The sequence below is a fragment of the Arachis hypogaea genome, chromosome 13 (genome assembly GCF_003086295.3).
Source record: "Arachis hypogaea cultivar Tifrunner chromosome 13, arahy.Tifrunner.gnm2.J5K5, whole genome shotgun sequence".
In the NCBI taxonomy this organism is placed as follows: Eukaryota; Viridiplantae; Streptophyta; class Magnoliopsida; order Fabales; family Fabaceae; genus Arachis; species Arachis hypogaea.
Genome location: NC_092048.1, coordinates 114,188,442 through 114,260,530, shown reverse-complemented (window position 1 = coordinate 114,260,530; position 72,089 = coordinate 114,188,442). Strand labels below are relative to the sequence as shown.

The following is a 72,089-nucleotide window of genomic DNA, read 5'->3' as shown; positions in this document are numbered from 1 at the left end:
CATTGCTGCACCAGCCCCATCCACTGCACCTCCACCTGCTTTTGAGCCCATGTATCATCTGGTGCACCGCCTCTTCGCACGCCTGGATCGTATGGAGCGTCGCCACAAGCGACGCTATGAGCACCTAAAGTTGATGATCCAATCCGGCAGCGACATCCCCTCCGATCCTGACACCACTTCTGAGCCATCTGATGTGGAGGCGGATGATAATAAGGAGGAGGCACACGCCCAGGCTGAGCAGGGAGGACCTGAGCAGGCTGCACCACACCATGAGGAGCCCCACCAGATCCAGGCCACAGATCCAGAGATTCCTCTATAGACAGAGCCTTCGCTTCAGCAGGCAGCTTGGTATGCATTGTAGAGTGGTCCTTGCCCATGATATCTTGGAGGGTGTTGTTGCCTAAAGGGTTGATCAGAGTCTCTTGGCTCCATCCATCTTTGATTGCTTAGACCTTGATGCATATTCCTGTTATAGTTTCCACTCCTTTTAACAAATTCAGAACCAAACTCAAAGCGAGAGGGGTGAGAATTCATAGTAGCTAATAGAAATAAAAGAGAAAAACAAAAACAAATAAACAAGTAAAAGAAAAATATTTACAATAACCAATAATAAGGCACACGTTTGCAACTCTCCGGCAACGGCGCCATTTTTGAAGAACGGAAGATTGACGGTTTAGAATCCAGAATAAATTTTCGTTGTAAGTATAGTTTCTAAACCAAGCAATCATCCTTTCTTACAAACGTTTTGGTTGTCACAAGTAACAAACCCAATAAAATTTATAAACCAAAGTATTCAAACCTCGGGTCGTCTTCTCAAGGAATTGCAGGGAGGTGTTCTTATTATTAGTTATGGAAAACAGTGTTTTGGGTTTTGAAAGGTTTGAACAAGGAAAATAAGTTGCAGGAATTAATAAATTAATATCTAATAAAACCCTTGGCAGGGTATGAAAATTCGGAAGTCCTATCCTAGTTATTCTTATGAGAATTGAGTTTAATCCCACTTAGTTAACCTTTCCGAAAGCAAGGGAAAGTCAAGTTGACTAATTAGTTAGATCCCCAAGTCCTAGCCAACTCCTAAGGAAAGACTAGAGTTAGTAGAATTCAATTCAATTAGCAAACATAACAATCAATCACGATAAGTTTGATAACTCAAGAACCTCCAGTTAATCAATTAAAGCCAAGAATATAAAAAAGCTAAATAAGAATCATAAATATGAAATACTTCAATTTGTATCAAATAAAGAAAATCCTAACATGAATGGTTCATAAGCCAATTTGGTAACATAAATAATTAAATAAAAGCATTAAAGTATCTGAAAGTAAAAGAGAAATATAAAGTAAAAGGAATATTGAACCTGAGAGGAAGTTGAAATCCTAAATCCTTTAAGAGGAATCCTAATCCTAAAACCTAAGAGAGAGGAGAGAACCTCTCTCTCTAAAAACTACATCTAAAATATGAAAAGTGAATATCTGAAAATCTCTTCCATGAATGGATGTATTTCTCCACTTTATAACCTCTAATCTGTGTTTTCTGGACTTGGATCTAGGCCAAAAAGGCTTCAGAAATCGCTGGGAGCGTCTTCTGCAGTTTCTGGTGCGTGGCGTCTGTCACGCGTCCGCGTGGATCACGCGGTCACGTCATCTGGGAGTTTTCCTTGTCACGCGTTCACTTCGGTCACGCGTACGCGTCATTTGTGTTCTGCTCAAGGCACGCGTCCGCGTCAGTCACGCGTTTGCGTCGCTGCCTTTTCGCACTAGGCACGCGGCCGTGTCATCCATGCATTCGCGTCATTGCCCTTTTCTTCAAAACTCTATTTTTGTGCTTTCCTTCCATTTTTATATGTTTCCTTTCCATCCTTTAAGTCATTCCTGCCCTATAAAGCCTGAAAGCACTCAACACACAAATCACGGCATCGAATGGTGATAAATGATAATTAATTTTAATATTTCTAAAGCATAGGAAACATGTTTTTCACATATATCACATAATAAGGAAGGGAAAGTAAAACCATGCAATTTACATGAATAAGTGGGTGAAAGATTGAATAAATCACCTAAATTGAGCACAAAATACATCATAAAATATGGGTTTATCAATCTCCCCACACTTAAACAATAGCATGTCCTCATGCTAAATCCAAGAAAAAGGGTAAAGTTAGAATGGGAGAATCTCATGCAATGCATTCTATTCTAAATGCAACTACCTAAATGAGCAATGCAATTCTAGTTATTATTCACTTGTATATAAAGCTTACATGTAGTTAAATTAATTCATATCCTCAAGGAATCATACATGCATAGCCAAACCCTAGATAATGTTAAAGCACTTTTACAATTGAGATGGGTAAAAATATTTCACAAACTTGCAAGACAATTAACAATTAAGTAGAGATATATGGTGATGAGCTATTGAACCCTCACTGGATTTTGTGTTTACTCTCTAGTCACTCAGTGTTTATTGGGTTATTCACTCTGTTCTTTTTCTATCCTTGCTTTCTAAAACTTTGTTCTTCATCTAACCAATCAACAAATATGGAATACAGACATACACAAAATCATAAGGTCTTTTTCAAGGTTGTAATGGGCCCAAGGTAAAGGTAAGGGTATATGTATAAGGCTAAGTGAGCAGATAAGTGAATCTTTGATTAGTCTAAGATCTCACCTAACATACATACTTTATATAATTTTAAAGTTCCTTTACCTATTTACCCAAATTTTCCCACTTTGTATTGCAAACTCATGCATTAATTTTAATTTTGTCCCATGTGCATTGATTCTTTTTATTTTGCAATTGGGAAAAAAAATTTTAAATCATCAATGCACATGGTAATTCAATTGTTTTGATTTCACATGAGCATGCTTCCCAAATTTTTATTTTTGAAACAACTTATTCTTTTTAAATTCCTACTTTGTTTCTATCATCCCATGTTCCCATAAAATTTTTCACACTTAAATAATACACAATTTCTATCTTAAGCTAACCAAGGATTCAACTTGGGATTTTTATTTTATTTTTCTGCTTAAGGCTAGTAATGTGGTTTATAGAACAAGAGGGAATTTAAAAGCTAAAGGGGGCTAACAAAGGTGATGTAAAAGGTAGGCTAATTTGGGATAAGTGAGGGAAAATTCAAATTATGGCCTCAATCATTTCTTGGTATGTATCTATACTCTATATTGGACATATAGATTAAAACAAAGTAAAGAACATCAGAATGAAAAAAGAAGGGCAAAACACACAGGAATAAAATTTATGGTTTGAATGTAACCATACAATTAAGCTCAAAACTCACAGGCTGTGTGTTCTCTAGCTCAAAAATCATATATCAGTTATACATGTCATGCAAGTAGAAATCAAGAGTTCCTATTATTCTCGATGTGAATATTAGGGTGGCTTTTAAAATCTTAGTGTTCCTCCTTGATGAAATGTTGTTAACTAACTAACATGTAATGCTATATATACAAGGTGTGTGGATTGTTTTAAATTACTAAAGCTTCTAGTTTACTTCCTTTTATTTTTAATTGAACCAAACTATTATATGCTAAAGGGGTAAACTATACTAATTAATCCACATATTCTATAACTAATAAGTTTAGAATTACAAACTAAACTAAATGTCTAAGGTATAAACTAAAGTGCAAAATGCGGAAATAAAGTAAAAATATAGCAAAAGAACAATGTGCAAGTACAGAAGAAAATAAAAATACAGAAAAATAAACAAAATAAGATTAAAAAAGAGATTCTGTAGTGGTTCACCAAAAAGATAGGCCAGGGATGGTGACCTCCCCACACTTAAAATATAGCATCATCCTCGATGCTCACTCAAGCTGGGTGTGAAGGAGTGTCATCACAAGAAGGATGGGCTGCTGGAGTCTCTGTGGTGGCCTGAGGGTCTGCAGAATGGATAAGTGTAGGAGGATCTGTCTGCTGCAGTAGAGGCGCTGACTGTAGAGGGATCTCTGGGTCTGTGGCCTGAATCTGGTGTGGCTCCGCATGCTGTGGTGCAGCCTGCTCTGGTCCTGCCTGCTCAGCCTTTCTCTGTGCATGTGTCTCCTCCTCATGCTCGTCCGCCTCCTCCTCAGATGGCTCTGATGGTGTGTCAGGCTCGGAGGGATGTCGCCGCCAGATCGGATCATCAACTTGAGGTGCTCATAGCGTCGCTTGTTGCGATGCTCAGATCTCTCATATCGCCGCTGGTTGCGGCGCTCCATCTGGTCCAGCTGCTGAAATAAGCGGTGCACGAGGTGGTAAACAGGCTCTGAGGCAGGTGGAGCTGCAGTGGTGGTACCTGGTGCAGAAGTGGATAAAGAAGGGGCAGCTGAAGGTGTGACGGTCTCATCAGAAGTGGTGAGGAATGGTGGCTGGGAGTGGTGGTGGTTGGGTGGAGGGAAGAGAGGGAGCAGAGGGGAGTTGGGGGAGGAGAATGGTGACGCGGGGGGGTAGGGTTTCGCGTGGTTGGGGTTAGTGATTTTGAATCCACACGAACGCGTGGAGCACGCGATGGCGTGGCTAGGGTGAAATGGGATTGACACGGTCGCGCGATTGACGCGATCGCGTGGGTTTGGGTAAAAGATGGATGACGCGGACGCGTGAGGCACGCGACCGCGTCGCTGAAATTTGTGCTAGACGCACACTTCCAGCGTCGTCTCAGCGCAACTCTCTGTCTCCATTTAGGGGGCCATAATATCCACGCGATGCGGACGCGTCGCTCACGCTTTGGCATGGGATGAGTGTTTTGCAAGTGACGCGTTCGCGTCAGGCATGCGAACGCGTGGCCCGTTTTGTGCTAGACGCACACCAGTCGCATGATTCCAGCCCAGATTTCTAGGCGTTGGATCTTTACGCCGATTACTAGGTCATGCGTTCACGTGAGTGACGCAGACGCGTGGGAGGTATTGTTTTCGCAACTGACGCGAACGCGTAAGCGACGCGGTCACGTGGAACAATTTGTGCCAAAGGCACGCCTCCAGCCACGCTTTCGCGTGACTTTCTGTTCACTTTCTTTTTCTTCCTAATGCACTTGTGACGCGGACGCGTTAGCGACGCTTACGCGTCGCGTGAATTTTTTTTTTGTAATTATGCAGTATGCAATGCTGATGCAAATGCTATGAATAATATTCAGGTTCAATGAAAATAATATAATATAAAAACAAACAAAACGAAATAAAATTGAAACAGGAACGATCATACCATGGTGGGTTGTCTCCCACCTAGCACTTTTAGTTAAAGTTCTTAAGTTGGACATTTGATGAGCTTCCTATTATGGTGGCTTATGCTTAAATTCATCCACAAATCTCCACCAATGTTTGGAATGCCAACAGCCTCCGGGGTCCCAAACTAGGCATGTAAAGCTTCTGAGCAGCTTCAAACAGATTCTCAGGCTCCCGGAGTGATGAATGTCAGAATATTTTCCAGGATCCTAAACTTTGTTTTTAAATCCGCCTTCGTCTTGATCTATATTCTTCCATCCGGGCGGTTTAGAAGTTGTATTCTCACCAAGATGACCAAACGTCTTCCGAGATCCATTCAATTGAACTTGGTACCAATCCGTGCACTTCGAATTGAAGCATGAAATCTTATTGAATCTTACACACCAGCTCTGAGCACGAGCCATTTCCCTCTTACTCTTAAAGCCGCAGAGAGCTGTAAGCTGGCCATCTGTTTCAAGCAAACCATATTCAAGTGGAAAAGTAAAGATAAAGGTTAAGGATTGTACCCACTTGAAGCTTGCATTAGGTGGTAATGGCCTTGGGATAGGTGTTTCCAGTGGTTCTGTAAGCTCTACTCCCTTGTATTCTTCTGTGAATTCCTCCACTTTTTTGCAAAATTTTTCAACAGCAACTGCATCCTGATCAAAGTCTTCTATGTCTTCCTCGTCACTCAAGTCATAAGCTGGAGGTTGAGAGAAATCTACCTCGACATCATCTTCGTATTCACTTGGATGAGGTTCTTCAGGCTCAAGGAGTTCAGTTGCAGATGTAAGTTTATGACTAGGAGAGCTTGATTCATGATCATCACTGCCTATGGAATCAATTTCTTGATCTGTTCTGTCCAATTTCTCACAGGGTATATGCTTCGGAGGTTGTGCGCTATCCTTCCTGGCATCAAATTCGAACTTCTCAGCGGAATCCTTTACAATTCTCGATTCCCATGGAGGTTCACCATCTCCTAAATCTTCAACCACTTCTTCCTCTACAACTATCATGGCTTCCTCCACTTGTTCCAATACAAAGCCATGCTCCTCATTGTCCACTGAAGTTTCTAGTGTCTCCTTCATGCTACGCTCTTCTTTAGATTCTCCACATGTAGCCATGGGAGTACTTTGAGTTCTCAGATGTCGGGAGGCTATTATATTTACTACATCGGTTAAGGCAGTAGTGAGTTCCAGTACGTTCCTTTGCATCTTCGCTTGCCCTTGAAGAAGAACACGAAGTTTGTCATTCATTGGAGGTTGGGGTGGGTATGAGGGTTCATTGGTTGGGGAAGAGGGTTCAAAATAAGAATGTGGTAGTTCTTGGGAGTAATTGGATTGGGATTGTGGTGGATAAGGGTCATACGGTGGTGAATGGTGAAAAGGAACTTGTGAGTGTGGTGGTTCAAAGCTACGTTGAGATGATGGTCTATAAGCACAGGGTGGGGCTTGTTGGTAATTACAAGGGGGTCCACCATATCTATCAGCTTGGTATGCATTGTAGAGTGGTCCTTGCCCATGATATCTTGGAGGGTGTTGTTGCCTAAAGGGTTGATCAGGGCCTCTTGGCTCCATCCATCTTTGATTGCTTAGACCTTGATGCATATTCCTGTTATAGTTTCCACTCCTTTCAACAAATTCAGAACCAAACTCAAAGCGAGAGGAGTGAGAATTCATAGTAGCTAATAGAAATAAAAGAGAAAAACAAAAACAAATAAACAAGTAAAAGAAAAATATTTACAATAACCAATAATAAGGCACACGTTTGCAACTCTCCGGCAACGGCGCCATTTTTGAAGAACGGAAGATTGACGGTTTAGAATTCAGAATAAATTCCCATTGCAAGTATATTTTCTAAACCAAGCAATCATCCTTTCTTACAAACGTTTTGGTTGTCACAAGTAACAAACCCAATAAAATTTATAAACCAAAGTATTCAAACCTCGGGTCGTCTTCTCAAGGAATTGCAGGGAGGTGTTCTTATTATTAGTTATGGAAAACAGTGTTTTGGGTTTTGAAAGGTTTGAACAAGGAAAATAAGTTGCAAGAATTAATAAATTAATATCTAATAAAACCCTTGGCAAGGTATGAAAATTCGGAAGTCCTATCCTAGTTATTCTTATGAGAATTGAGTTTAATCCCACTTAGTTAACCTTTACGAAAGCAAGGGAAAGTCAAGTGGACTAATTAGTTAGATCCCCAAGTCCTAGCCAACTCCTAAGGAAAGACTAGAGTTAGTGGAATTCAATTCAATTAGCAAACATAACAATCAATCACGATAAGTTTGATAACTCAAGAACCTCCAGTTAATCAATTAAAGCCAAGAATATAAAAAAGCTAAATAAGAATCATAAATCTGAAATACCTCAATTTGTATCAAATAAAGAAAATACTAACATGAATGGTTCATAAGCCAATTTGGCAACATAAATAATTAAATAAAAGCATTAAAGTATCTGAAAGTAAAAGAGAAATATAAAGTAAAAGGAATATTGAACCTGAGAGGAAGTTGAAATCCTAAATCCTTTAAGAGGAATCCTAATCCTAAAACCTAAGAGAGAGGAGAGAACCTCTCTCTCTAAAAACTACATCTAAAATATGAAAAGTGAATATCTAAAAATCTCTTCCATGAATGGATGTATTCCTCCACTTTATAACCTCTAATCTGTGTTTTTTGGACTTGGATCTGGGCCAAAAGGGCTTCAGAAATCGCTGGGAGCGTCTTCTGCAGTTTCTGGTGCGTGGCGTCTGTCACGCGTCCGCGTGGATCATGCGGTCGCGTCATCTGGGAGTTTCCTTGTCACGCGTTCGCTTCGGTCACGCGTACGCATCATTTGCGTTCTGCTCAAGGCACGCGTCCGCGTCAGTGACGCATTCACGTCGCTGCCTTTTCGCGCTGGGCACGCGGCCGCGTCGTCCATGCGTTCGCGTCGTTGCTCTTTTCTTCAAAACTCCATTTTTGTGCTTTCCTTCCATTCTTGTATGTTTCCTTTCCATCCTTTAAGTCATTCCTACCCTATAAATCCTGAAAGCACTCAACACACAAATCACGGCATCGAATGGTAATAAAGGATGATTAATTTTAATATTTCTAAAGCATAGGAAACATGTTTTTCACATATATCACATAATAAGGAAGGGAAAGTAAAACCATGCAATTTACATGAATAAGTGGGTGAAGGATTGAATAAATCACCTAAATTGACCACAAAATACATCATAAAATATGGGTTTATCAGTCGCCATCTCTAGCGTACTTTATTTTGGTGAACCACTTTTCAGACTCTCTTTTTATCCTATTTTTTATTTTTCTGTATTTTTATTTTATTTTTATTTTAACTTATCTTATTTATCTTTCAGTACTTGCACATTTTGCTGTATTTTCACTTTATTTCTACATTTTGCACTTTAGTTTATATATATCCTAGATATTCAGTTTAGTCTAGTTGTAATTTTAGTTATTAAGTTGTGATATAGAATATATAGATTAATTAGTTTAGTTTACCCTTTTAGCATACAATAAATTGGGTTAATTGAAAATAAAAAGAGTAAACTAAAAACTTTAGTATAACAGAATCACAACAATCCACACACTCTATATATATAGCAATAATTGATTGGTTAATTTACACAATATTTTTTAAGGAAGAACACTAAGATTTTAAGAGCCACCCTAAGATTCACATTGAGAATAATGGGAACCTTTGATCTCTACTTGCATGACATACATAACTGATATATAGTTTTTGAGCCAAAGAACACACAACCTGTGAGTTTTTGAGCTTATTTGTATGGTTACATTATTTAACCATAATTATTTCATTCTTGTGTGTTCGCCCTTCTTTTTTTATTCTGGTGATCTTTACTTTGTTTTAATCTATATGTCCAATATAGAATATAGATACATACCAAGAGATGATTGAGGCCATCATTTAAATTTTTCCTCACTTATCCCAAATAAGCTTACCTTTTACATCACCCTTGTTAGCCCCCTTGAGCTTTTAATTCCCCCTTGTTCTATAACCACATTACTAGCCTTAAGCAGAAAAACAAATTAAAAATCCCAAGTGGAATACTTGGTTAGCTTAAGATAGAGATTGTGTATCCACTAAGTATGGGGAAACGTGAGAACATGGGTTGATAGGAAAGGATTAAAATAATAAAATAATCAGGATTTTGGGAGCATACTCATATGAAACCAAAATAAATAAAAATACTATGTGCATTGATATATGCTTACATTTCAGTTTAAAAAAATCCTTTTTATATAGATAAATAAGGGGACAAAATTACCCCAATAATAAGTTTAGTGAAGAAATCAATGCACATGAGATAAGAATCAAAATTGAAATTGGTACATGAGTATGTATTAAGAAAGTGAAAAATTGGGAATCCCAAGAAAGTTATAAATTATAGAATATGTATATGTTAGGTGAGATCTTAGACTAATCAAGGATTCACTTTGTTAGCTCGCTTAGCCTTATATATATACCCTTACCCTTACCGTGCCCCATTACAACCTTTAAAAGACCTCATGGTTTTTGTATGTATATATTCAATATTTGTTGATTGGTTAGATGAAGAACAAATTTTTAGAAAGCAGGAATAGAAAAGAATAGAGTGGTTAACCCCAAACACTGAGTGACTAGAGAGTAAACACAAATCCAGTGAGGGTTCAATAGCTCATCACCATATATCTCTGCTTAATTGTTAATTGTCTTGCAAGTTTGTGAAATATCTTTACCCAACTCAATTGTGAAAGTACTTTAACATGATCTAGTTTGGCAATGCATATATGATTCCTTGAAAATATGAAACAAATTAACCACATGTAAGCTATATATATATATAGGTGGGTGATAATTAAAATTGCATGATTCATGTAGATAGTTTGCATTTAGAATAGATTGCATTGCATGAGATTCCATCATTCTAACTTCACCCTTTCTCTTGGATTTAGCATGAGGACATGCTATTGTTTAAGTGTGGGGAGGTTGATAAACTCATATTTTATGAAGTATTTTGTGCTTAATTTAAGTGATTTATTCAATCTTTCACCCACTTATTCATGTAAATTGCATGGTTTTACTTTTCCTTCCTTATTTTATGATATATGTGAAAAACATGTTTCCTATGCTTTAAAAATATTAATTTTAATTACCCTTTACTGTCATTCGATGCCGTGATTTGTGTGTTAAGTATTTTTAGGTCTCATAGGATAGGAATGGCTTAAGGGACAGAAAGAAAACATACAAAAATGGAAGAAAAGCACAAAAATGGAGTTTTGAAGAAAAGGGCAGCGACGCGAACGCATGGATGACGCGAACACATGCCTAGAGCAAAAAAAGGGCAGCGACGCGAACGCATGGAAGACGCGAACGCGTGCCTAACACAAAAATGCAACGACGCGAACGCGTAGATGACGCGGACGCGCGCCTTGAGCAGAACGTAATTGACGCGTACGCGTGACCGACGCGTACGCATGACAAGGAAAACTCCCAGATGACGCGAACGCGTGACCCACACGAACGCGTGACAGACGCCACGTACAGGAATCTGCAAAAAATGCCCTCAGTGATTTCTGAACCCTTTTTCGGCCCAATTCCAAACCAGAAACACAGAATATAAGCCATAGAATGGAGGAATCAAAGGATATACGTCATTCAATATTCACAATTTTTAGGATTAGATGTAGTTTTAGAGAGAGAGGTTCTCTCCTCTCTCTTAGGATTTAGGATTTCTCTTAGGATTAAGATTTCATCTTCTTCAATTACAGGTTCAATATTCCTTTTATTTTATATTTCTCTTCTGCTTTTAGATACTCTAATGCTTTTATTTGTTAATTACTTATGTTGCCAAATTGGCTTATGAACTTTCCATGTTAGGATTTGAATTTATGTTTAAATGCAATTGAGGTATTTCAGATTAATGATTGTTCTGTTTATGATGCTTTCAATTCAAATTAGAATTATTTTCCCCTTTTGGCTTTGGTTAAGTAATTTATAACACTTGAGTTATCAACTCAGCTGTTGATTGAAATTGGAATTCTTTGCTGGTTAATTTGTACTCCAATAACTTTAGTCTCTCCATAGGAGTTGACTAGGACCTGAGGATCAAATCAATTTGTCCACTTGACTTTCCTTTGTTTAGCAAGGGTTAATTAAAGGGGGAGCAGAATCCAATTCTCTTCACACCTGATAAGGATAACTAGGATAGGACGTCCAGTTCTTATACGTTGCCAAGAGATTTTATTATTATTAATTTATTTTTCTTGTCATTTAAATTACTTGTTCCCTATTTCAAAAACCCAAAAATATATTGTTTTACATAACCAATAATAAATCATACCTCCCTGTAATTTCTTGAGAAGACGACCCGAGATTTAAATACTTCGGTTATAAATTTTATTGGGTTTTGTTACTTGTGACAACCAAACTTTTGTATGAAAGGATTCTCTGTTGGTTTAGAAGCTATACTTACAACGCGATTAATTTTATAAAATTACTTTACTAAACAGAAATTCGATCGTCAATACGCGTCTGTCACGCATGCGCATGGGTTGAGGTGAAATGGACACGACGCATACGCGTGGGTCACGCGTACGCGTGCACGGCAGACCAGAGAGGGGACGCGTATGCGTGAGGCACGTGTACGCATGGGTTGACTTTGTGCCTCGGGCACAATGTTCGCGCGATGCAGGCGCAACTCTCGGGGTTTTGGCTGGGAGGTAAAAATTTGCAATCCACGCGTACGCGTGGGTGACGCGTGCACGTGGATGCTCGAAAATCCTTGGGGCACGCATACGCGTGGGTTGGTGCTCTGTTTTTCAAAATTTTCATGTTTTTGCACCAAACCAAGCATTCCAAACCTCCAAACAGCTACTAAAATACCATAAAACCTTATTTAACATACCAAACTACCAAACAAACTCAACAAATCAATCAAAACAAGAAATTTCAACTAATTTTACCAATATTTACAAAAGAGAAAATGAAAAGATTTTACCATGGTGGGGTGTCTCCCACCTAACACTTTTATTTATTGTCCTTAAGTTGGACTTATGAGGAGCTCCTCTCAAGGTGGCTTGTGCTTAAATTCTTCTTGGAACTCCCACCAATGCTTGGTTCTCCATTGCGCTCCAAGATTTCTCATGAGTTGCACCAAATTTTGATGGGGTTCTTCACAAACCATGGGCTCCCAAAGTGGATCCTCATGTATTCCCGGATCCCATATCTTGTTTTTACACCCATCTTCAAGTTGACTATCATTAATCCATGTGGGTGGTAAGCAAGGTAAATTCTCAATTAAGTGCCCAACAATCCTCCTAGACCCATCTAGTTGAGCACTATTCCATCTTTTATATTTCATTTTTGATGTATCAACCATAATGAGTCTTGATTTACAACGCCAACCACGAAACATCTTTCTCTTACGCTTCATCCCGCAAAGCATCCTAAGTTGACCATCCGTTTCAAGCAAGCCATACTCAAGTGGGACAATAAAGCTAATAGAGATGAATTTTACCCACTCAAGTGAAGGAGTAGATGACAACCTAGGTAAAAAGGCTTCCAAGGATCTTGACAAAGCGTATCCAACTCCCATCCTTCTTCTTCTAAGGACTTCCACCTCTTTACAAGATTCCTCAAATGTAATCCTTTATTCAACAATTTTATCTAAGCCTTTTCCCTTACTCAAATCATAATTGGGAGGATGAGAGAGGTTTACCTCCACAACACTTTCAATTTCACTAGGAGAAGGTTCTTTAAGTTCAAAGGATTCTTCACCACTAAGCCTTGATGCTTGATCTTCATTGCCAAGGGAACTCAACTCTTGCTCTATCCCGTCCAATTCTTCATAAGGGATATACCTTGGGGGTTGTGCACATTCCTCCTTAGCATCAAATTCAATCTTCTTGGAGGGGTTTTCTTCAACTCTAGGTTCCTATGGAGGTTCCGCATCTCCTAGGTCTTCAACCACTTCTTCCTTTTCTTCAACAATTATAGCTTCCTCCAATTGTTCCAACACAAAGTAATATTTCTCATCATCCAATCTCTCCTTCATGCTATGCTCTTCCTTGGATTCTTCACATGTAGCCATGGGAGTACTTTGGGTTCCCAAACATTAGGATGCTAACCGGTTTACCACCTCGTCTAAGGCGGCTGTGAATTATTGTACATCCCTTTTTATTTCCGCTTGCCCTTGAAGAAGAACACCAAGGATGTCATCCATTGGAGGTTGGAGTAGATGAGAGGGTTCATTATATCAGAGGAATGGTTCATAATAGGAAGGTGATTCATTATAGTAAGGATGTAGTGGTTCCATATTCTTCATTTGTTCTTCTTGTTGCTCAACACACTCCAATCCATTGTTCTCAAGTTGAGATTCTACAATCCCCTTCAAACTACCCTCTTCGGTTGCTCTTCCACAATCATCCATGGACATGTGGTATGAGTCCCATACATCTAACTTTTAACAAACGGTTTCTTGAAGCCGATCCATAGTTTCCTTGAGAGATGGACATTGATATTCTTCTATGGAGGGTTGTGGTGGGAGATAGAATTCAGCTTGAGGTTGAAATTTTGCACACATTGGAGGTGGTTCATCTTGGTCATAGTATAGAGGAGGTGGTTCTTGGAAGTATTGAGGTTAGAATGGTAGTGATTCTATATGTGGCTCATATGGCTCAAAAGGTGGTTGGTATGGTGGATATGGGTTAGGGTCATATGGAGGTGTTTGGTAAAAAGGGCTTGTGAGTGTGGTTGAGGGCTATGTTGAGGATATGGCTCATAGGCATATGGTGGTGGTTCTTGAAAGTCACAAGGAGATTCACCATAACCATTAGATTGATATGCATCATAGAATGGCTCTTGTTCATAGTGCATTGGTGGAGGTTGTTGCCAATAGGATTGATCATATGCATATGGCTCCTCCCACCTTTGATTGTCCCATCTTTGATACACATCATCATTGTAGCTTCCATTTCCTATAACATAGTGAGAATCAAACTCATAGCCAAAGTGAGAATTCATAATGAAAAGAGAAAATAGAAACAAAAGCTAATAAGAAAGAATGAAACAAAGTCCTAAAGCTAGCAAAAACTAACAAGCAATCCAAAAATAAAGCTATTCACAATATTCACATATATACAATAACCAATAACATAACACCATTGCAAATTCCCTGGCAACGGCACCATTTTGATGAATAGATTTTTGTGTGGTTTAGAATTTCACAAATGAATTCTCGTTGCAAGTATAGTTTCTAAACCAACAATAATCCTTTCATACAAAAATTTGGTTATCACAAGTAACAAACCCCTATAAAAATAACTGAAGTATTCAAACTTCGGGTCGTTCTCCCTAGGAATTGCAATAAAGTGTTCTTGTTATTGGTTATGAAGTATGTTTAGGGTTTTTGAGGTAATAGACAAGAAATATAAATGGCAAAGGAAATAAACTAACTAACAAAGCTCTTGGCAAGGTATGAGAACTAGAAGTCCTATCCTCATTATCCTCCTTAATTATGACAACAATTGTCCATTACTCTCACTTAGTTAACCTCTAACTATGAAGGAAAGTCAAGTAGATGAATTAACGTGATTCCACAAGTCCTAGCCTAATCATGATGAAAGACTAGCTTTAGTGTCATTCAAGTTAATTAGCAACTTCTAATTATCAATCAACAAAGGAGTTTGATAACTCAAGAGTCACCAATTACTCTACCTAGGCCAAGAGAAACAAAATCTAACTCATAACTAAAAGAGGCATTTCAACAAATACATAGAAGGCAATAAAGGTAAACAACATGAATTGCAAGAATTAAAGAGAGATCTAACTACAAAGGCAATATATCCATAATAGAAAATCAAAGCAACATGAAAAGACATGGAAATCATAAATTGCATTGAAAGAGAAATAGAGATCTACATAAGAATTCATAAAGCAAAAGGAAAATTGAAGCAAGAGAAGAAGTAGATCTAAATCTAAGAAATTAACCTAAACCTAATCCTAATTCTAGAGAGAAGAGAGAGCTTCTCTCTCTAGAAACTAACTTTCCCTTCAAAACTAAACTAAACTAAACTAATGTGATGTAATATGTTGATTCCCCTTCAATCCTTGGGTTAAATAGCATCAGAGATGAGTTGGATTCGGGCATGGGAAGCCCAGAAATCGCCCCCAGCGGATTCACTTTAAGTGGGTCACGTGCGAGCACCGACGGGTGTGCGTGGGTCACGCGTACGCGTCGCTTGACAAATTGCTATCCACGCGTACGCGTCGCCATGCGACCTCACATTCCACGTGCGTGTGTTTGCTACGCGTGCGCGTCGATATCAGCATCCCAAATCCTTGTTTCTTCATGAGCTCTCCACTTGCATGCTTTTCCTCTTCATCCTTTAGATCCATTCCTAGCCTTTCCATCCTGAATTGACTAACAAACATATCAAGGCATCTAGTGGAATCAAAGGTGAATTAATATTGACACATTAAAGGTCTAAAAAGCATGTTTTTACACTTAAGCACAAATTAGGAGACAATCATGAAATCATGCTATTTCATTGAATAAATGTGGGTAAAAGGTCATAAAATCCCCTAAATTAAGCACAAGATAAACCCTAAAAATTGGGTTTATCAATATACCTCATAACCAATAACATAAACACTTCCCTGCAATTCCTTGAGAGACAACCCGGGGTTTAAATACTTCGGTTATTTTTATTGGTTTGCATTGTGACAAACAAATTAAACGTTGACTGAGGATTAATTGTCAGTTTAGAACTATACTTGCAACACGATTTTATTGAAAAATTCTTTGCCGACATTTATCCTCCATCAATAGCAACCAACAGAACAAAGAAAGAAAATCAACATAAAAGTCAAAGATTACAAAGCTCTGAGCATTAATGGTTAAAGAGCCCTACTATGTGTCTGTGGTGTGATTGTTCAAGGATAAGGCTCGGGCGATTAGATCTGAAGGGTGCTTTATCACATGGCAACTTGAACCAACTGGTTCGGAATTGCCGATCGAAAATTCACCATCAAGAGTTCCCTTAAGGCAGAGCATTTAGAAACCTAAAGATGTTCTGGACACGAATGGCAGGGAATTTGAAGTCTTTAACCATATGCTTGTAGTGTGAACGTATCAAAGAGTAGCTCGGCTAATTAGGTCCGATGGGTGACTCATCACCCAGTAACTTGAGCCAACTGGCTCGGGATTACCGATCGAATGCCCACAATCAAGAGTTGCCTTGAGAACGGAGCATTTAGAGTTGTCAACTCAAAAGGCTCTCTGATATGAAAAAAAAAATCTAAGGATCAACCAAAAGTTTAAAGAAGGATCTCATAATACTATCCGAGTCTCAACTTTGAGGAATTATCCATTCCTAGAAAAGCAAGATTCGTTGCAGATAGAAAGTATCCAAGATAATCACAAAGGTTGTTAAACCCCACTTCTCAGGAAGGCATGAACCTCAAGAAAGATTTAACTCCAATCCATCTAATTCAACTCTATTTTCTTTTTTGTTTTCTTTGCTTGCTTGAGGACAAGCAAGAGTTTAAGTTTGGTATTGTGATACATCCGCATCTTTGGTATTTTTCCTTCTTTATTTCAATTGATTTAGTAAGAATTCCTTTTGAATAAGCAATGAGCTTAAGGCTTAAGAAGAACATACTTTGATTAGTTGAATTCATTGATTATAGGGAACTTTGGAAGGAAAGTAACAAAAAATAGAGAAGAAAAGAAGATAGAAAGCAACAAATAAAAAATCTCTATGACAAGCAGAATGCTTTCTGTAATGAACAGAAAGCTCTCTGGAAAGAGAAAGTAGAAGGGCGTGCAACATGGGAAAGACCACGTACCACGTTGGGAAGAAAAGAGTTTTGTTCATAAGCATACATGTGTGCGTACGCACAAGTGTAGACAATTCACTTACCATGCGGACGCATGCAAGCGTGCGTACGCATGACTATGCCTTTTCATGTGGAACGTAGGAGATCTCACATAGGACGCAGCAACCATGCGTACGCATGTATGTATGCATACGCGTGACAAGAAATTTTTGGCCATCATGCGTAAATGCACGACCTTTGGTTCACGTGGTACGTAGATTTCACCATGTACAATGTGAAGAGCCACAATCAAAGGAAAATTGGCTCACGTACAACGTAGCCTTAATTCACGTGGTATGTAAGCTTAACAAAGAGCAAATCAACCCTAAATTGGCTTCACATGGCATGCAAGAACCTCATGTGGTATGTAGGTTTAAGAGCATCTCCAAGGGCTTCAATCAAGGCCAGCCTATCTCCAAGTTTTCAACCCTTTGGATGATCAATCACAAGCCCATCAAGGATGGCATTAATTGAATATTGGAAGTAATTAAGAAAGATATCTTTTCGAAGGAGAAAACAATTATGAAAGAGATTTGATTCTCACTTTAGTTTTCGATTCTTCTTTGAAGTTTGAATTTGAATATGATTTTCTAGGGTTAGTATATAAGGGAAGAGGGTTCTGACCTCTTCTCTTCTTCGGCAGTTTTGAGTTTTTGATAATTAAGGATTTCTTTGAAGAACATGAGAAACTAATTCTCATTGGTTAAGGTTAGGAGCTCTGTTACTTTCATGGATTAATGCAATAGTTTTTCTACCTTTAATTTATGTAATTGATTACTTCTTAAGAAAAGGTTTTCATTCTTCATCTTAAAGGGTTTGAATATGTTGGGAAACAATTCTTCTCTTATTTGAATTCTCTTAACCTCTTGAAAAAGTTGATTAATTGAATTAAGCTTGAAACCAATTCTCACAATTCTTAAGTTTTGAATCTAGACTTGATAAGTGACATCGAATTAACTAAGCTAAATCCTTAGGAATTGTGTGGCTTTATGAATCAGAGAACGCACGTAACTCTTTTCCTGATTAAGTGACTAAGGAATTAATGTTTAATTAGGTTAAAGAGAAATTGAATCACCAAGGGATTGGGATTTGATTATTAATGATTTGCCATGAAAGTATCATTGTATGATTAAGGTAGAAAGTGAAAAGTACTAATCAAGAAGTTCTAACATCTCTAAAACCTTAACTCTCTGAATCATATTAATTCTCAACACTCACTGTTTGCTTTTCTTTAATTGCTGTTTATGTTTAAAGCTTTTCGATTAACCAATTGGTTATTACTTGCTTAATCCGTTAATTCTTGTGGGATCGACACTCACTCACCATGAGTTATTACTTGATACAACCCGGTGCACTTGCCGGTGTTTTGTAAAATCCGCATCAACAACATGACACATGTTTTCTACAGGTATAGAAGGAATTTTTCTTCTAAACTGTATCATTCACCAACTTAAAATACTAAATCATAGTTTCAAACTCCTAATTTCAGCTTTCATTGTGTTAAATCTCCATGCTAAACTCATCTTTCAATTATCATTATTATTTATAGGATGTGCTTTCTTCACTATCCTCTGTTCTTTCTCACCATCTGCTCACATACAGAAACTACTACATCCTTTCATAACTTTGTCAATCCTTCAACAACCAAAAAAAATAAAAAGTTTTAGAATATCTATCAACAAAAGTAGCAGTAGCAACATATTGAAGAAGAAGGCATTTAATTTATATTATAATTTGGACACCCATAAAAAAGTCTCTTAAGATTGGCATCTGTCCCAAACCACCAAATCACTAGACGCATTCTACAGTCACACTAGTCAAGAATCCTTCTCAATCTACCAAGATTAGGATTTCTCACAGAAGCGCTATGGGAGCGTGATCTCACAACACTCCCTGAACTCATCATAATTTCCTGCAAAATTTTGAGCGTTTTGGACAAATAGAGCTGCAACTTAGGGTTTTAACATTTTTAGAGGGGTTAAGTTGAGTATTAACAATTTTTGTCACATTATATAACCGTTACACTTTCACCATGGCGATTTGGGTCCTGCATGAATACACATCTTGGCAAGTTAACGTACCAGATCAGCTCTCTATTAACAGAGATAACTTCAGGAATAAACGTGAGTCATGATTCAATATTTGAGAAATTTAATTGGGTAAATTAAAATTCGGGGGTCGAAATTGAGGTCGCCTATAAATTTTGGAGACTAAAATAGGTTTTAACTCAACTTTTATCCTTAATATTATTTGTGCTTATTTTTTTTCAAATATACCTTTAATGTTTAGTTGCATTTAATTTTGTCTCTAATATTTTTTATTTATATCAAAATTATTTTTATATATTAACTCCATGTAAATTGTTATGAATAAAATTAAAATTTTGTAACGATAATTTTAACACAAATTAAAAATATGAAGGATAAAATTAAATAAATAAAAAATGTTAAAAATAGAATTAAATAAAATTAAATATTAAAAATATTTTTAAAAAATCGCAAACATTAGGATCTAAAAGTATACTTTATCCATATACTAATGGTAAAAAAAAAAAAAGAGTGTTTATTTATTTAATAATAGAATTATATTTTGTTTAAAAAAGAAATGATGAGATCAATGCGCTTAATCATTCATTTTTATTCTCATTCTGTATTTTCTATTCAATTGCAATCTGTATAAGAATAGAGACCTATATCATACTTTCTCTTTTTGAAAAAGTTGGGAGATATAAAAGATTTAGCGTGTTGTGGGTTTGTTTAATTAAGTTGCCCAATCCCCAAAAAAAAAAAAAATTGAGTGTATAAATCTAATTCATAATTTAATTTTGCTGCTATTGATTTCTACTTAATCATACAATTATTTTGTTGCTACTGCTTAGTGTTACAAAAAAAAAAAAAAACTATCATTTAACTAATCTTACATTATTATTATTATTATATACATTTAATTTATAAAATAGATGGATTAAGAGACATGTTCTGATAATATACTAGTAATATAATACCAGTATCTAATGATTATTAAATAGAGAGTAAAGTGACATTAAATTTTTGAGAATTTTGATGTTAGACTAATTAGTCTTAAAAAAATACTAATTAAATTTTTTATGATAATAAATAATAGATATGTATTTTATTATTTACACTAATGCATATTTTATTATTGTCACATAAATATAAAAATAATTTAATAAATAGTAGATAAGTATTTATTATTTTTTGAATTTTTATATAACATTTATTAATTACTCTTTATTTACTATAAATTCTATTAAAACCAGGCAAAATTTTACTTTAAAATTATTATCTATATGACGATCTTTCATAAATAGACACATCATAATAATTAACCGTATATATAAATACTACTATTAAATTTTATATAATAAATTAATAAAAGAACATAACAAATTTATTATCATAAAAAAATAAATTGATATTTTTTTTCTTAAGAACTTAATTAATGTAAAATCAAAATCACTAAAAATTTAATTATACTCTACTTAGAGATAAAAATAATGGACCCGAGGGGAAGAACAATAAAATAATGTGTACATTAAATTTCTAGCTGACAAGTTTAGCAGTAAGATAATGCAAGCATTTAATTCCTTGGTTGCAGTACACCACTCTTTACCCATACTCTGGCTTTATTTCATGCTCCACCAAGTTGACTTGACTTACTTGAGTCGAGTCTTGAGTGACTTGATCATATTAACGGTAGGCTCATAAGGGGCTTTCCATGTAATCTCAAATGAATGCTATACAGCAATTTAATTAGTATAATACAACCCCTGATCCTCAATACTAGAAAAGCTTATCTTCCAAACTTAAACACCTTGTTGAGGTAAGACAACACGGCCTCTATATATAACAATTGAGCCTATGTTTTCCTTTGGCACTTACCATAGGGATATTCATTCACGTGTCTTTGTTGCTTCCACCTTGTTCTCTTTCAAAGTATTCTTGCTTGCATTTGCATAGTCTCGGCGCTTCTGAAAATGAGGTATTCGGATGCTCTTTTGCTTCAAGAATCATCATCATTTCAAACTCCAATTGTGAAGTGAAATCTTATCTCTTTTTTTTTTTTTTTCCATACATTTATATTGTTCTGTAACCACCTGAGACTAAAACAAGAAATAATAAAGTACAATATCATTGCTTCACGCTTTTTGTTTTTGTTATGTTTGGATATATAGCCTTGAAAGTAGCTACTTGTGTTTGTGAGAAACTCAAGGGAATATATAGGTTTTCTTCCCCATTGATTTGATTTTCTTTTTTTTTATCCCTCCTTTGTATACTATATAGTATATACAACGAGTTGCATATATTTTACTTGTCCCTTTTACATGGAAACATTGCATTGCAAGTAGCACCATGAACGTGTACTTTTATTTGTTGTGTTGTGCTTGACGGTATTGTTTTACTTTTTACTCCCAATTTTAAAATGATTCCATTCACCTGCACGAAGCTCATGTGTATACCGTGTTTAATGGATCGCTAACTTTTAGCTGAAAAAAGTGTCACTGTCACATGCTCATTCTTTAAATGCGTGTAAGTGTAACTAGATCTTCCTTCAAGGGAGTTTTTGCACATGCCTCTGCTTCAAATCGAACAAAATATTTACCTTGAGAACCCATTTCTGCTATTACCTATAAAGAAATCCGTAGTTTTGTTTGATTTATTAGCACTCAACCATTCCGCTTTTTTTAATGTTTATAGTTTACGACTTCAAATCAATATACCATTATGCAGATATAGAAAAACTTTAAGGGACGATGAACAAAGATTTTAACAGGGTCACTATTCTATAGCATCTGCAGTTCTGCTCTTAAAGGTGAGTGATTTAAGAGTCAAATTTTATTACTTCATTTTCTGTTTCAACTGGAACTGATGTCACCTACTGATTCTTTTTCTTTTTCTTTTCTAAGTGCACTATACTATAAACACTACTGCTAGTGCCTAGCCCTCCCCCCAAAACACAATATACTTCATACTATTCTCTATTCTGTTTGTTCATGTGTTAATGTGTACTAGTACATGCTACTTAATATAGAGTATAGCATTTTAGTATTGAGAACAAAGTGGTGTAAGACTTTGGACAGGAGTATGCTCCAGGATATCAAATGAATGATAAGTGGCTATTTTCCTATTTCATTTGAAAATTCATTGACATATTCTTAAAAACATACACCTTAGATAAAGTTATATGCGTATTATCAAGTAGAAGATTTGACAAATAGAAACTTGTAGATGTCATAGAGTGATTATTTATTTCTATCTTGCAGTTGTCACTACCTCAAATCTCCTTCAAACCAGAAACCTTTGATTATGATGAACAACCTCAAGTTAGGGATAGATGTGGTTAGTGCCCACAATCTACTCTCTAAAGATGGAGAAGGTTCTTCCAGCGCCTATGTGGAACTATGTTTTGATGGCCAGAGATTCCGTACAACCATCAAAGAGAAAGATCTGAATCCTGTTTGGAATGAAAGCTTCTACTTCAACATCTCCGACCCTTCCATTCTTCACCACCTGACCCTTGATGCCTATGTCTACAACCAAGTCAGAGCCACAAACTCCACTTCATTTCTTGGCAAGGTTAGCCTCACTGGCACTTCTTTTGTCCCTTACTCCGATGCTGTTGTACTGCACTATCCACTGGAAAAGCGCGGCATTTTTTCTCGTGTTAGAGGAGAACTTGGCCTCAAAGTTTACATCACCAACGATCAAGCCATAAAATCCTCAATTCCAGTTGCTGCTCCGGCCGAGTCTGTAACAACAAATAATCATGCAGCACAAGTTCATGGACATGCAGATTCTGTGGTGATGAACAATGTATCATCTAGAGAAAAGGTGCACACATTTCATCATCTACCTAATCCAAACCATAACCAACACCAACATCAGCACCAAAACGAACATCAACATCATTCCTCTGCCTATGCAGATAAACATTATGTACCAAAGCATGAAGCTGATGCAATAAAATCTGAAGCACAACCACCAAAACTAGTCCTAATGCGCGCTTCGTCGGTTCAACCTGTTGATTACGCCCTCAAAGAAACAAGTCCATATCTTGGTGGGGGAAGAGTTGTTGGAGGCCGTGTTATTCACAAGGACAAGACATCAAGCACTTATGATCTTGTGGAAAGGATGTATTTTCTCTATGTAAGGGTAGTCAAGGCCCGCGAGCTTCCTTCCATGGATGTCACTGGTAGCCTTGATCCATTTGTTGAGGTCAGAATTGGAAACTACAGAGGAATTACAAAACACTATGACAAGAATCAGAATCCAGAATGGAATCAGGTATTTGCATTCTCAAAGGAGAGGATGCAGGCATCTGTAATGGAAGTTGTGATCAAAGACAAGAATCTTGTGATGAAAGATGACTTTGTAGGGATTTTGAGGTTTGATATCAATGAAGTTCCATTGAGAGTTCCACCAGATAGTCCTCTGGCGCCGCAATGGTACAGATTAGAGGACAAGAAAGGGGATAAGGTGAAGGGGGAGTTGATGCTTGCTGTGTGGATTGGAACACAAGCAGATGAGGCTTTCTGTGATGCATGGCATTCAGATGCAGCTGCTAGCTCTGTTGACACCACACCTTCTTCGACCGCAGTGCTGCGGTCGAAGGTTTACCATGCGCCAAGGCTATGGTACGTGCGCGTCAACATTGTTGAGGCGCAAGATCTAGTTCCTACGGAGAAAAACAGATTCCCTGACGTGTGCGTCAAGGCACAAATAGGACACCAAGTATTGAAAACAAAGAGAGTTCCAGCGAGGACTCTGAGTTCACTCTGGAATGAGGATCTTGTGTTTGTTGCGGCCGAGCCTTTCGATGATCATCTAGTCCTGACGGTGGAAGATCGAATCGAGCCAGGAAAAGATGAGATCATTGGCAGGGTGATCATTCCACTGAACTCTATAGAGAGGCGTGCAGATGACAGAATCATTCATTCAAGATGGTTCAATTTGGAAAAACCAATTGCTGTGGACATTGATCAGTTAAAGAAAGAGAAATTCTGTAGCAGGATTCACCTCCGTGTGTGCCTTGATGGAGGCTACCATGTTCTTGATGAATCAACACATTACAGCAGCGATCTCCGTCCAACTGCAAAGCAATTATGGCGGCCACCGATCGGTGTTCTTGAGCTTGGAGTGTTGAATGCTGTTGGACTCCACCCTATGAAAACAAGAGATGGAAGAGGCACTTCTGACACTTACTGCGTTGCAAAATATGGACATAAATGGGTCAGAACAAGAACAATTGTTGATAATTTGTGCCCTAAATACAACGAGCAATACACATGGGAGGTTTTCGATCCGGCAACGGTTCTAACTGTAGGTGTATTTGACAATAGCCAAATTGGGGAAAAAGGTTCTTCAAAAGACTTGAAAATTGGAAAAGTCAGAATCCGAATTTCGACTTTAGAAACAGGTAGAATCTACACACATTCATATCCGCTTCTAGTTCTTCACCCTACAGGGGTTAAGAAAATGGGTGAATTGCACTTGGCCATAAGATTCTCATGCACCTCTTTCACGAACATGATGTATCTATACTCCAAACCTCTCCTCCCAAAAATGCACTACGTTAGACCCTTCTCCCTCATGCAGCTCGACATGCTCCGACACCAAGCCGTAACCATAGTCGCGGCTCGGCTGGGTCGAGCCGAGCCACCGCTCCGGAAGGAGGTGGTTGAGTATATGTCTGACGTGGACTCTCACCTATGGAGCATGAGGAGAAGCAAGGCGAATTTCTTCAGGCTCATGACGGTATTCTCAGGTTTATTCGCCGTTGGAAAATGGTTCTCTGATATCTGCATGTGGAAGAACGTTATAACCACTGTGTTAGTTCATGTCCTCTTCTTGATGCTGGTGTGCTTCCCGGAACTGATTTTACCAACGGTTTTTCTGTACATGTTCTTGATTGGTGTGTGGAACTATAGGTATAGGCCAAGGTACCCGCCACACATGAACACGATCATTTCGCAGGCGCACACGGTGCAACCGGATGAGTTGGATGAAGAGTTCGATACGTTTCCTACGAGCCGGAACCCTGATCTTGTGAGAATGAGGTATGATAGGTTGAGGAGTGTGGGTGGGAGGATTCAGACGGTGGTTGGTGATTTGGCCAGCCAGGGTGAGAGGATTCAGGCGCTGTTGAATTGGAGGGACCCACGTGCGACGGTTATATTCGTTGTGTTTTGTCTTCTTGCTGCGGTGGTTTTGTATGTTACTCCGTTTCAGGTGGTGGCTGCTTTGGCTGGCTTCTATGTTATGAGGCATCCCAGGTTCCGGCATAGGCTTCCGTCGGCGCCTATCAACTTCTTCCGACGGTTGCCCGCAAGAACAGATAGCATGTTGTAAAGAATAATGCATGTTCTAAGTTGTAACTTATTTCTTTCCTTTTTGATCCTGTTTTCTTCATTCAAGTTTGTCTGGACATGCATTTACCTTCAATTCCTTAATTAATTCCGTATTAATATCTCCTTCTTCCTTTTCTTTTGATTTGGCTTGTAAAGAAGCTACGTTCCGTCTTTTGTACTGTGAAAGAACATGCAGTATCATCAAAAAATAAAGAACAATGAGAGTTGTAAAGGTTATATTATCATCATACAATTTTCAAAACATACTAAATGAAATTAATTAAGGTGATGCGTTTTTTATTGAACTTTTTTTATATAATATTATTTTTTTGGTGACTTTTTATATAATATTATGGATTTAGCAAATATATTTTTTAAGAATACATATTAAAATTATTGTTAGGAGGAATTTTTAATGAATATAAATATCAATATATATTAAAATTCAAATTTTGTCATTTTTATAAAAGTTTAATCGATAACTTTAGCTTTGATCCTTATTCTATATTAGCTAAATTTTAGTTTTATTAGTGTTGTGGAATTACCATTGTGTTTTTTCTTTGTAGTAATTAACTTAGAGTACTTGATTAACAATAATAATTGACCCGTTTTCTTAAAGATTAATGATGACGTAATGGGTGATTCTTGTATAAAACATGAGTTGCTAAGGCGGTACTTGGACAACCAATTCCCACGTGTGGGCACGCCAAGCATCCACGTGTAAGCATTATTGTTCAATAGTTCACATTGCACAGAGAGTATATCAGAGTGGGAAAGGAACAATATACAGAAGAAGAGTGCAGTATGCGGAGAAAAGACGCTATATAATTTAGTTGGATCTTCAATGCTTTATAGTTCAACTCGTATCTTGTTCGGCAGAGGCATAAGGAGAGTGGTTCCACCCCTTTCTTCTTCTATTAACTATTTGATCAATCCTAAAGCCAAAACCCTTTCACTCTCTCGACCTTATCTTCGTCATCATAATATCTCGTTCTTCAAATCAATCCCAACTCTAACTCCAACTCCAACTCCCTTGCGATTTAGTTTGAAAACAGATCACACCATGGCCAGCCAATCATCTCCTCCCAAATCAGTCCACGATTTCACCGTTAAGGTATGTGTTATCTAGAATATTTTTCATTAGTAATAGATATAATAATTAATTTGTTAGTAGAAATACATGAAGAAAGGAAAATTTAAAACTATTTATTAGGTTATTATAGTATTATAGTTTATGTACTCTTTATGCATTCTTACTACAAAATTAATTCAAAATAATCTAGGTTACAGTATGCATGTTGTGTTGCTTATTTCCATAATTTACAAAATTTAAGATCCAGGGATTTGATGTGTTGTTCTGACTTAGGATGCGAGGGGAAATGATGTTAATCTTGGAAACTACAAAGGGAAGGTTCTTCTCATTGTCAACGTTGCCTCACAATGGTATAACGCCTCTCCGCTTTTCAATTTCTTTGTCAAAAAACCTTGGCTAATGACTGAATTGCAGTAGAGTAGACAGCCCTTGTGTATATCATACATGTTTAATTTATCTTGATGTACTTTCACCTTTGTATTAATCTATTCAGCTTGACACTATCATGTTTGATGATGCAGTGGCTTGACCAATTCTAATTATACAGAGCTGAGTCAATTGTACGAAAAATACAGGGCGAAAGGTTTGTATAAACCCTTAAATTCATAGGCTTATATTATGCTTCCACAACCTTTATAAACAATCTCTAATTAAATTAGAGAGAAATTTCTGAAACTTAGGTACATATAACCACTTAAGAATTAAGCTTACTTGCTTGGGGTCCATCAACCTTTATAAAATCCATGTTCTTGTTTATTCAGGTCTTGAAATTCTGGCATTTCCTTGCAATCAGTTTGGGGCACAGGAGCCTGGAACTAATGAGCAGATAGTAGAATTTGCTTGCACTCGCTTCAAAGCTGAGTATCCCATTTTTGACAAGGTACAAACTCTGATTTCATTCCTATGCTCATTAAAGAAATATTAAATCTTTCCTCTGTGTATTTTACATGGAAGACATTTTCTTTCTAAAAATGATGGTGTTAGTGTCTTGGTTGAAACAATTTCAACTTATACACAAATCTTGTTGCATTTTATCATAGGTGGATGTGAATGGTAACGATGCTGCTCCACTGTATAAGTATCTTAAATCAAGCAAAGGTGGACTCTTTGGGGACAACATAAAATGGAACTTCTCCAAATTCCTTGTTGACAAAGAGGGCAATGTTGTGGATCGTTATGCACCCACTACTTCTCCTCTAAGCATCGAGGTAAAACACAGTTTGTATGATGGCTACATTAGTCTTGTCTTTTACATAGTTCAAAATCTATAACACTATCTGATTCATTTCTCTTCTGATCTGTTGGTGGTGTTAATGCAGAAGGACATAAAGAAGCTGTTGGATGCGTGAAGCCAAGATTATAGCTTGGAGAAAAACCATCAAATGAATAATCATTAGGATATGTAAAACATGAATAACAAAATCTACTGCAGATGTATTGCTTACTCAGCATCATAAAATTGTGTACTTGCTACTACCGTTTAAGTGAATTTGGTTGTTAAAACAGTTTATCGTTTTGTTCCTGGTTAAACAATGCTATTCTGTCTTGGTTTTATGTTTCTACAATTCTACTTATTAGATTAATTGCTGGAAATTGGAATGCACAAAGTAAACAATTGCTGGGTTCAAAAACAGAGGGATATCAATAAGACACGAGGAAAAAGAGAAATAAGCAAAATAATCAGAGTGCTGCCTGCTATAACCATATACCTAGAGCTGTTCATGGCTCCAATAATCCAATTGACATAAAGCTATATGTTCTAATAATGACACTATAAATACGAAAAAGAAGATTATGACTAATTTAACTATGGGTGGAACCGCCGGCGCCGCCCCTGCAGCGATTATGGCTACTGCAACAACGGTTGTAAGAATTGGCAGGAGGACCACGGTGGGCTAATTTTTTTTTGTTATGGAAGTAAAAGTGGTGATATACTTTAACATAGTAATTTTTGGTGTTTTTTAAAATTGTGGAAGTACACAAATTCCTGGGACTGAATTCTATACTTAAAATTTTTTAATTATTTTTTTAACACAAATTCCTGACACCGATTTGTGTACCAACACAAATTTCTGGGACCGATTTTTGTACCTCTCAGAAATCTATGGGACCGATTTGTGTACCTCTCACAAATCGGTCGGTCTGATTTCTGTACTTTTAGAAATCGAACGGTCCGATTTGTATACCTCTAACAAATCGGACGGTTTGATTTCTGCTTCTCTAGTTAAACGATCCCACATTTAAGTATAATACCTCAATAATCCACATTTAAAAAAAATACCACTACCACTTCAATATTAAAAATAAAAATTCGACCATGGCATTCTGTTCCTCTAAATTACACACCAAATCCTATGTACTTGTTGCTTGATTCTATCATGCGCATGTTGGTCTCTCAATCCATCTCAAATTCCTTCTTTGCATCTATTGTCCCATTGCATGACAGCAGGATGAAGGATTGAAGGCAATGCCTTCCCCATACGCATTCTGGTGGCCACGGTTGTTGGCAGAGAAGTGGCTGTGTGTTGGCAGAGAAGCCGCTGTCAACAGCCACGTGGCTGTGGTGCAATATACGGCAAGAGCTAAGCAAGATGAGTAGTTGTTTTTGGCCGTGATTATACCTCTCGAAAAACTTATTAGCTTTAATTTAGTAGTGATGAATAGTTGAATATTGATCAAGTATAAAAAAATATTTCTCTAATACAACAATCTGTCTAAAATTATACCAAATCTCACGGATACGAGACTGACCGATACGCGAATTTTAAAATCGTATAAGATATCGGGACACGCATATATATAAAATATAAATTATTTTTTTAATTATTTTTAATGTCTTATTTTAATTATATCAAAGTATTTAAAATATTTTTTGTTTTAATAAATAATAATATATACTATATCTAAATTTATTTTAAGAATATATGTTAAAAATAAAACTGGACACGCTGACACGTGATAATATTTATGTGTGTCCAAACCTGTTCGGAGAATAATTTTTTACTTTTTATTAAGACACGGTTGAATAAAACTGACACGCGTGTTGGACGAATGTCGGTGAATATCGTATCTGAAATGTGTCCGACACATGAATACTAACAACTCAGAGTGTTCTACTTCATAGCCAAATCTTAATTGGATATATCAATAAAAGATTATTGTTGTATTACTTATCCGTAATTAATTTTCCATGGATAGGTATGTATAGTATCGCCATTCCTGTGCTAGTCCCCCCTAGCCTCCTAGTCATTGCTGTCTTGCTGATTGTAACTCACATGAGAATAATTTTATTGAACTTTAACTACTAATTTTATTTAATTAAGTGTATTGGCTACAAATAAAAAAAATTCACTCGTTAAATTTTCTACTTTTCATGATAGTTGGGATATTTGTTCTGTAAAATTCTTGTTTCCATGACTAGATAGGCCTAATTACACCAAATATGACTGACACAAAATTCTTAATTCAAAATATTCATTATGCACTAACACTCATTAAAAAAATATAAAATTAATAATTATTAATTACAATTGTTTAAAGTTGGCTAATTAAAAATTATTTACCTATACTTTTTTATAAATTATATATAAAGATTTATTAAATATAATTATATTAGAATTTGAAGTTTAACTTGTATATATAGTAATTTATTGATTAATAATAAATTAATTTTTGATCTGCAATGTTAAAAAATATCGTGAAAATAAATTCTGCTTAAAATTAAAAGGAAAAAAACAATCTAACTAAGAAAAAAAAAAAACAACTCATCTTAGCCAATAAACAAATAAATCTACTACATGAGGTGTAACCACCTAACAAACATCTTTAGATTTTTATTTTTTTGAAAAATAACACTTTATGTACTTTTTAATACTTATGTACTCCTATTACAAAATTAATTACTACATTTATCGCTAACAGGTATGATATATATACAATTTTTTTTGTTTACAAGTCTTACAAATTGGCATAAGTCTAACAAAACACACGCACGCGTATTACACTTCTACATTCAAGAGTAAATACACGCACGTTACTCAAACATTTCCTGTTTCCAAAGCGCGCTACTCACCATTATGAACGACTATTTTTCTTCTTCGATAAAAACCACAACTGTCATTTTTCTTCGTGTTTCTCCTCCTCCTCCTCTTCTTCCTTCTTCTTCTCCTCCTTTGTGTTTCTCCTCCTTTTTCTTCGCGTGTTTCATCTTCATCGTCGTGTTTTTCCTCCTTCTTCTTTTGATTTTGCAACATTATGTATTTTTTTTTCTTTGTTTGATTTTTTCCTTCCAAAAAAATTATGAAAATATGAAATAGGAAGATTAAGAAGAAGAAGTAGCAGAAGATGAGGAGGAGGAAGAGGAAGAGTTCTGAATTATGCAGAACTTATCGGAATAAAAAGACACCCAAATATCTTCGTTTTACACCCAAATATCTTTGTATTACACCCAAATATCTTCGTTTTTACGCCCAAATTTGCTGCAGATACAGAAATGAGTTATGTTATGTATACACTAAAATTAGCCACCAAAATCAGCAAGGGCTGCAAAATACACCCAAAATATACCATAGAAGGGCTGCAAAATACACTCAAAATACACCATATTAAAACAATCATAAACTATAGAATGCAAATACAACTATAAAACCATCATAAAAAATAACAAAAACCAGATTCATGAATCATAACTAAACAGAAACTAAAATAATTCAACTAAAAGAATAAGACAATTCACCCTCCGTCAGATGAAAAATCATAAACTGTAAATACACCCAAATATTCCTGATCTACACCCGAACATCTGATATAAAATGGACAAGATTATATTAATTCTAATCAGAACTAGTACATTAGATTCAATTCAAACAAGGAAGAATTAATAACAAATTTCACAGACAAGGTTCACGCACTGGTTCATCTGACAATCTGAAGTTGAATTATCCATTATCTTCAAAAACGATTTCAGAGTTTGATGTCAAAAAACAATGGAAATCGAGAATAACGAAGAAAAAGAACAGAAAGAGAAAATTACGTAAATGAAGAAGAAAAAAGAAAAGACAAAAAATTCAAAAAAAGAAACGGAATCCTTTCAAAAATTAAAAATATGTTAGAAACGCTGAAACATATATGCATAACAAGCATTTGAGCGTAATATCAATTAGAGAACTTGTAAAACTTGTATAACAAAATCGCTTATACGTAGAGATTCATCCTAAAAAATAATCTAGATAATATTCTGGTATTTTTCGACACCACAGCTTTATCCAATCACTGCCGCCCACCACAACTTTCCATTGCGTTGGCTTCTTTCACTATTTCTTGGTCATCTTAGATTTAAAACTCTGAATTTATGATTTAAATTAATTTTACTTTGTTTTAATTTAAAATATTCATTTTATTTGAATTTTAAATATTTTTATTGTTTTTAATTTTAAATGTTTGTATTCAGTATTAGATTAATTGTTGATTTTTAAGTATACGTTTGATTTGTAATTTTATTTTTAATATTTTATAAAAAAATAAAAAATATGAGATGAAAATAAAAAATAAATATTTTATTATTTTTACTGTTTTTTATCATAAAATTTAAAAAAATACTATAAATAAAAATACAAATAAAAGGCACAAATTTATTAGTTGTGTTGACTCCCTAGATTTAAAAAAAAAAAGAAAAAATTGATAACAAGTCAACAACTTCTAACCAAATCATTATGATATCAACCGAGCTTGGTAAGATGAAAAAAAAAAAAAAAGGAAAAAGAAAAAGAAAGCTAAATGATATTTAAAAAAAAATGGAAAATACTAATGGTGGCCACATAGAGGTAACAGGAAAGGTAATACCTTCGTCTAGCGCACTTAACACCGGTCGCCGGTTGGATTGTACAGAAGAGTGGAACTGTTCTTCATGACTAGCAACGAAACCAGCAAGGATCCAAAGTCCGTTTACGATTTTGTTGTGAAGGTTCGTTTATTTTTGTTGGTGTTTCATTCACTTGACTATGCTTCATGTTATTTTTATCTGCCTCGACTCTATTTCGGTAAACCCAAACAAATATTCAGGATGCTAAGGGCGATGACATAGATCTTTCCACTTACAAAGGAAAAGTCTTACTCATTGTCAATGTTGCTTCTAAGTGGTATCTCTCTCTGCTTCTTTTTCATTTTCATTTATCTATGTAAAGTGAGAATACTTCCATTCTACAATGTTTCTGGATTGGGGCAGTGGCATGACCAACCCAAATTATGCGGAGTTGAATCAACTGTATCACAAGTATAAACACACAGGTTTGTAAATTGTGATTAATTTCATTCTCATCATTTCAAACTGTACAAATCATATTACAACTGAGTTGTCTAGCTTCCAAAATTAGGGTTGGAGATTTTGGCATTTCCATGTAATCAATTTGGCGATGAAGAACCTGGAAGCAATGATCAAATTGTGGAGTTCGTCTGTACGCGCTTCAAATCAGAATTCCCCATCTTCGCTAAGGTAGGTCAACGCTAAGCTTGGTGAGAAAAGTCAACCCCTGCCACTTCACTAGTTATGTTTAATTGGACACAGATTTATGTGACTGCTGTTATTCTGTGTTGACTTGTTATGAATCCTGTTTATATGTTCACATGGAAATTGGAATATTAAGTTCATTAATCCTTTACTGTTTTAGATTGAAGTGAATGGAGACAAATCTGCTCCTTTGTATAAGTTCTTGAAGTCAGGTAAATGGGGAATATTTGGGGATGATATTCAGTGGAACTTTGCTAAGTTTCTGGTTGATAAGAATGGCCAAGTGGTTGATCGTTATTACCCCACAACTTCTCCTCTCAGCCTTGAGGTAACTAACTGTACTATTTTCTTTATATCATTCTTGTTCTTGCTCTTTTCTTTTCTTTCTTCTTTTTTTTTTTTTAATATGGTTTATGCTGTCCTTTCTAATTCTTGTGAAACTTGTTTTATATTGCAGCGAGACATTTGTAAGCTACTAGGTATTCAATGAAGGATGAATCGACTTCTCAATGTCAAGCTTCTTTTTCTTGTGTTTATTATGTTCCTTCTTTGAAGTCTTAATGTGGTACATATAAGGTTTGATAACCTAAATAAGACTTGCTTAGTTGCTTATCCTGGTGGAGTACATGATGCAAATATGCAATGATGCCTGATTTTGTTGAGTTTAACCTTATTGACTTGGTTTACAGTCTTGATAAGCAAAACTATATAAACAGACGCCAATATTACTACGTAACATTAAGATAGATCGTCATTGATTAGTGGGTTATTGTAAAGTTGGAAATATCTGAATTTTAAAAGCATCAATTATTGATTACAAAAGCATCTAAGATAAAAAGGCCAACGATGTGGTTCTTTGCAACAATGCATGACATATTTATCCAAGATGAGATCACAACCACTGATTAATGCTTTAAAATTTAAACAACTATAGAGAAGATATGATAACGACGAGATGTCTCTTCCCTTAGGCAATGTGTGATACAAAACCTAATTAGTACCACAGCCTGAATAAGTAAAAATACTATGAGGGAATTGGCCAAGTCAATCACAATTCACAACCAAAAGATAGGTCATCATCTGAAATCATGTCAAACTATCAGCAAAAGATGGTTCAGACTTCAGAATAAGCACTCGGCATTTTTTGCTCATAAATGTTTTCTCATGGAGATAATAATATACTTCCCAATTAAGTGTATATTTTGCCTTGATTTGACAAGAAATTTCGCATGACTAAGAATCGTAATTCAATGCTGAATGATCCATTTGTTTAAGCATTTTAGTCCAAACTTGTGTCCCACCACCAATGGGTGTAACAAGCTGTTTCACAATGCTCACAAACTCTCCTCATTTACAACAAGTTATTTACAAAACTGCAATATCTCCCAAAATAAAAATTTTCATCCACGTGTCAAGTCAATGCCAGTGTGTCCGTGCGCGCTCTTGAGATCTGCAGGTCGTGATCCAGGCCAAATGCCTGTAGCAGAAGGGATGTAGTTTTGACTATGCGGAGCACTGGCCAAAGAAGCTAACTTGTCATTGCGCTGAGGCTCGGAACTCTCTTCTTTCATGAGGGTAGCTTGCGTGGGCTTGGTCTTAGCGCTACCACTATATACAAAACTGCACACTACCACCTGCAGCCAGCAAAGGATTCATTCATACATTCTTTTGGGGTTAATGATATTGTTTTGGTTCGAATGCAAAGCATGTTATCATGTAGAATGATTACAACCAACAAGCCATAGAAGTAAGAAGAGGCCTATGCATCATAGAAACCATGTCAACATCCTTTTCAGGTGCCCCAATGGGACTAGAAAGAGAGATGCCTATGTCACATGTACAGTACATACCTGCACTGGGCTTCCAGCAATAAGCACTGCAACACCACCACCAATAACACGGCCGTCGGAGCTAGAAAGGGAAACACTTATGCCACCTGTTCTATTGGATGGTCCACCATCTTCAGGAACCAAGTAAGAACCAGATAAACACAATATTTGGAATCGGCCCTGAGAAAATTAGAAAAATAAAATAAAATAAAATAAGTTTATTAATATACCACAAGAACCAACTTAGGGGCTTTAAGCAATACTAATTGGTGCTTTAACCTCAATCGTGACACTGGTGTTAGTAGAAGCAGGCTGCCTGAGAGTAACTAGAGAAACTATCCCAGTACCCGACATGATGCAGAGAGCCCGTGGTCTCTGCTGTGATATCGACAATAGCTTTGCTACAATGTCCTGAAACAATGGAAGGAAAGAGCAACTCAGCTAGGCAGCATCTGAGAGAGGCATGCACCCCCTCTCTATCTTCATAACACAATCAGGATTTTATAAAAGAAAGACCACAGAACAAAATAACAAAGGTAGATTGCTTATGAAGAGGATAATTACCTCCCCTACTCCAATGGAGATTACATGAGGTGAAAAAGCCAGCCCTGCAGAACTATTCATCCATTCACCTAAGATACAATAAACAACTGTGTTAAAAGGTTACACACTTGGCAAAATAACAAAAAGTTGCTCGTTACAACCATCAATGAAACAGTTCCATGGATTTTATTTACACAAATGAAAACACACACATCCAATATGGAAATTCAAGTGTTTCACTCGCTACCAAAATAAGTCACGGTATATGGTCATAACTCAGATAATCAAATACGCAAGAGAATTTCTATTTAAACATATTGCAAATACAAATTGTGGAATCAACAAGGACTGATAATTCTCACACAAATATACCAAGAGTAGCCAGCTGTTGTTTCCTTCCAGATCCCGGAGGGCGTCCTCTACCCCTTTTCTGGGAATCAGAGGTTGAACCAGCATTCCAACAAGCGGGGGCAGACATTGATGAAAGTCTCAAAGAAACTGGTCCTGGTCCTTCTGGGCCATACTTGCGGGGTCTCCCTCTCTTCTTCTTCACAGGCTCACCTGAGGAAGAAGGAGGCACTCCACCACCAGAAGATGAGGCACCAATGCCAATGCCATGACTAAAACCGGCACGAGCCTGTGCTTGAGGTTGAACCCGTAATGCAAATGAGGAATTAGAACCAACAGAGCCGCCTCCGCCACCCTTTGCATTTGACTGAGATTGAACGGCAGTGTTTGACAAAGCTCTGAATCCTGGAGGTCCTTGTAACCCTCCACTCTCTCTATGCACGTAAAATGAAGAAGACCCACTAGTAAATGCCATGGCTTCTCTCCCATCCATGCATTTAACTAAGAGATTCTGTGATAATGATAAACAAATACACAAACTTTCTAGCGCCTATTTAATTACGTTAAAATCCTTGCCCACAATCCCACCCAAAGCTGAACTATCAAAACCGGCGGTTGGTGAAGTTACTAAAATGAGGTTTTTACCGAGTTTGTTCTAATGGGGAGCATCAAAAAGCTCGAGAAAGGGTGAAAAGATTGGATTTTTAACAGAAAAATCAATGGAAAGGGAAGAGGATCTAAATTCCAGTAGCTCTCTATATATATTCAGTCAACAAGCTCAAATATTTTGTGCTAAGTGCACGTTGAATACAAGAGTTCTGTTTGCCTACACAAATCTAACAACTTCATTAAATGATCAAATAGTTCCTACTTAATTTTAAAGGAAACAATATTGTCACTGAAAAATCATTAAGCTTACAGAAAAAATCAAAGTGGCAAGCTGGCAATTCCTAGAATCACGTTTGAACACATTACAAAAACAAAACCCTAGATTTGAATCTAGGGTTTCGACAGAAGAATGCAGCAGGTGGAGAAAAAAATACCAAAAAAAAAAAAAAATAAAGAAAGGAAGAAAGAGACAGAGGGAGAGTTGGAACTTGAGAATGACAAGGGGGGAGCACAAGAATGAATAGAAATAATAATAATAAGAGGCTTTTGATTTGAATTAAAGTGGGGTTAGTGAAGTGTGAAAGTGATGGCTACAGATTTTATTTCATTTGAGTAAAAGAGCCATTCTCTCTTTCCAAATTGTCCTCCTTGCATAAGCATTATTAATTATTATTACTAGCTAGTCGCTAGTCAGTGTCGGACTCGGACCCAAGAAGCAGCCAAAAACAATTAAAGAAAAGCGCATAACAAGTTAACAACACAACAAAAAGGAAGAAATGAAGAATAGTTAGGAGAAGGGCAAAATTTGTGGGTATTTGAGGGAAAGTGTGCCCTACCAAATAACCAAAGTACCAAATCCCGTGTCTGTTTTCTTATTTCCTTAGGATAGCTACCCTTTTGCTTTATCATTCTTTTATTTAGACTGAATTGTGCACTATGTTTCTTTTACTAATTAGTAATTAAAAGCACTGTGTTTAAGCATTCTGTTCTAACTTGTTTATAGAGTTGCATTGTGTTTGTGTATAAAATAACAGAGTGGGCTGTATAAAATAAACTCTAAAGGCCTCTTTTTCAAGGCTTTTTCTGATTTCAAATCAGAAAATATTTGTCCAAAGGAAATACAGGTTTTCTCATGGAATAGAGTGGGCTGTAGAGGCGGGTTCTTTCAATGAAAAATAGATCAGTTAAATTAGTTTTATGGTGTTTTACATTTAGCTAAGCTGATTAGAGATAAAAAAAAAAAAAAAAAAAGACACGTTTGTATTTAAAATTTGATATAAAAAATATTTTTAATTTACAGGTAAAAATAGTTTTAGATGGAGTTAATAGTCAAAATCATCTCTAAAAAGATATCTCGATCTCCATTTTCGTCCCCGAAAGATAAAATTAATCAAAAGCGTCCTCGAAAGTTACCGACGTTAATCGATTTCGTCCTTCCGTCATCTCAGTTGCTGAGGTGTGTAATGTTTGCTGAGCTGGAACGTTAAGTTCCAGCGTGGCACACTCCAGCATGGCTAACCCTAATGCTGAGTAGATATGTTTGTTTATTTAGCTCAAATTAATCCTAATGTTACAACCCTAACCTAATCCCAATCTGAAGCATAAACGTGTGTGATTCTCGTAGTAGTTGACCCTGTATGTTTGTTCAGTCGCTATTATGAGGACATTAAAAGCATACAAGGCCTTTTCACTACTACCATCCTTTTCATCTTCCTTATCTATGCTCAGAACCTCCCCATCGGAAGTTGCATCATCCTCGTCCTTGTCAACAGAAGTTGCATCACATTCAAGCGACGTTGATCCCCCTTCTTGATTGGCAAAAAGAATAAATGTGTCTGAGTTTTTTCTGGATCCAACTGGTCGGGCAGACACATGCTCTATCCCAAGACTACTGCTAGATGAACACTTTTTAGTTGTTCTTTGAAGTAAAATTTTACCAGATTTACAATTACTTAAGACAATTTCAATAAAGCCCAATAGAAACTTCAACCCTGGAAGCAAACTTTCATTGCCTACCAATTTATCCATCAACACAACAGTTCTCTTCAAAAGCTATTTCATTAATGACTCTCCTCTTGAAATCTTAACAATGAAACTAAAATATGACTTTGCTGCAAGTATATCAAATTGCAAAAATGCAGCATCAAGTGACAATAGCAAAGAATTAAAAATATGATGCTACAACTCTTTGGACCGTTCAGAGGTTGGTGATAGAAGGCATAGGATAAAATTCGTTGTTGATTCCTGTAGAAAAATGGAGGTCTCCTTTGCACAGACGCCAGTATCTAATTTTATTATGCTTCTTAAGAGCCTCTTCTCCAACTACTTAGACACCATATGTACATCTCTTCCAAGGAATTTCCTTTGTATTCTCAGCCTGAGATCAAGAAATTGCTCTCCAGATAAATTATCCACAAAGAAATCGAAAATCTTCACATTCACAGATTCAGAGTAACAGGTATTCAGCGAATCAATTAGCACTATACAGTCACCATTATGCAATCGTAAATGCCTACTGATCTGTCCAAGCACATTTTCAATACCAAGATAAAAGTGAAAAATAGCATACTTTGAAGGGTCTTTCCTAGTGCCACTCAATAATTCTGCAGATTATCCATTCTTGGACATTGTCATGACCTTCTCCCCTACAATCAATGTCTTTCAGAAACCCTTCCATTTGCTTCATTAGAATTAAGTCAGCATAACTTGACCATTCCAGTTCTGTACTTATGCTTTGATAAACAGCATCACATTTTCCATGAATACCTTCAAATATCCTATCATACTTGATAATCATTACAACATCAAGAATTTGTCCAAGAGCTTCGATGTCCAAATCAACCTTTCTCCCTGCTGTTATTCTAAATAACCCATCTAGGATACAGATAATTCATCTTATGCTAAGAGCACAAGAAAGCAAAGTAGCACTAGGAGTAGAAAGATGACAAGGAAACCCATGCAACATGCCTCCCAGTAGGCCTTAGGAAGAACTCCTGAAGCTTTTTTATCAACAGCAGCATCCAACTGTGATAGAAGGCCAAGGACAGATTGAAGCTCACCTTCATTACAGCCACTCCTCTCAAGCAGCTCATCCTGCAGGCTTTTGTCAATTTTAGTATGTTTCATGAGCAAGAATGATGAAAAATCAGAAGCTGACTTTTGTTGGTAACTAAGGCTACCAAAAAAAGCTTTCTGATGGGCTTGCAAGTACTTGTCCAACAAATGAGAGCGCGCTTATTAGACATACAAATTTACCAGACTCCACCAGGGAGGAAATCATGCTCCCAGCCAGTTCAACAAATTTCTCTTCCCCAAAAGCATTTTCAGTACCAGGTTGTTCACATCCATCTGTAGACCCAATAGAACATGCAGTCTCAGAGAAAAGATCTCCAAAAAAGGCCTCATCTTCATGGCATACTGCATTTTCTTGTTCAGATGCTCTAGCAACTTTTGAAAAACTAGAACATGACCTTTCAATTTTTGGCTTTAACTTCAACCCTTGAGAGTGAAGGAACAAAGCAAGTTGCATCAAGTTGCCAATCCATAGGCTTGATGCAGGAAATATAAGCTTCAAAAGCTCTTCAAACGTGTATTGCTTCAGCAGAGGAACTGACTCTCGATAGAAAAAGGCATGAAGAGGAGCCATTTTGTGAGAATCACACACATTTATGCTTCAGATTGGGATTAGATTAGGGTTGTAACATTAGGACTAATTTGAGCTAAATAAACAAACATATCTACTCAGCATTAGAATTAGCCATGCTGGAGTGTGCCATGCTGGAACTTAACGTTCCAGCTCACTATTGATGATAGTGTCGCAATAGTAATTCAACCTAGTACAAGAGGAACCGTTGATTCGCACAATTGGTCATCGCGCTTGGTTGAAAAGCCAGTGGCGCGAAGCTACCGTGCGTTGGATTATGACTGAACGCCTCTAAGTCAGAATCCAGGCTAGAAGCGACGCACCTCAACAACTGAGATGACGAAAGGACGAAATCGATTAACGTCGGTAACTTTTGGGGATGCTTTTGATTAATTTTATCTTTTGAGGACGAAAATGGAGAACGAGGTATCTTTCAGGGACGATTTTGACTATTAACTCGTTTTAGATGACATAGTTATAGACCATCTCCAATAGGGAACTCATCCCAATTCCTATCTATGGCCCCACCTGTCATAAAAAGTAACTCCATATCAGTTTTTGCGTCATAAACAGTAAATAGGAACTCAAAGCATCTCTCTCTTCTCCATTAGGAGGAACTAACTTTTGTCCCTGTTGTGGTCTCACTTAATTAATTAATTAAAATACTTGAAATTAATGTAATTAATTTTTTTGAATAATATAATTTAAATTTATAAATTTAAAATAATTTACTATTAAAAGATATTAATATTAAATAAATTCATATATAACAATAATACAATATATAATTCGGGATTACACTAATTTGTAAAATTACTTAATAGAAAGAAAAACATAATTAAGCTCTATAGTTGACGATAAGCATTGTGAAATTGTCATATGTGTTCAATCAAGTCCTCTTTCAATTGTCTATGCTGCTGCCTATTTTGAAGTTGGGCATTTTTTTGGAGAATAGAAGTGTATCTAAATGGTATATATAAAGTAACAAAATATTAATTTGTTAATGATAATGATAACATAGTAACGGCTAGTTTCCAACGGCTAATTTTGCAACGGCTAATTTTACAATGGCTAATTTAATATAATAATATAATTAATATACAATATTAATTTAATTACTTATATTAATTGTAATTTAAATAATTAATATAAATTATTAATTAAATAGAATTATAATTAATTATTATAATTATTAATAAATTAAATATAATTTAATTATTTAATATAATTTTTTAAATAACTAAATTAAATACTTAAATCATATTTAATTTATAAATAATTATAATATTTAATTATATACATAAAGTTAAATAAGTTGGTATATAATAAGATGAAGATTAACCCTTTATTGATAACATATTATGTAACATTATTAGTTATTATATTAATACCATATTATTTATTTTTTTAAATTTAAGTGCCAGATATTAAAATTTTATTGATTATAATGAAAACAAAGCAAGTCCCTTTGAGCAGGCCTTCCTTGCTTTGAAATATGTGCTGAGACTCATGTTTATGTTGCTCCAATGGTTGGTCTTCAACTTTTGTCAGAACGGGTCCCTCATTTCTTTACCGTTGGAGATGCTCTAACTTCACTAAAACTATCTGGATAGAATTAATATGAAAAATAGACCGTGTAAATTAGAAGTTATAAATTAAAGTAATAATGTGTAAGAAGAATGTTAAAAATATATATCACCTATTTGTTGCTTGTGAATTTAAATAGTATGTATAATGTGTTTAGATTTACGATTCAGGTCGTTTTTTGCTGTCCTAAGCACTTTAAAATAACATTTTTAAAATTGGATATATGTGAAAATTTGAAAGGAAGATGACCTTTTTTTTTTCATTATCATTTAGAATGTTTGACTAGAATAAAATCAAAAAGTCTTTTAAAATAGAGTATCAAGGGTTGCTGATATTGTTGCTACGTCGTTTAAAAACTAAAAGAAAGGGAGTGATGACAATTTCAGCTATTTGATGGTAATACCGGAAATGAAGGAGGAGTTGACCATGTGCTTTATTTTAAATTTTTTTTGTTGCTCTTTTATTTGATCCACCTTGTTATGAGTTTTTTTATACAAATAAATATATAAAAATAATTATTTTTTTAAATACACACAAAAAAAAAACGGTCACCAAAATACACAGAGCCATTTTACTATTGGCGCCAAATAAATGGAAATAGAAATACACACTAATTTTCTCATGGCGCCAATTCTCTCATGGCGCTAGCGAAATGGGTAATGGATAGCTGATACGCTGACGAACGCAAAATGAAACCGCACGTTCAAATTATTATTATTATTATTATTATTATTCACTCTTGTCTATTTCACGTGCGTCAGGTTAGAAATGGCCAAAGATTCTATTTTATATTTACTTCATTTTCCATGCGCTAGAGTGTCCGTTATTCATTATCCATTTTGCGGGCGTCATAGGAGAATTAGTGAGTATTTTCATTTTGCGGCGCTACTAGTAAAATAATTTTTTGTATTTTAATGGTCATTTTTTTTCCGTATGTATTTAGAGAAGTAATTTTTTATATATTTATTTGTATAAAAAATTTTTGAGATGAAACTGAAATAAAAAAAAACAACACAAGAGAGAGAGATTTAATATAAATTTAAATGAAAAAAAATATCTTATTTATTTAAAAGGTTACATAAAAAATAAATTAACAAATTAGTCACTTATATAAATACATATTAATATATAAATTATATGTTAAATATGTGTACAATAACACCTATATTTTTAAACAAAAAATTATATCTCATTTGGTTATTAATTTTTAAAATATACATAACAGTTTTGTATTTTTGTTATTATGTACAAGGATTTTAAGTTTTTAACTACTCCTCAAATAGGAGTGTTCCAAAAATGAAAGTTTGCATTTAGATTTAAGATTTTTCATATTAGACAATTGATACATTTATTATCTTTTCTAAAAGTATTTACAAAATAGAATAAAACTCTACATCTAAGTAAAATACTTAACCAAGTTGTTATAACCGTTTTTCAAATCACACGCCTTCTTCTTCTCCGTTTCCTTCTACTCCTTCTTCTTCCGTTTCTTTCTCCTCCTCCTTTTTCTTCCATTTCTTTCTTCTTCTCCTTCTTTTTTTCCGTTTCCTTCTTCTTCTCCTCCTCCTCTTTCTCTTCTTCTTTTTCTTCTTTTTACTAACATCTTAGTTGCTATTTTTTCTTCTCCTTCTTTTTTCTCTTTTTTTCTTTCGTTATCATCGTCACCACCACCATCAATACCTTCTCCTTCTCCTCCTCCTCTTTTCTTTTTTCATTTGATTTATTCTTTTCATTCGTTTTCCCCCTCCTCCTCCTCCTTTTCCATCATCATCATTATATCGTCATCGTCATCTTCTTTATCGTTATTATTGTTATTATTATAGTTATCATTGAATTTTTGTCATATTAATGACATTGTCTAATGCAAAATTAATTTGGATGTGTTTTTATTCATGATTCAGTCTTATTTGTGTTCTTTCTTTTGAACTGAGTTTACGTGTCGCAATCATTAAGTAATTTCGGTGTTAAAACTAAGAAAATTATATGTATTTGTTAAAAAATTTCAGTGTATTTTTATTTTGATAAGTTCTGCATAATTCAAAACGTAGCACAACGATAAGGGGCCAATCCTTCCTTCTTCAAGGTGAGTGAGAATATTATCTATAACTCGACAAAAAAGTACACAATTTATCCGATTATTCCTACACATTAACTTGCTAATGAGATGTTGCAGTACTAAAGTATTAATCATTCCATAACTACTTGCGCTAAGTCATGATAAATTACTCTAAGTCTTGCAACTTCTTTTTTTGCTTATTTATCTTTTCTTTCTTGTTTTACCTTCTCAAATTTTTTCTTGTTTTACTCTCTTAATAAGAATAAAAACAATGAACCTACATTCATTTAACTAAAAGAAATAAAAAATAAAAAAAAGAAGAAAAACATGCAGCATTAAAGAAGACATTTTGTACTTTTGTAGCAAAATTTCGGTATAAAAACTAAAAAATTTATGTGTATTTATTAAGAAATTTCGGTATATTTTTATTCTTCTTGTTTTACCTTATTAAGTTTCTTCTCATTTTACTCTCTTAACAAAATAAAAACAAACAAAAATTAAACAAAGAAGAAGAAGAAACATATAATGCTACAAAATTACTAGGAAGAGGATAAACCTACATTCATTCAACTAGAAGAAGAAGATGCTGCAAAATTACTTTCTTATTCATATTTTCCTTCGTGTTTTACCTTCTCAAGTTTCTTCTTGTTTTACTTTCTTAACAAGAATAAAAATAAAAAATCAAACAAAGAAGAAGAAGAAGCACATAATACTGTAAAATTACTAAGAAGATGATGAACCTATATTCATTCAACTAAAAAAAGAAAGAAATAAGAAAGAAAAGAAGAAAAAAATGTAACATTAAAGAAGACATTTTTGTGCTTTTGTAGCAAAGTTTCGGTGTAAAAACTAAGAAATTTATGTGTATTTGTAAAAAAATTTGGTGTATTTTTATTCTGATAAGTTCATATAATTCAAAATTCTTCCTCTTCCTCCTCCTCATATTCTGCCACTTCTTCTTCATCTTCTTCTTATTTCATTTTCTCGTAATTCTTCTTGTTTCACTCTCTTAAAAGGAATAAAATAAAAAAAGAAGAAAAATTAATGCTATAAAATTACTAGGAAAAAAATGAGAAAAAGAAAAAATGTAGCAACAACAGCAGCAATAAAAGAGCAACGATAGAGAGAAAATACGCGAAGAAGAAAAAGAAGAAGGAAGAAGGCAAAGAAGAAGAAGGAACACAAAGACAAAAAAGGATATATTTGCGTTAGTGAAGCATGCGTGTGTACACGCTGCATGTAATTAGGGGTGGAAAAAGGTCAGGCGGCCTGCCAGGGGCCTGCAGCCTGGCCTGTGTTTGGCCTGGCCTGGCCTGGCCTGTTATAAAATAGGCACAGGCCCAGGCTTTTTTAAAAGCCTTAATACGTTAATAGGCCAGGCTCAGGCTCGCTAATTAGCCTTATTGGTCTGTCAGGCCTGCCTGGGCCTGTTAAAATATAATTAAATATATAAATAATTATTTATTATAACAAAATTATGAGATATTTTAAATCTATTATATTATATTATAAATATTTTTGTATATTTTAAATACATTAAAAGTTTAAAATTTTTTATAAATATTAAATATATGACATATTACATATAAATATTTTTATTAAAAAATAATTTTTTAAATAATATTTTTATTTTTGTAAAAAAAAATATCAGGCCTTTTAACAGGTTTCAGGCCAAGCCAGGCTGAATAACAGGCCAGGCCTAGTACCTTATAAAGAGCCTATAACAGGCTGCAAGCCAGGCTCAGGCCAATTAACTGTATGACAGGCCAGGCCTGTTAAGAGCAAAGCCTGGCCTGGCCTGGCCTGTTTTCACCCCTACTTGATGTAATGAAAGTGATTTTTGTTGGATTTGGGCCAACTTGGTTGGACTTGATTGCCAAAAAAAAATTGGATGTGTAGACAGTACAAAATATATGTTTCTTTTTCCCCTATTTATTGATATTCTCGATCAAAGTTGAAGCATTATGATGTAACTAAATATTTTCTAGCTGTTTAGAACAGCGATAACTGCTTAAGAGCACATTCAACAGTTAATCTTCTAATTCCCATAACATATGCTATCTCTAGACCTTGTTCAATTCCCCTGCTCTTTCACCAATTTCATATTTTTTCTGAATCTGGATTTTGGAGTGGTCTTTGATAGCCTTGTTCTTCCTCCTACTCCAGAATTGGCAACAAGTAGTGATGAACAAATCCATCTAGATTTAGTTTGGATTATGGCCCAGCTGGTTTAATCCACTCTATCCTTAGCCAATAGTGTAAACTCCGAGTAATTAGTAAATAATTAACCAATAAATTAATTATTATCTAAAAAATTAGAAAATTAAATTTTATAGCTTAGAATGGAATAAATAATTAAAATATAAATTTTAACACTAATTTTAAAAGATTTGGCCTAAAATTGGGCTAAACGGGCCGAACAGGTCGAACCAATTCACTAACTTATACATCAGCTCATCTTCTTCCCTCATTACAACAATCCCGCTGGAAACTTTGAGAAGGAGAAGAACTTGAGACATAAACCCTAACCCTCCAAGCAAATCCAAATAACTTTCAATCCTAAGCTCCGATTGCCACATTGTTTGCGGCCACGCGACCACCTTGTCGAGCTCTACGAATTCATTGGAATAATTTCATAGGTAAGCCTAATTCTCTTTCCTAGCTGCTTATCTCCTAAATTTCAAAATTTAATGAATAATTATGTTAAATTTGCGTAATTTCGGTGTTTAAGTTCGAATTAACTTGCGGGTATTGTCGGTCTAACTCACTTCAGCTGAAGGTCAGGTAAGCACCCTCAAACCCTTTGTGTAATGTTGAATTAGTGAACTCCATATTGATTATGGTGATAATTGTGATGTTAGATTGAAATTGGTTATTTGGTGGGGGTCAAGATTGAGAAAGTAGAGCTTGGATTGAACTTTAGTGGCTAAGGGCTGTTTAGTAAGGTTTTGGAGTCTTGGAAGCTTGGAAAACGCTGAATTGTAAGGTGTTCCGGGCATTAGGAGGAATCGGTCAAGGTATGATTTTGGTTTCTCATAACTAAAATATAACATGTCGTGAAAATTTAGGTTAGTTAACCGTAAGATAAGATTGAATTATTAATGATGTTGATGATTGAGATTGGTTGATATGTATGAGGGTTAGTAACTTTGAGGTTGTGGTTGTTGCCATTATGATTGTGATAGTTAATCTTGTATATGAGATGGGTAATGCACCACTATTTCGTGGTATATTTTATTCTTAATTGAGTGGATTTATCTACTAAACTCACACTTATTCATATAATTCTCATGTTTTACATTTTCCTTCCTAATTTGGTGATATGATTGAAAACATGCTTCTTTGGCCTTAAATTTGCTATGTTTAATCCCCTCTTATTACCATTCGATGCCTTGATATGTGTGTTAAGTATTTTCAGGGTTTATAGGGCAAGAATGACTTAGAGGATGGAAAGGAAGCATGCAAAAGTGGAAGGAATACAAGAAATTGAAGGAATTGTTAAGTTGTCCAGCCTGACCTCTTCGTACTTAACTGACCATAACTTGAGCTATAGAAATCCAAATGAGGCGGTTTCAGTTACGTTGGAAAGATAACATTCGGCGCTTCGAAATGATATATAATTTGCCATAGTTTTCATGTTGTTAGGCGATACGCACACGTGGATCACGCGTACGCGTGACTTGGCAAAAATTCAATCCATACGTATGCGGGAACGACGCGCACACGTGACAGAGCCACGTGTTGGACGCATCAGAAAATGCTGGAGGCAATTTTTGGGCTATTTTTGACCCAGTTTTCAGCCCATAAAACACAGATTAAAAGATGCAAAGTGGGGGAATCATTCATACTTCCCAATATACACAATTTAGGGTTTTAGATGTAGTTTCTAGAGAGAGAGGCTCTCTCATCTCTCTAGGTTTTAGGATTTCTCTTAGTTTAGGTTTATTTCTTCTCAATTCCAGGTTTAATATCCCTTTAATTTAGTTTCTCTTCTACTTTTATTTGTTCTAGCATTCTAGTTTATTTATCTTCCCAATTGAATTTATGAACTCTTCATGTTAGACTTGATTTTCTATTTAATGCAATTTTTGGTATTTCAGATTTATTGCTTCTTGCTTTAATTGTTATCATTGATGCTTGCAATTGTTCATTTTAGATTTTACATTCCCAATTAGTTCCCTATATTTTTATGTTATGCCTTCCAAGTGTTTGATAAAATGCTTGGGAGGGTTTTAAGTTAAATTGTTATGATTCTTGGCTTTGGTTGAGTAATTGGAGACACTTGAGTTATCAAACTCCTTGTTGATTGATAATTGATAGTTGCTGGTTGGTTTGGATCCCTCTAAAGCTAGTCTTTCCTTAGGAGTTGACTAGGACTTGAGGAATCAAATTGATTAGTCCACTTGACTTTCCTTTATTTAGTAAGGGTTAACTAAGTGGGAGCAATGAACAATCCTCATCACAATTGATAAGGATAACTAGGATAGGACGTCTAATTCTCATACCTTACCAAGAGTTTTCTTAATTATTAACTTACTTTCTTGCAATTTACTTTTCTTGTTCCTTATTCAAAAACCCCAAAAAGATAATCTTCCATAACCAATAATAAATACACCTCCCTGCAATTCCTTGAGAGACGACCCGATGTTTAAATACTTCGGTTATTATTTTTATTGGGTTTGCTTAAGTGACAAACAAGTTTTTGTACTAAAGAATTCTTTTTTTGGTTTAGAAACTATACCTACAACGTGATTACTTTTATGAATTCTTTACTAGCAAAAATCTGTTTGTCAAAATGGCGCCATTGCTAGGGAATTGCAAACGTGTGCCTTATTATTGGTTATTGTAAATATTTACTTTTTGCTTGTTCGCTAGTTTTTGTTAGTTTAGGAATTAGTTTCTTATTTTTACTAGTTTTTGTTTTTATTTTCTTTAGCTACTATGAACTCTCACTCCTTTGGCTATGAGTTTGGTTACAACTATGTTGCAGGAAGAGGAGATTACAATGAAAATATGCATCAAGGATGGGAGAATCAAAGATGGGAGGAGCCACAAGGATTTGATCAACCCTCTTGGCAACAACCTCCACCAACATACTATGACCAAGAGCCATTCCAAGAGGCATACCAGGACAATTGTTATGAGCCACACTATACCTATGAGCCCCCTCCTCAACATAATTTTGAACCACCATACTCACAAGCCCCTTATGACCAAACACCCCATATGACCCTAATTCTTACCCACCATACCAAGAGCCTTATGAGCCATACTTCCAAGAACCACCACCTCAATATACACCATTTCCATATCCTTATCAAGATGAACCACCTTTCTATCATGAGCCCTTTCTCCCAACAAATGAACCCTCCTATCCACCCCAAGCTCCCATAAATGATACCTTTAATGTTATTCGCCAAGGGCAAAGAGAGCGTCAAACCACACTTATCTCTACTCTCATTGGTCTCACCTCTAAATTCCAAAATCTTATATCCCACGTGGACCAACCCTCTACCTCCAATATTCAACCCTCAAGCTTTACTACACCACCACCCTCTATGCAAGAATACTCATATCCATTAATCCAAGAGCAACATGATCTCAATTATGCTACTGACCCAGAACAAGAGAGAATGGATCATCTTAGGGACGTCATGGATCAATTTTATGCACACATACTTCAAGAGAAGCAAGAGGAGGCCCAAAAGGTAGAGGTAGGAGAGACCCTTGAAGATGAAGGAATAGTTGAGGAATTAATGAAGGTTGAACAAGAGAAAAGTTCCATCATTGAAGGCAACTCTACACTAAGTGACATCAAGGAGGAGTTTGATTTTGTATTAGAGCAAGTGGAGAAAGCCAAAATTATCAAAGAAAAGGAAGAAGTGGTTGAAGACTTAGGAGATGCTGAACCTCCATGGGAATCCAGAATTGTAGAGTATTCCTCCAATAAGATCGAAATTGATGTTGAGGAGGATGGTGCACAACCTCCAAAGCATGTTCCTTATGAAGAATTAGACGGAATAAATCAAGAGGCAAGTTCCCTTGGTGATGATGAGCATGAATCAAGCCATCCTAGTGATGAACTTGCATCCGCAAGTGAACCCCTTGAGTTTGAAGAACCTTCTCCAAGTGAATCTGAAAATGATGTGGAGGTAGACTTTTCTCAACCTCCAACTTATGACTTGAGTGATGGGGAAGAATTAGAAGAATTTGATGAGATTACGGTTGAAGTTGAAGAAGCTTGCAAAGAGGTGGAAGATGTCAAGGGAGAGCACAAGGGAATGGAGCTTGAAATCACCTTGTCAAAGCTGTTGGAGACCTCTTCCCCAAAGCCATTACCATCCAATACAACATTCAAGTGGGTAAAATTCATATCCCTTAACTTTCTTATTCCACTCGAATTTGGTTTGCTTGAGACGGATGGACAACTCAGAACTCTTTGTGGTTTTAAGAGTAAAAGGGAGATGGTTAGTGGTTGGCATCACAATCCTAGGTTCGTTATGGTTGGATGTTCAAGGTCTAAGTGCAATGGTTGGTATAAGTCTCAAATGAATGGGTCTAGAAGGTTGTTTGGATGTCTCAATGAGAATTCCAATTGCGTTCCACCCGGTTGGAACAATGATGATCAAGGCATAGACGGGTGCAAAAGCAAGGTTTGGGACCCCGGAATTCATTCTAACAATCAACACTCCTGGAGCTTTGTCACTTGCTTTAACTTGCTCAAAGACTTTATGTACCTAGTTTGGGACCCTGGAGGTTATTGGAATTGCAAACATTGGTGGAGATTCCTAGATGAGTTCAAGCATAAGCCACCATGACAGGAAGCTCACCAATTGTCCAACTTAAGGACTTTAACTAAAAGTGCTAGGTGGGAGACAACCCACCATGGTATGATCGTTCTTTTTCAGTCTTCATTTTATTTTATTTTGTTTTATTCTTAGTTTTATTTTATTCTATTTTTCTTAGTGTTCATTCATAATGTCTGCATCAGCATCTGCATTCTGCATTCCGCATTTTGCATAAAAAAAGAGGGCAACCCACGCGTGCGCGTTGGCCACGCGTGGGCGTCGATTCCAAATTTTGCTATCCCATCCAACGAACAGAAAGTTGTGATGGAATCGTGTGGCTGGTGTGCTCTGCGCACACTTCGACCCACAGGACGAGTGCGTGTCACTTGCAACTTGGAAAATCCACGCGTACGCATCAAGCACGCGCACGCATGGACATGGCAATTGGCGTAAATGGGTGTTTGACTCGAGAGTTGTGCTTCCCTCGCGTTGGAACTGTGCTAGAGGCACAAAATCATCCCACGCGTACACGTCCCTGACGCGTGCGCGTCATTTCGCTTTTAGACCACCCACGCGTACGCGTCGCGCCCTGTTTTTAAATTCTTCTTCTTTCTTCTATCCCTTCTCCTTCTTTCTTCCTCCTTTCTTACTTTCTTCTTCTTCATTTCTTTAACTTCTATCTTTATTGCATTTGCATATCTTTCTTCATTACATGTTACTTTTGTGCATATTTTTATTTTCTTTTCTACGTTTATTACTTTCTCCGTTGGTATTAAATGTTCTTATTCAACTGTTATATCTTTTCTGGTATTATTTTGGTACTTAGTGACTTATTTACACTGTTGGGTAATATTACTTAAATCAATGCCATCCTTTTATGATACATGTATTCCTTTTGCATTGACATGAACTTGCACTGTCTTTCATTACCCACACTCTTCCCCTTTTTGTAATTTTTGCAGATTGATATGCCATGTGCTTCTATTACTTTCTCACGTATATGTTGTAGCTACCATATAATTGAGACCCTCATTATTTGGCATTAACCCACCCGTACTTTATTTGTTTTCTTATCTTTATTTCTGGGTTACTTTTCTTCTTTTTCCTCTTCTTTCAGGATGGCCACCGAGAAAAGAAAAGAGAAGCTTCTCAATGGGGTGACAAATAAGTTCCTATGCACATTCTTTGGAGAAAAAACGTCAGTTGGAGCCACCCATACACTTGCACATCTTAGCATGCACCGAGGACGGTGCAATCTTTAAGTGTGGGGAGGTCGATACCGACTTATGTGGGTTAGTTATTTCCTATTTCAACACCAATGCTTAATTTTCCTTGTTAAATTAGTTGTTGCATTTGCATGTTTATTGATTTTGTGCATGTTCTTCTACCACTACTTGGTTGGAGTGATAAGTTCTTTTTCAAGACCCTTTTTATAGTATTTTACTAATTTAAATTAAAAATTTTTTGTTAGACTTATTTGAAGATTGTAATTTGGAACATGTTTGATAGCTAAGAACACACAACCTGTGAGATTTGAGCTTAATTATTGATGAGCAGATAATTTATACGCTTTTTGGCATTGTTTTTAGGTAGTTTTTAGTATGTTTTAGTTACTTTTTATTACATTTTTATTAGTTTTTATACAAAAATCACATTTCTGGACTTTACTATAAGTTTGTATATTTTTCTATAATTTCAGGTATTTTCTGGCTGAAATTGAGGGACCTGAGCAAAAGTCTGATTCAGAGGCTGAGAAAGGACTGCAGATGCTGTTGGATTCTGACCCTCCTGCACTCGAAGTGGATTTTCTGGAGCTATAAAAGCCCAATTGGCGCGCTCTCAATTGCGTTGGAAAGTAGACATCTTAGGATTTTCAGAAATATATAATAGTCCATGCTTTGCTTGAGATTTGATGGCCCAAACTGGCGGTCAACGCCAGCCTGAGACCCTTTTTTGGCGTAAAACGCCGGAACTGGCACCAGAACTGGAGTTAAACGCCCAAACTGGCATCCAAACTGGCGTTTAACTCTAGAAAAGGCCTATGCACGTGTAAAGCTCAATGCTCAGCCCAAGCACACACCAAGTGGGCCCCGAAATTGGATTTCTGCACTATCTGCACTTAGTTACTTATTTTCTGTAATCATTAGTAACTAGTTTAGTATAAATAGCACTTTTTAATATTGTATTCGTATGAGGGGCTTATGCCATTTTTCACATTTTGGAGGCTGGCCACATGGCCATGCCTAGACTTTTTTCTCTTATGTATTTTCCACGGTGGAGTTTTTACACCTCATAGATTAAGGTGCGGAGCTCTGCTGTTCTTCATGAATTAATGTAAGTACTATTGTTTCTCTTTCAATTCACGCTTACTTCTTCTCCAAGATATACTCTCGTTCTTAATTCGGTTAAGTCAGAATGAAGGGGTGACCCGTGACAATCACCCACTATCTTCGTTACTCGCTTAGCCAAGATCTGCGTGCCTGACAACCACAAGCGGTCTACATGATGTTCAACGTAGTCATTGGACGACAGCCGGAGTATAGTCTCTTGGGTATCTGATCCACATATTTGACTTGCCTCTCCTGACAACAGAGCATTTGAATCCGTAAGATTAGAACCTTCGTGGTAGAGGCTTGAACCAATTGGTAGCATTCCCGAGATCCAGAAAGTCTAAACCTTGTCTGTGGTATTCTGAGTAGGATCTGGGACGGGATGACTGTGACGAGCTTCAAACTCACGAATGTTGGGCGTAGTGACAGTGTGCAAAAGGATAGAGAGATCCTATTCCGACACAAGTGAGAACCGACAGATGATTAGCCGTGCAGAAACCGTACCTGGACCATTTTCACTGAGAGTACGGATGGTAGCCATTGACAACAGTGATCCACCAACATACAGCTTGCCATGGAAGGGAGCACGCATGATTGGATGAAGACAATAGGAAAGCAGAGGTTCAGAAGAAACAAAGCATCTCCGAACGCTTATCTGAAATTCTCACAAATGAATTACATAAGTATCTTTATTTTAATTTACGTTTTATTTATCTTTCAATTATCAAAACTCATAACCAATTGAATCCGCCTGACTAAGATTTACAGGATGACCATAGCTTGCTTCAAGCCGGCAATCTCCGTGGGATCGACCCTTACTCGTGTAAGGTTTTATTACTTGGACAACCCAGTGCACTTGCTGGTTAGTTGTACTGGAGTTGTGAAAAGTGTGATCACAATTTTGTGCACCAAGTTTTTGGCGCCGTTGTTGGGAATTGTTCGAGTTTGGACAACTGACGGTTCATCTTGTTGCTTAGATTAGGTAACCTTCTTTCTTGTTTCAACCTTTATTTTCTTTTCAAAAAGTTCTTAAAAATATTTCAAAAAAGAAAGTTTTCGAAAAAAATGTTCTTAAAAAATTTTAAGAATGAATTCCACCTTAGAGCTCTATGATGATATGTTGAAGCTTGGCTGGCTATTAAGCCATGTCTAATTCTTTTGGACCGATGCTTCCACTTATCATTGCAGCTATTGGAGGAGCCTTTGGATTCTCATTTATAATTCTGTGCTAAAGCTTGGCTGGCCATTTGGCCATGTCTAATTCTTTTGGACTGAAGCTGTAGACTAACATTGCATAAATCCTGGAATTCTTATTAAAAATTTTGAATTTCTTTATTTTCTTTTTCCAAAATAATTTCGAAAAAAATACAAAAAGTTTAATAAGATCATAAAAATTTTTTTTGTGTTTCTTGTTTAAGTCTTGTGTCAAATTTTAAGTTTGGTGTCAATTGCATTTTTTTAATTTAATTTAATTTTTTTAAAATTTTCAAAAATTCATGCATTATGTTCTTCATGATCTTCAAGTTGTTCTTGATGATTTTCTTTCTTTGATCTTTACATTTTCTTGTTTTATATCTTTTCTTATTTTTCATATGCATTTTCAAATTGTTAGTGTCTCTAGTACAAAAGTTCTTAAGTTTGGTATCTTGCATGTGTTTCTTTTCTTAAAAATTTTCAAAAATATGTTCTTGATGTTCATCATGATCTTCAAAGTATTTTTGGTGTTCATCTTGACATTCAAAGTGTTCTTGCATGCATTACTTATTTTGATCTTAAATTTTTATATTTTGTTTCATTTTGTTATTTTTCTCTCTCCTCATTAAAAATTCAAAAGTCAAAAAATAATATCTTTTCCTTATTCTTCTCATAATTTTCGAAATTTTGAGTTGACTTGGTAAAAAATTTTTAAAATTTAGTTGTTTCTTGTTAGTCAAGTCAAATTTTCAATTTAAAAACTTTATCTTTTCAAATCTTTTTCAAAATCAATTCTTTTTCATTTTTCTTATGATTTTCGAATTTCATTCTTAAAATTTTTCAAAATCTTTTTCATTTTTCTTTTAATGTTTTCAAAAATTTTAAAACTAATTTTTCAAAATCTTTTTCTTAATTTTATTTCATATTTTTGAAAATCCTTGCTAAAAATTAATGTTTTGATTCAAAAATTTCAAGTTTGTTACTTTCTTGTTAAGAAAGGTTCAATCTTTAAATTCTAGAATCATATCTTTTAGTTTCTTGTTAGTCAAGTCATCAACTTTAATTTTAAAAATCAAATCTTTTTAATTTCTTTTTCAAAATAAATTTCAATCATATCTTTTTAATATTTTAATTTCAAAATCTTTTTCTAACTTCTTATCTTTTCAAAATTTATTTTCAAATCTTTTTCAACTAACTACTTGACTTGTTTGTTTTAATTTTAAAAAGTTTACTATTTCTTATCTTTTTCAAAACCACCTAACTACTTTTCCACTTCTAATTTTTGAAAATCACTAACCACTTTTTCAAAATTCTTTTTAATTAACTAATTGTTTTAAATTCTAATTTTATTTTATTTCTTTTAATATTTTCAAACACTAACTAAATAATTAAAATAAAAACAAAAATATTTTTCTTTTATTTTACTTAAAAAAAATTCGAATACTCTCCTCTCTCTCTTCTCATTCTTCTATTCTTCTATTCTTATACTCACATAAAGGAATCTCTATACTGTGACATAGAGGATTCCTATTCTCTATTTGTTCTCTTCTTTTTCATATGAGCAGGAACAAGGTTAACGACATTCTTGTTGAAGCTGATCTTGAACCTGAAAGGACTCTGAAGAGAAAGCTAAGAGAAGCTAAAGCACAACACTCCGGAGAGGACCTTACAGAAAATTTTGAAATAAAGCAGACATGGCAGCCGAACCCAACAACAATGGTGGAGATGCAAGGAAGATACTTGGTGACTTTACTGCACCAACTTCCAACTTCTATGGAAGAAACATCTCAATTCCTGCAATTGGAGCAAACAACTTTGAGCTTAAGCCTCAATTAGTTTCTCTAATGCAGCAGAATTGCAAGTTTTATGGACTTCCATTGGAAGATCCTCATCAGTTTTTAGCTGAATTCTTACAGATCTGTGATATTGTTAAGACCAATGGGGTTGATCCCGAGGTCTACAGACTTCTGCTTTTCCCCTTTGCTGTAAGAGACAGAGCTAGGAAATGGTTGGACTCACAACCTAAAGAAAGCCTGAACTCTTGGGAAAAGTTGATCAATGCTTTCTTGGCCAAATTCTTTCCACCTCAAAGGATGAGCAAGCTTAAAGTGAAAGTCCAAACCTTCAGACAGAAGGAAGGTGAATCCCTCTATGAAGCTTGGGAAAGATACAAGCAATTGATCAGAAGGTGTCCTTCTGACATGCTTTCAGAATGGAGCATCTTATGTATATTCTATGATGGTCTGTCTGAATTGTCCAAGATGTCATTGGACCACTCTGCTGGTGGATCTCTTCATCTGAAGAAAACACCTGCAGAAGCCTAGGAACTCATTGAAATTGTTGCAAATAACCAGTTCATGTATACTTCTGAAAGAAATCCTGTGAATAATGGGATGACTCAGAAGAAAGGAGTTCTTAAGATTGATACTCTGAATGCCATATTGGCTCAGAATAAAATATTAACTCAGCAAGTCAATATGATTTCTCAGAATCTGACTGGAATGCAAGCTACATCCGGCAGTACTAAAGAAGCCTCCTCTGAAGGAAAAACTTATGACCCTGAGAATCCTGCAATGGAAGAGGTGAATTACATGGGAGAATCCCATGGAAACACCTATAATCCTTCATGGAGAAATCATCCAAATTTCTCATGGAAGGATCAACAGAAGCCTCAACAAGGCTTTAATAATAATAATGGTGGGAGAAATAGGTTTGGCAATAGCAAGCCTTTTCCATCATCTTCTCAGCAATAGACAGAGAATTCTAAGCAGAGCCTCTCTGACTTAGCAACCATAGTCTCTGATCTATCTAAGACCACTCTCAGTTTCATGACTGAAACAAGGTCCTCCATTAAAAATCTGGAGGCACAAGTGGGTCAGCTGAGTAAAAGAGTTATTGAAACTCCTCCTAGTACTCTCCCAAGCAATACAGAAGAGAATCCCAAAAGAGAGTGCAAGGCCATAACTATATCCAAAGTGGCCGAACTTGGAGAGAGTAAAAAGGCAGTGATTTCTAGTGAGGAAGACCTCAATAGACGTCCACTGACTACTAAGGAGTTCCCTAATGAGGAACCAAAGGAATCTGAGACTCATACAGAGACCATAGAGATTCCACTGAACTTACTGTTACCATTTATGAGCTCTGATGAGTATTCTTCCTCTGAAGAGGATGAAGATATTGTTGAAGAGCAAGTTGCTCGGTATCTAGGAGCAATCATGAAGCTAAATGCTAAGTTATTTGGTAATGAGACTTGGGAGGATGAACCTCCATTGCTCATCAATGAACTGAATGCCTTGGTTCAGCAGAAATTACCTCAGAAGAAACCGGATCTCGGAAGATTCTTAATACCTTGTACTATAGGCAACATGACCTTTGAGAAGGCTCTATGTGACCTAGGGTCAGGCATAATCCTCATGCCACTCTTTGTAATGGAGAAACTAGGGATCTTTGAGGTACAAGCTGCAAGAATCTCATTAGAGATGGCAGACAAATCAATGAAACAGGCTTATGGACTTGTAGAGGATGTCTTAGTAAAGGTTGAAGGCCTTTACATCCCTGCTGACTTCATAATCCTAGACACTGGGAAGGATGAGGATGAATCCATCATCCTTGGAAGACCCTTCCTAGCCACAGCAAGGGTTGTGATTGATGTGGATAGAGGAGAGTTAGTCCTTCAATTGAATTAGGACTACCTTGTGTTTAAGGCTCAAGGATCTTCTTCTGTAAACATGGAAAAGAAGCATGAAAAGCTTCATCCAATTCTCTCCATACAGAGTCAAGCAGAGCCCCCACATTCAAACTCTAAGTTTGGTGTTGGGAGGCCACAATCATGCTCTGAGTATCTGTGAAGCTCTGTAAGAGCTTACTGTCAAGCTATTGATATTAAAGAAGCGCTTATTGGGAGGCAACCCAATCTTATTTATCTATGTTAATTACTTTTTCATTTCATTTTCCATTGTATTTTATATTTTCTTTAGGTTGATGATCATGTGGAGTCACAAAAACAGCTGCAGAATTAAAGAAGAATAAAAAACAGCACCAAAAATAGCACACCCTGGAGAACAGGCTTACTGCGTTTATTCTTGGCATTAAACGCCAGAATTGGCAGACAGACTGGCGTTTAACGCCAGAAAAGGGTGTCTGGCTAGCGTTAAATGTCAGAAAAGGGTGTCTGGCTGGCGTTAAATGCCAGAAAGGGGCATCAGCCTGGCGTTTAACGCCAGGAAAGGCAGCAGAGCTGGTGTTAAATGCCAGAAATGGCACACCAAGGGCGTTTAAATGCCAGAAAGGTGCAGGGACCAGAATTTCTTGACACCTCAGGATCTGTGAACCCCACAGGATCCCCACCTACCCCAACTCACTCTCTTTCCTTTTCACACCTTTCCATAACACTCTTCCCCAAAATAACCTCCATCAATCACCTCCACTATTCCCCAAAAACCCATCATAAAACCCCACCTACCTCAGCATTCAAATTCAAAACATTTCCCTCCCAAACCCAACCCCTTCTTACACGAATTCCCTCTCTTTCTTACCCTATAAATACCCCTCCTTACTACCTTCAATTTCACACATCATAAACACTTAAACGCCCCTTGGCCGAATTCAGAACACCCCTCTATCTCCTCCATTTCTTCTTCTTTTCCTCCTGTCTTTCTTCTTTTGCTCGAGGACAAGCAAAACCTTTTAAGTTTGGTGTGGGAAAAAGCTCTTATTTTTGTTTTTCCATAACCATTAATGGCACCTAAGACCGGAGAAACCTCTAGGAAGAGGAAAGGGAAGGCAGTTGCTTCCAACTCCGAGTCATGGGAGATGGAGAGATTCATCTCAAAAGCCCATCACTAGAAAGAGGATGGAGCAAACAAGAGAGCCCGCTCATGGACCTCAACAAGAGCATGAGGAAATTCTTCATCAAGAAATCCCTGAGATGCCTCAAGGGATACACTTTCCTCCACAAAGCTATTGGGAGCAACTCAACACCTCTTTAGGAGATTTGAGTTCCAACATGGAGCAACTGAGACTGGAGCACCAAGAGCACTCCATCATCCTCCATGAAATCAGAGAAGATCAAAGAGCCGTGAGGGAGGAGCGTCAAAGTCAAGGAAGAGACACTAAGGAGTTAAAGCACTCCATAGGATCTTCAAGAGGAAGAACTAGCCGCCGTCACTAAGGTGGACCCGTTTTTTAATTTTCTTGTTCTTAATTCTCTGTTTTCGATTTTTATGCTTTATGTTTTGACTATGTTTGTGTCTTCATTACATGATCATTAGTATTTAGTGTCTATGTCTTAAAGCTATGAATGTTCCATGAATCTTTCACCTTTCTTAAATGAAAAATATTTTCTGAAAAAGAAAAAGAAGTACATAAATTTCGAATTCTATCTTGAAAATAGTTTAATTATTTTGATGTGGTGGCAATACTTTTTGTTTTCTAAATGAATGCTTGAACAGTGCATATTTTTGATAGTGAAGTTTATGAATGTTAAAATTGTTGGCTCTTGAAGGAATAATGAAAAAAGAGAAATGTTATTGATAATCTGAAAAATCATAAAATTGATTCTTGAAGCAAGAAAAAGCAGTGAAAAACAAAATCTTGCGAAAAAAAATGGCAAAAAATAAAGAAAAAGAAAGAAAAAGAAAAAGCAAGCAGAAAAAGCCAATAGCTCTTTAAACCAAAAGGCAAGAGCAAAAAGCCAATATCCCTTTAAACTAAAAGGCAAAGGTAAAAGGGATTCAAGGCTTTGAGTATTAATGGATAGGAGGGCCCAAAGGAATAAAATCCTGGCCTAAGTGGCTAAATCAAGTTGTCCCTAACCAAGTGAAAAGCTTAAGACTGAGTGGTAAAAGTCGTGATCCAAAGCAAAAAAAGTGTGCTTAAGAACTCTGAGCACCTCTAACTGGGGACTCTAGCAAAGCTGAGTCACAATCTGAAAAGGTTCACCCAGTTATGTGTCCGTGGCATTTATGTATCCGGTGGTAATACTGGAAAACAAAATGCTAAGGGTCACAGCCAAGACTCATAAAGTAGCTGTGTTCAAGAATCAACATACTAAACTAGGAGAATCAATAACACTATCTGAATTCTAAGTTCCTATGGACGCCAATCATTCTGAACTTCAAAGGATAAACTGAGATGCCAAAATTGTTCAGAAGCAAAAAGCTACTAGTCCCGCTCATCTAATTGAAACTAAGCTTCATTGGTATTTTGAAATTTATTGTATTTTCTCTTCTTTTTATCCTATTTGCTTTTAGTTGCTTGGGGACAAGCAACAATTTAAGTTTGGTGTTGTGCTGAGCGGATAATTTATACACTTTTTGGCATTGTTTTTAGGTAGTTTTTAGTATATTTTAGTTACTTTTTATTATATTTTTATTAGTTTTTATGCAAAAATCACATTTCTAGACTTTACTACGAGTTTGTGTATTTTTCTATAATTTCAGATATTTTCTAGCTGAAATTGAGGGACCTGAGCAAAAGTCTGATTCAGAGGCTGAGAAAGGACTGCAGATGCTGTTGGATTCTGACCCTCCTGCACTCGAAGTGGATTTTCTGAAGCTACAGAAGCCCAATTGGTACGCTCTCAATTGCGTTGGAAAGTAGACATCTTGGGCTTTCCAGAAATATATAATAGTCCATACTTTGCTCGATATTTGATAGCCCAAACTGGCATTCAACGCCAGCCAGAGACCCTTTTTTGGCGTAAAATGCCAAAACTGGCACCAGAACTGGAGTTAAACGCCCAAACTGGCATCCAACCTGACGTTTAACTCCTGAAAAGGCCTATGCACATGTAAAGCTCAATGCTCAGTCCAAGCACACACCAAGTGGGCCCCAGAAGTGATTTTTGCACTATCTGCACTTAGTTACTTATTTTCTGTAATCCTTAGTAACTAGTTTAGTATAAATAACACTTTTTACTATTATATTTGTATGAGGGGCTTATGCCATTTTTCACATTTTGGAAGCTGGCCACATGGCCATGCCTAGACCTTTTTCTCTTATATATTTTCTACGCTGGAGTTTCTACACCTCATAGATTAAGGTGCGGAGCTCTGCTGTTCTTCATGAATTAATGCAAGTACTATTGTTTCTCTTTCAATTCACGCTTACTTCTTCTCTAAGATATACTCTCGTTCTTAATTCAGTTAAGTCAGAATAAAGAGGTGACCCGTGACAATCACCCACTATCTTCGTTACTCGCTTAGCCAAGATCTGCGTGCCTGACAACCACAAGCGGTCTATATGATGTTCAACGTAATCATTGGACGATAGCCAGAGTATAGTCTCTTGGGTTTCTGATCCATGGATTTGACTTGCCTCTCCTGACAACAGAGTATTTGAATCCGTGAGATTAGAACCTTCGTGGTAGAGGCTAGAACCAATTGGCAGCATTCCCGAGATCCGGAAAGTCTAAACCTTGTATAAGGTATTCCGAGTAGGATCTGGGACGGGATGACTGTGACGAGCTTTAAAATCACAAATGTTGGGCGCAGTGACAGTATGCAAAAGGATAGAGAGATCCTATTCTGACACAAGTGAGAATCGACAGATGATTAGCTGTGCGGTAGCTGTGCCTGGTATTTTTCATCCGAGACGAGAGATCCGACAGTTGATTAGCCATACAGAAACCGTACCTAGACCATTTTCACTGAGAGAATGGATGGTAGCCATTGATAATGGTGATCCACCAACATATAGCTTGCCATGGAAGGGAGCAGGCATGATTGGATGAAGACAATAGGAAAGCAGAGGTTCAGAAGCAACAAAGCATCTCTGAACGCTTATCTGAAATTCCCACCAATGAATTACGTAAGTATCTTTATTTTAATTTACGTTTTATTTATCTTTCAATTATCAAAACTCATAACCAATTGAATCCGCCTGACTAAGATTTACAGGATGACCATAGCTTGCTTCAAGCCGGCAATCTCTGTGGGATCGACCCTTACTCGCGTAAGGTTTTATTACTTGGACGACCCAGTGCACTTGCTGGTTAGTTGTACCGGAGTTGTGAAAAGTGTGATCATAATTCTGTGCACCAATTATATGGTTACATTATTTAACCATGATTTTTATTCTTGTGTGTTCCCTTCTCTATGATTGTAATCTATATTTTGTTCCATTCTATATGTCCATTGTTTAGTGTATTTACATGCTTGCATATGATTGAGGCCATTATGTTATTAGCTCACTTATCCCAAATAGCCTACCCTTTTCAATTACCTTTGTTTGCCACTTTGAGCCTTTTAATCTCCTTTTGTTCTATATTTTACCACATCACTAGCCTTAAGCGGAAAAATAAATTAATTACCCCAAGTGAATCTTTGGTTAGCTTAAGTTAGAGATTGTGTATCAATTAAGTGTGGGGAACTATGGGAACTTGGGTTGATGGAAGTGTGCTGTGTTTTATTGACAAAAGTATTGGGAATTTGGGTGCATACTCATATGAGACCAGAAAAACTAAAAACTCATGTGCATTGATATGTTATGTTTGTTTTTATGATTCAAAAAAAAAAGACCAAAAATATTCAAATAATTAAGTAAATAGATAAATAAGAGGACAAAATTACCCCAATGCTAAGTTTAATAAAAGATCAACGCACATGTGGTGAAACGAAAGAAATATTTGGTACATGAGTATGTAATACAAAAGTGGGAATTATGGGTAGCTAGGCATGCTTTTAGAGTTACATAGAGTGTGTGTGTGTGTTAGGTGAGAGCTTAGGTTAGTCAAAGATTCATATTATAGTTCACTTGGCCATACATATATCATCACCCTTACCTTAGCCCCATACAACCTTGAAAAGATCTCATGATATTTGCATTGGTGTACTAAATTTTTGTTGATTGGTTAGATGAAGAACAAAGTCTAGAAAGCATGACTAGAGAAGAGTAGAGTGATTAACCCTAGACACTTGAGAGATTAGAGTGCATATACACTACCAGTGAGGGTTCAATGCTTGATTTTATGTTCCCTGCTTTCATGGGCTATCTTCTTACAAGTTTACTTGTCTCTTATTGTATGATTTGAATTAGTGGAATCTGATTTATGTTTGTCTTGGAGAATTTGTTTACTTTTAACCAAGTAGGTAGAAGTATTTTTGTATTTAGTTACATTCATATAGATAGGTTGCATTTCATAAGTTTTACCATTCCTCTTCACTCCTTTATAGCTTCTCTAGAGCTTAACATGAGGACATGCTAATATTTAAGTGTGGGGAGATTTGATGTACCACTATTTTATGCTACATTTTATGCTTAATTGAGTGGATTTTATCTACTAAACTCACACTTATTCATATAATTCGCATGTTTTACATTTTCCTTCCTAATTTGGTGATATGATTGAAAACATGCTTCTTTGGCCTTAAATTTGCTATGTTTAATCCCCTCTTATTACCATTCGATGTCTTGATATGTGTATTAAGTGTTTTTAGGGTTTATAGGGCAGGAATGACTTAGAGGATGGAAAGGAAGCATGCAAAAGTGGAAGGAATACAAGAAATTGAAGGAATTGTTAAGCTATCTAGCCTGACCTCTTTGTACTTAACTGACCATAACTTGAGCTACAGAGGTCCAAATGAGGCGGTTCTAGTTGCGTTGGAAAGTTAACATCCGACGCTTCGAAATGATATATAATTTCCTATAGTTTCCATGCTGTTAGGAGATGTGCACGTGTAGATCACACGTACGCATGACTTGGCAAAAATTCAATCCACGCGTACGCGTGGACGATGCGTACGCGTGACAGAGCCACATGCTGGATGCATCAGAAAACACTGGGGGCGATTTCTGGACTATTTTGACCTAGTTTTTAGCCCAGAAAATACAGATTAGAAGCTACAGAGTGGGGGAGTCATTCATATTTCCCAATATACACAATTTATGGTTTTAGATGTAGTTTCTAGAGAGAGGGCTCTCTCCTCTCTCTAGGTTTTAGGATTTCTCTTAGTTTAGGTTTATTTCTTCTCAATTCCAGGTTCAATGTCCCTTTAATTTATTTTTTCTTCTACTTTTATTTGTTCTAGCATTCTAGTTTATTTATCTTCCCAATTGAATTTATGAACTCTTTATGTTCGACTTGATTTTCTATTTAATGCAATTTGAGGTATTTTAGATTTATTTCTTCTTGCTTTAATTGTTATCATTGATGCTTGCAATTGTTCGTTTTAGATTTTACATTCCCAATTAGTTCCCTATATTTTTATGTTATGCCTTCCAAGTGTTTGATAAAATACCTGGGACGATTTTAAGTTAGATTGTTATGATTCTTGGCTTTGGTTGAGTAATTAGAGACACTTGAGTTATCAAACTCCTTGTTGATTGATAATTGATAGTTGCTGGTTGGTTTGGATCCCTCTAAAGCTAGTCTTTCCTTAGGAGTTGACTAGGACTTGAGGAATCAAATTGATTAGTCCACTTGACTTTCCTTTATTTAGTAAGGGTTAACTATGTGAGAGCAATGAACAATTCTCATCACAATTGATAAGGATAACTAGGATATGATGTCTAATTCTCATACCTTGCCAAGAGTTTTCTTAATTATTAACTTACTTTCTTGCAATTTACTTTTCTTGTTCATTATTCAAAAACCCCAAAAAGATAATATTCCATAACCAATAATAAATACACCTCCTTGCAATTCCTTGAGAGACGACCCGAGGTTTAAATACTTTGATTATTATTTTTATTGGGTTTGCTTAAGTGACAAACAAGTTTTTGTACGAAAGGATTCTTTGTTGGTTTAGAAACTATACCTACTACGTGATTACTTTTGTGAATTCTTTACTAGCAAAAATCCGTTCATCAATGGGTAAATGATGATAAGATTGTGCCATTATTAATGATTATTATGTTGAATGTTGTGAACTTGTTAATGTGAGTAGTTTGGTGGAATATTGAATTTGTTATGAGCTTGTGATAATAAGTGACGAGGATGATGAATATTGTGAATTGTTACGTTGATGAATATGTATGTATATATATGAGTTATGTTGTTTTGTTTTTGAATTGTGTGGGTTGGAATTGATGAAAATTGAGTCTTGGAATGTTTTGGGTTTAGGGAGAATAGTTATGAAATTGTTTGGAATACCTTTGAGTTGTTTTAAAGAGTGAATATTGGTTTGGAAGTGAGACTTTGAAAAGAAGGAGGTTTGGTGTTTTTTGTTGTAAAGTGAACTTTTGACCAACTTCGGCAGATCATAACTTGAGCCTCAGATTTTTGGATTTGAATAAAGTTTATTTCAAATTAAAGATAATTTCAAGAGTTTCAAAACGTTTTAAAGATTGTGAAAATCAGAGTTTTGTAGAGGAATTTATGAACGTCGAAAGTTAGGTGTATAAAACTGATTTTTATAATTTAACAGCTTTTGAGAAAAAAAGGCGGGGTGCGTACGCATACGCGGACCAGGGTCACGGACGCGGGATGGGAAAATTGACACCCCCGCATACGCGCAACATGGCATGCGTATGTGGGACCCTGTTTTCAGCAAAACTATATTTTTGTGATTTTAACATGATTTTAAACCGCTAAAACTCTACTTTTACTCCTTTAGAACTTAAATATTAGATTTAAGTTTAGTGAAGAGGTTAAGCTAAGAAAAAGGGAGTAACTTAGAAGTGAAGAAAGCTTGAGACATAATGAATTATGAATGAGAAGTGCAGAAATGTGATATGTATATGATGAATATGGCCATAATGAATGATTATGAATGGTTTATGACGAATTTGAAAAATAAAATTATTTTGGGCTTTGACCTGGCAAGGATCGTGGTGGTTTACCACTTGTCCAGTGTCAAAATGTCTGTAAGGATCGTGGTGGTTTACTGCTCACAGAAGCTGGGGATCGTGGTTGTTTACCACCCATGTGTGTATTGTTTTTCCAATTGAGGATCTTGCGAAGTTCGTGGTGGTGTACCGCTGGCAATGGTGGGGTTCGTGGTGGTGTACCGCCCACCGGTTTTCAAGAGGACGATATCTGGGTTAGTTACCGGATGTGTCGAGTTCTGGCAAAGTAACCGACACGTGAACTCACGGCCAGTAGGAAAGGCATGCATCATATGCATTTGTGTCTTGTTTGGTTTTGCATTCTTGGGTTTGCGTAATTGATATTCATGCTTAACTGATATATGACCTATTTGCTGTATCTGTATCCTACTTGTGTTTGCTTTGTCAGTACTGCTTGTTTGTGCACCGGAGCTTTAGAGGATTGGAGGATTGGAGGAAGGTAGAAATTAGGGCTTAAGTTACAAAGGAATTAGAAATAAGAACCTTAGATAGCCTACCCTGTTTATGGTTTTCAATTTTAGTTTTAAGTTTGAATCTATTGTCGGAAGTTCTAGGATCGCCTCTGGCTTTTCCGAGACATTATATGTTTGTTATGTGGGCACCATTACCATGCTGAGAACCTCCAGTTCTCATTCCTTACATATTTTGTGGTTTTTAGATGCATGACATGAGGCACCTCGTAGATGCATGCTGGAAGCTTTCTACAAGCGAAGAACTCTACCCGTTTGGGGTTTTATTTTGGTTTTAGATGCATATGTACATAGTTAAATATCACCACTGCATATATATATACACAAGTGGAGAAATAAACATCTCTAAGCAAAAAATACAAAATATAAAGGAGTCTCCGCTGTCCAAGATGATCCAACATGCTCAGCGAGGTGCGTCACGTACTGTATCCGAAAAATAATAAAATCCACAACGGGTGAGAATCCGAAGGTTCTGAGTAGGGTAACAGTTCCAAATAGAGACGATGTAAAAATACACGAACCCGCTAGGCAATCTTAAACTTCAACACCCAAGATTCAAGCCTAGGATTTACTAAACTAAACAGGGTAAACATACTAAGTCCACATCTATCTCAGTGCTCCTTATCCTCTGTCCTTCACAACACATCTCAACAACTTCCTTTTTAGTATCACATCAAGTTAGTATATGGTTCAGTAGTTTATTCAACAGTAACAAACACAAGTAATAAGGTGCAAACACAATTAAAAGTAATCACAACAATTAGCAGTTAAATAGATATATTCACTTAGGCAAACCAAACACAAGATGCACACTCAAGCAATTGTACATAGATGTACATGATACATGCCTATCCTACTGGCCATGAGCTCATGTGTCGGTTATGTTGCCAGACCCGACTCGGGTAAGCGGGATTAACCAACTGTCCTTACCCTTAGGTTCCATAAAAGCTAGCGGGATTTACCAAACTATCCTTGCCCAGAACGTTTATCAATTGCACAAGTGGGATTTACCACCGTCTTTGGCAGCCAAATTAGTCCACAAGTAAGCGGGATTAACCACTGTCTTTACTGGGTACCTCGAACAAACGAGATTAAACATCGTACTTATCCAGAACAGATACCAATGAATGCGCAAGCGGGATTTACCGTCGTCCTTGCCATTGCAGTAATTTATATCTCAAACAGTTCACAGTAAAATCTTTAATCAATGTTATATTCAGTAGGTTCATTAACCATAAGCTTTCAGCAATATCTCTGACCCTTCAATCCATAATCTCAATCATTATACCAATTTAATCCATTCCATATCCCCACATTCATTCCGGAGCCTAAAAACTAATTATCAAACCATATACAAGGGTTACAAGCTTATCGGGAAAGCCAAATAGTCAAAAATAGAGAAATTTTGAGAAAACAGGACCTGTGCATACGCATCACCCTTGTGCGTACGCACCGATCAGAAATGCTTCCAAGCTTGTGCATACACATGACTAGTTGTGTGTATGCACAACTTGAAAACTCCCTCTCGTGCGTATGCATCACCTTCTTATGTACACACGAGTCTTCACACTCATCCTGACTAGTGCGTGCATGAAAGAACCGTAATTAATCAACCGGTTAATTATGTAAATAATATTGTCCAAATTAGATTCTGAAAAGTTAGAATGAAAATTTGAGGATTTAAATGTGATTTTTAGACTCAGTGGGTCTTTCTGAGGTAGAAAATGTGTTTTCTACGAAAAATCGTAAACCAGCAATTGAATCGATTCAACCGGTTCAAGTCTGCCTGGTGTTGCGTGAGAAAAAGTGAGAATAGTCAAAAACCTTAGAAAAATATTAGAAATAAAAAAATGGGCGTTAATTTTAAAGGTTTGGCCCAAAGTTGGGCCAAACGGGTTAAAAAATACTAACGGGTTGGACGGGCCCAAGCCCAACATATATAAAGGTTCATTTAATGAACCCTTCACCTCATTAACACACACTCAGTAGAAAAGAAGAAGAGGGAAAGGAGAAGAGAGAAATACTATTCACTCTTCACTTCAATCCACGATATCTCGAGCTACGGTGCTCTGATTCGCGTGCCGTCATGGTTGAGTTGACGATGAGAATTGATAGTGATATAATGACGATTGGTGGATATGTTGTATATGTGATAATTGAGGTTGAGAATAATGAAATGTGAAGGAAAATGTGATAGGATTGGTGTAATATGATACAAAGGGTAGATTTTGATGAAAAATGGAGTTTGGAATGGTTTGGTATGGTTTTGGTTGTGTTTTTTTCAGCAATTGTGGAAATGGTGAAATTCTGTAAAAATGGGTTTTTGGTGAAATTTGTCTGATCATAACTTTTGTCTCGGTTTTCAAAATTTATTGAAATTTGTTAAAGATTAAAGCTTATTGAAAACCCTTCAAATCGATATAAAGTTTGTAAAATTTGGGTTTTTGTAGAGGAAGTTATGATCATTCAAAGATTGGTGTAAAAATCTAAAATTCTGCTAAGTTACAGAATTTTATGATTTCTGGTATGTGCGGACGTACAGCCTTGTGCACACGCACAACCCTGCAAACATTTAACATGTGCGCACGCACAGACCTGTGCATCCGTACATGCAGGGGTAGGCTCCCTGGTTGCAGCACTAGCACAGCTTGTACGCGCACACACCAATAAGAAATTACAACTTGTGCGTACGCACGGCTCTGTGAGCACACACATGTTGGGAAGGTCAGTCTGTTGGGGGCGCTAGCACATCTTGTACAGGTGAACAGACTTGTGAATTTTCGTACCTGTGCGTACGCACACCTCTGTGCGTAAGCACACTTTTAAAAATCTTCCTGGGCGTGCGGACGCACACGCCCTGTTTCTCAAATTTAATTTTGTTTTCAATTATTTCACCTTCTCAATAAGATTGTAAGCTTCTATACACCATTTTGAGATTTTTGGGCTTAATTTTGAGTATGAGAACATGGGAAATAATCTAAGGGTTTTAGTTGATGATTTTTATGAAAAATTAGAGAACGGAGGATTAGGTCTTGGGTGTACTGAGGATGGTTTGATGGTATGTGAAGGATGATTGATATATGAGATGAGAAATAAGGAACTATTGAGTTCAGAACTGAAATGTGAATTTACAATGGTTAAGATGAGTCGAGGACTCTGAATGAGATGATGGATCCATGTATACTGAAAATATTTTCTGAAAAACTACTAAAGTACTGATTCGTACTGAGATTTTGAGACGTTATGTGCTCGGTAGGGACGGTGGTTAATCACGCCTATCGAGGTAGCGGTAGCGGCGTAAGGACTGGGGTTAATCCCGCTTACATTGAGATGTGAGGTCTGAGGCAAGAGTATCCCGCTCGCATCCCTTCAGATCTATAGAGCGTGCAGGTGCAAAATTCTGGACAGTGATCTGAGCACTATATCTCAGGGGTTCCCAACAATGATTCCGAAGGGCGACATCTCCATGGAGATGTGTCGGGTTGGCAGTTGAACTGACAATGTGATATCACAGCCAGTAGTGCAGGCATTCATCATGTGCATTTTCTACCTTTATGGTACGGAGTGTTGGGCGGCTAAAGGGGAGCACGAACATAAGCTGAGTGTGGCAGAGATGAAGATGTTGAGAGGGATGAGTGGTCATACGCGATTAGATAAAATAAGGAATGAAGATATAAGGGAGAGAGTTGGAGTAGCACCCATTGTGGAAAAGATGGTTGAATCGCGTCTTAGGTGATTTGGACATGTGAGAAGAAGACCGATAGAACATTCAGTCAGGAGGGTAGATGAGATGGAAGATGGGCGAAAGGTAGAGGAAGACCTAAGAAGACCATCTATGAGGTGGTCAAACGAGATCTACATGTAAATAGTCTCTCTGTAGACATGACACATGACAGAGCACAATGGCGTCGTTTGATTCATGTAGTCGACCACACTTAGTGGGACAAGGCTTTGTTGTTGTTGTTATTGTTGTTGTTGTTGTTGTTGTTGTTGTTTGCTTTCTCGACTTAAAATTGTATGCCTAATTGAATAACATGCCTATTTGCTTACTTGACTACTTTTCTTATATGCTTATACTTGTGATTTATTTGCATTGCAATTATTTGTGATTTCTACTGGGAGGAGGAGGTTCGGAAGGCGGTGACGATGGGATCGCATAGAGGATAGGTTGGTGAAGTCTGTGGGACAGCGGTGTTAGTTAGATTAGAAATTCCCTAAGATAGAGTACCCTGTTTATTTATGTTAAGATTTATATTATTATGCTTTATTGTTTTAGTATGCCTAAGATGAATCTTGTGATTGATATGAAGTCTAGGATTGCCTTTGGCGTCCCGGGGTCTTATATCCTACATCACTGGGTACTGTTACCATACTGAGAACATCCGGTTCTCATACATATTTCTGTTATATTTTTCAAATGCAAGTCGCAACCCACCTCAGTGAGTTGCTTGGATGGTGACAGAAGCGGAGGATCCGGATACCTTTTGGAGTCTTTTGTTTATTTTGTTATACATCTCTCATTTTTGTATTTTATTTTAGCCTAGAGGCATGTATTGAGAGAACAAAACTTGTATAAGCTGTTTTTTTACTGTCTGGTTTCTGCATAGTCTGTATATGGCTAGCCGGCTTAAACTCCATGAACCGTGGCTAGATTCTTATGATATTATACTACTATCTTTTGATATATCTTATCTGTACCTTGTGTTTTATGTTAGAAGCTCTGTTAGTACGTTTTGTGCTTTTCAAATGGGGTTTTTGAGCAATATCCTTCATCGGGCTTCTAGATTATACTATTCTTTCTATATCTCTGATTAATCTTTGCTTTACGACGCGAGGTAAAGCTTAGGCTAATTAGGGTGTTACATTTAGTGGTATCAGAGCGGTTCGTCCTCGTGAGCCTGAGGGATGGACCGATTGTGCTTTATTGCATACTCTGTGTGTCTTTTCTTTGATGCTATTAGGTTATCTGTTTGATATTGCATAGCATGCTTATTTGTGAGTGCCTATTAGGATAATTGAAGTACTAGGCTTTTGATATTAAGACTAATCACCTTGATATCGATTGTTTAGTGTAGACAGGAACCCTAATGGCCACTTGCAGATGAAGTCGAGCGCATTCACGAGAAAGTAGGAATGAGCAACCAGTTGAGAACCATGCCGAATTCATAGCGGCAATGGTGAATCTCGCTAATACCATGGAGGCTAATGTTTCTGCGACTCTGCAAGCTGTGTAGAGATTGGACCAACCGACCGGAAACGGAAACGAAAATGGTGAAGGAAATGTGAATGACAATGCTGAGGGAAATGGTGATAACACGGGTGGTGTTCCGATGACCTTGGCGACGTTTCTCAAGGTTCATCCGCCAATTTTCCGAGGATCAACTAATCCTACTGAAGCGGACAACTGGTTCCAGGCTATGGAGCGTGCTTTACAGGTGCAGCACGTTCCGAATAATCAATATGTGGAGTTTGCTGCTTATTAGCTTGCGGGAGAGGCCCAACACTGGTGGCAAGCAGAGTGCCGCTTGCTACAGCTTCAGAACGCCGATGTTTCATGGGACATATTTCAGACGGCCTTCTACAAGAAGTATTTTCCTGAGTCTGCAAGGGAAGCAAAGTAGAAGGAACTGATGCAGCTGAAGCAAGGTTCCCTATTTGTGGCGGACTACACCAACAAGTTTGAGGAGCTTTGTAGGTTTTCTAGGATATGTCAGGGTGTCCCGGAGACCTATGAGAGCTGGAAGTGTATCAAGTACTAGAGAGGCTTAAAGGACAACATAATGACTGCTGTGGCTCCTATGGAGATCCATGTCTTCTCCGACTTGGTGAACAAAGCAAGGGTGGTGGAAAGAGTATGCCAAGACG

At 36.4% G+C, this 72,089-nt stretch overlaps 4 protein-coding genes across 5 annotated transcripts; 3 read left to right on the top strand and 1 right to left on the bottom strand.

Annotated features, from left to right (window-relative positions):
- Nucleotides 1–20,658: 20,658 nt before the first annotated feature.
- Nucleotides 20,659–25,687, top strand: LOC112732759 (multiple C2 domain and transmembrane region protein 7). Of its 2 annotated transcripts, none has more exons than XM_025781538.3 (3): nucleotides 20,659–21,076; nucleotides 21,826–21,907; nucleotides 22,359–25,687. In XM_025781538.3, exon 3 carries the CDS (start codon nucleotides 22,402–22,404, stop codon nucleotides 25,441–25,443), a length of 3,042 nt encoding a protein of 1,013 aa, XP_025637323.1. In that variant the 5' UTR covers nucleotides 20,659–21,076; nucleotides 21,826–21,907; nucleotides 22,359–22,401; the 3' UTR covers nucleotides 25,444–25,687. The 2 variants fall into 2 exon arrangements, with proteins under 2 accessions (XP_025637323.1, XP_072068422.1); XM_072212321.1 differs by having other exon boundaries at nucleotides 20,706–20,917.
- A 433-nt stretch (nucleotides 25,688–26,120) lies between these two features.
- Nucleotides 26,121–28,043, top strand: LOC112732765 (probable phospholipid hydroperoxide glutathione peroxidase). The gene is made up of 6 exons (XM_025781545.2): nucleotides 26,121–26,556; nucleotides 26,809–26,885; nucleotides 27,057–27,118; nucleotides 27,297–27,415; nucleotides 27,576–27,743; nucleotides 27,855–28,043. The coding sequence occupies exons 1-6, from the start codon at nucleotides 26,287–26,289 to the stop codon at nucleotides 27,882–27,884; spliced, it is 726 nt and encodes a 241-aa protein (XP_025637330.1). The 5' UTR covers nucleotides 26,121–26,286; the 3' UTR covers nucleotides 27,885–28,043.
- Nucleotides 28,044–32,263: 4,220 nt separating this feature from the next.
- On the top strand, nucleotides 32,264–33,708 carry LOC112732766 (probable glutathione peroxidase 8). Its single transcript, XM_025781546.3, has 6 exons — nucleotides 32,264–32,497; nucleotides 32,596–32,672; nucleotides 32,759–32,820; nucleotides 32,907–33,025; nucleotides 33,201–33,368; nucleotides 33,498–33,708. The coding sequence occupies exons 1-6, from the start codon at nucleotides 32,441–32,443 to the stop codon at nucleotides 33,528–33,530; spliced, it is 516 nt and encodes a 171-aa protein (XP_025637331.1). The 5' UTR covers nucleotides 32,264–32,440; the 3' UTR covers nucleotides 33,531–33,708.
- Nucleotides 33,709–34,219: 511 nt separating this feature from the next.
- LOC112732764 (AT-hook motif nuclear-localized protein 5) lies at nucleotides 34,220–37,158 on the bottom strand. The gene is made up of 5 exons (XM_025781544.3): nucleotides 35,785–37,158; nucleotides 35,434–35,501; nucleotides 35,149–35,280; nucleotides 34,891–35,049; nucleotides 34,220–34,674 (listed from the first exon to the last, which is right to left on the bottom strand). The coding sequence occupies exons 1-5, from the start codon at nucleotides 36,251–36,253 to the stop codon at nucleotides 34,441–34,443; spliced, it is 1,062 nt and encodes a 353-aa protein (XP_025637329.1). The 5' UTR covers nucleotides 36,254–37,158; the 3' UTR covers nucleotides 34,220–34,440.
- Nucleotides 37,159–72,089: the final 34,931 nt, after the last annotated feature.

What these genes read in the sequence shown, in the direction of transcription:
- LOC112732765 (XM_025781545.2), top strand. Translation starts at nt 26,287, where the DNA reads ATGCTTTATAGTTCAACTCGTATCTTGTTCGGCAGAGGCATAAGGAGA. An exon ending in GTCAACGTTGCCTCACAATG is followed by an intron (nt 26,886 to 27,056) that starts GTATAACGCCTC and finishes TTGATGATGCAG; the next exon opens with TGGCTTGACCAATTCTAATT. An exon ending in CGAAAAATACAGGGCGAAAG is followed by an intron (nt 27,119 to 27,296) that starts GTTTGTATAAAC and finishes TTGTTTATTCAG; the next exon opens with GTCTTGAAATTCTGGCATTT.
- LOC112732759 (XM_025781538.3), top strand. Translation starts at nt 22,402, where the DNA reads ATGATGAACAACCTCAAGTTAGGGATAGATGTGGTTAGTGCCCACAAT.
- LOC112732764 (XM_025781544.3), bottom strand. Translation starts at nt 36,253, where the DNA reads ATGGATGGGAGAGAAGCCATGGCATTTACTAGTGGGTCTTCTTCATTT. An exon ending in TCTCCATTGGAGTAGGGGAG is followed by an intron (nt 35,281 to 35,433) that starts GTAATTATCCTC and finishes CCATTGTTTCAG; the next exon opens with GACATTGTAGCAAAGCTATT. An exon ending in TTGCTGGAAGCCCAGTGCAG is followed by an intron (nt 34,675 to 34,890) that starts GTATGTACTGTA and finishes TGCTGGCTGCAG; the next exon opens with GTGGTAGTGTGCAGTTTTGT.
- LOC112732766 (XM_025781546.3), top strand. Translation starts at nt 32,441, where the DNA reads ATGACTAGCAACGAAACCAGCAAGGATCCAAAGTCCGTTTACGATTTT. An exon ending in TTTACGATTTTGTTGTGAAG is followed by an intron (nt 32,498 to 32,595) that starts GTTCGTTTATTT and finishes ACAAATATTCAG; the next exon opens with GATGCTAAGGGCGATGACAT. An exon ending in CTTCTCCTCTCAGCCTTGAG is followed by an intron (nt 33,369 to 33,497) that starts GTAACTAACTGT and finishes TTTATATTGCAG; the next exon opens with CGAGACATTTGTAAGCTACT.